This window comes from Aegilops tauschii, chromosome 5, assembly GCF_002575655.3.
Source record: "Aegilops tauschii subsp. strangulata cultivar AL8/78 chromosome 5, Aet v6.0, whole genome shotgun sequence".
NCBI lineage: Eukaryota > Viridiplantae > Streptophyta > Magnoliopsida > Poales > Poaceae > Aegilops > Aegilops tauschii.
The window spans coordinates 274052616-274124704 of record NC_053039.3 but is presented as its reverse complement, the minus strand read 5'-3'; the positions used below and the strand labels follow the sequence as shown (position 1 = coordinate 274124704).

The following is a 72089-nucleotide window of genomic DNA, read 5'->3' as shown; positions in this document are numbered from 1 at the left end:
TACAAACAAAAAGGAAAGGGAAATAGAAAAAATGTTGTGTTCTTACGGACACCACTGGCACTTTTTGAGAGCATAGTATTCCGCTGTAATTTTTTGCATAATTTTGCCACAAAAATGGCATTTTTTGTTGTTGTCAACATCTTTTTCTGACGGGATTATACTAATAGAACTGCTGCAAGTTTTCTTGTTGAACTGTTACTCAGTGATGGCACACCATGATTGCTTGTGTGCTCCCATGTATACACGCAACATGCGAAGCATCAACCTTTATATACATGAACTTCTAGCATTGGTATTTTCGAGCCTTCTTTTTTTTGTTCTATGTGTAATGAAATTTGTACTGTCACCACAGAGAGAGCACTGATCGGAGGTGAAATCTTCAAGGAAAACCCGATATAGTAGTTGAAGTTCATGTCAAGTAAAGAATAGGGAAAGAGGTCAACAGGGGGTCCACGGTCAGATCAAAATCAAGCAAAAAATAAATAAAAAAATAGTAGCTGAAGTTCGACAACACGAACACAAGTGTACTGCTCTCAGAAATATTTCCTTTTTTCCTAGTATGAACTAGCAAGTCCCCCATATATAACTTTTGCTTTTTTCTATACAATGAACTGGAGCATGCAAAAATGTTGAATTTCATCAGTTTGGACATTTTTGTAGGGAGGTGTATAAAAGACTAGTAAAATGCACAGAAATCAAGTCGTGTAATCCACATGACAAGGAAATCATGAGCAAAATAATTCTGTTCGAGTCAGAATCTTTCAGGGATTCAGCATCCATGGCACAAGAAGTTCAGAATCCATTTTTGATCATTCTTCTTTTTGACAAATAAGATGAACAAAGAACAAGAAACATGGGCAGAGGGCATGCTGCGTCGGAGGGGTGGGAAGGTCACGACGGAGTGCGGGGAAGGTCACGCCAAGGCTGGGGGCAGGTGGAAGGGAGGTAGTCGGGCTGGAGGGCAGCACAAAGAGATTTTTTGTCGGGTCCAGCAACGGATCTGAGGGAAAGAAAGGGACACCGGAGGGGAAGGCAGGCTGTCGGGAGAGGGGTCGTCGTGTTCGGGAGGATCTTCGTGCCGTGATGCAACGAGGTTCGATGGATGAGGCACGTCGGGATCTTGCGCAATGGCAGGGCCCTGCCCTTCGATGGATGTGGGGATTCTGCGCGGCGGCGGGCCACGGGGAGCGAATGGAGGTAGGGCTCCCTAGTGGTTGGCGGCGGCGGCGTTTGGTGCAAGGGGTGGTCGCATTGTTGGGGCAGGGGGCGCCGGTTATGTGGATGGAGCATCGGGATGGGGGAGGGTGCTCCGCGGCCTGATGGACGGCGGTGGAGGGCGGCCCAGCGGACAGCCAGGCGTAGGGATCCGGCATGGCGGCTGCGTGTGGTGGCAGTAGGTGGCGGTGGGACTGGATCCGGGGAAGGAGGCGTCGTGGAGGACGGATCCGGGGGGAGGCGGCGGCGCGGCGGCCGGATCCGGGGGCGGGGGCGGCGTGGTGGCTGGTTTCGGGGGCGGGGGCAGTGGACACGAGTGGGGGAAGAAGTGGACGTGGGTGGGGAAGAAGATGCATGGGGTCTGCTTTTTTTTCTTCTGAATCTCAGGAACATCTCCGTCGCGTCCTTATAGGGCTGGATGTGATCCAAATAGTTATTCTAATCCTGGGATTAGAATAGTGTTGTCCTATATATATATATATATATATATATATATATATATATATATATATATATATATATATATATATATATATAACCGAATCTCTCCAACACATAGTGCTTGCCAAAGGAAAAAGTGTAAAAAGGAAAGGTGAAGATCACCATGACTCTTGTATAAGGGTAGAAGATAAAAGTAAAAGATAGGCCCTTCGTAGAGGGAAGCAGAGGTTGTCATGCGCTTTTATGGTTGGATGCACAAAATATTAATGCAAAAGAACGTCACTTTATATTGCCACTTGTGATAAAGAACTTTATTATGCAGTCCGCCACTTTTATTTCTTCCATATCACAAGTTCGTATAAAGCTTATTTCCTTCACACTAATAGATCATACATATAGAGAGCAATTTTTATTGTTGCACCGATGACAACTTACTTGAAGCATCTTACTCAATCCATAGGTAGGTATGGTGGACTCTCATGGAAAACTGGTTTAAGGGATGTTTGGAAGCACAAGTAGTATCTCTACTTGGTGCAAAGAATTTGGGTAGCATGAGGGGGAAAGGCAAGCTCAACATGTTGGATGATCCATGACAATATATCTTCTATTCGGATATAAGAAAACATAACCCATTATGTTGTCTTCCTTGTCCAACATCAACTTTTTAGCATGTCATATTTTAATGAGTGCTCATAATTAAAAAAGATGTCCAAGATAGTATATTTATATGTGAAGCCTCTCTTTCTTTATTACTTCCTATTAATTGCAACAATGACCAAAACTATGTTTGTCAACTCTTAACAACTTTTATTCATCAAACTCTTTATATGTGAAGTCATTACTCTCCATAAGATCAATATATGATATTTTTATTATTTTTTATTCTTTCTTTAATTTTATTCCCTCAAGATCATAGCACAAAAGCAAAGCCCTCAACTCAAAACTACTCTTTATTATATATAACTCGGACTCAATTACATAGAGGGAACATAAAGCAAAACTCAAAGCTAGATCGTATTAAAACTTTATTCTACTAGATCAACATATAACCAAAAGGATCGAACTAAGAAAAACGATAAAGATAAAGGTGTGATGGTGATACGATACCGGGGCAACTCCCCCAAGCTTGGCAGTTGCCAAGGGGAGTGCCCATACCCATGTATTTATGTATCTTTCTTCAAAGGTGGTGATGATGGAGTTGTTGATGAGGTAGGCTTGTCCTCCATCTTTCAGGGCATAGGCTCACCGTCATAGAAGGATGAACGAGTCTCCGGGATCCTCAAATCTGCAGCCAAACTCATCCTCTTGAATCTATATTCATACTCACAGTTTTGGTTTTTCAGGTCATAGATCTAGGCCTGGAGGTGCCCGATTTTCTTGTGAAGCTTGAAGATGGCCTCCCTGATGTTCTTGGCATCTAGCTTGTGATTGTTGGTGAACTCCGCGATCATCATGTGATTGGCATTGAGTCCACGTTCCACCATCTCTTGGCACTTGAAAACTTGTTGCTCCATTGCTTCGAGTCTTGTCTCCATGCTTCCGGTCTTCTTCGGCCTATCAACGTCGCGGATGTGCATCACCTCTCACACATCTCAATGGTTTGAGTGTGTTGCAGCACCTTCGCAAGGTAGGGGTTGATGACCTTCTCGAAAAACTTTTCCTTGGGGGCGCTTAGAGACGTCAGGGTGATCTAGATCTGTCAGAAAAACAGCTCGAAACTATAACAGAAGATATTATCATGGTACGGTGGTCAAACCCTTCGGGAGATTATATAATGAATTTTTACCGGCCAAAAGAAGTATCGTGCAAGAAAATGGTGTCCGGAGGCACACGAGGTGGCCACAAGGCATGGGGGCGCGCCCTCCACCCTTGTGGTCGCCTCGTGTCTCTTTCAGACTACTTTTAATTTTCTTAAATTTTTAAATATTCCAAAACAGAGAAAAATTGCTATTAGAACAGTTTTGGAGTCGGTTTACTTACCGTACCACATACCTATTCCTTTTCGGAGTCTGAAACATTCTGGAAAGTGTCCCTTGTGTACTCCTCCGGTGTTATAGTGTCAATTATATTGGTCTCAACATTTATGGGATTACTTGAGATATAATGTTTGATTCTTTGACTGTTTACCACCTTCGGTTTTGTGTATGTGTATCACTACAATCGAGATTTGACAAAAATAGACCACTCTTCAAGGGTGCATGACCATAAAAGATATTACTCATATAAATAGAACAACCATTATTCTCTGATTTAAATGAATAACCGTCTCGCACTAAACAAGATCCATATATAATGTTCATGCTTAACGCTGGCACCAAATAACAATTATTCAGGTCTAAAACTAATCCCGAAGATAGATGTAGAGGTAGCGTGCCGACGGCGATCAGATCGACCTTGGAACCATTCCCGACGCGCATCGTCACCTCGTCCTTAGCCAATCTTTGTTTAATCCGTAGCTCCTGTTTGGAGTAACAAATATGAGCAACCGAACCAGTATCAAATACCAGGCGCTACTACGAGCATTAGTAAGGTACACATCAATAACATGTATATCAAATATACCTTTGTTCACTTTGCCATCCTTCTTATCTGCCAAATACTTGGGGCAGTTCCGCTTCCAGTGACCAGTCCCATTGCAGTAGAAGCACTCAGTTTCAAGCTTGGGTCCAGCCTTGGGCTTCTTCCCGGGAGTGGCAACTTGCTTGCCATTCTTCTTGAAGTTCCCTTTCTTTCCCTTGCCCTTTTTCTTGAATCTAGTGGTCTTGTTAACCATCAACACTTGATGCTCCTTCTTGATTTCTACCTCCACGGCTTTGAGCATCGCAAAGAGCTCGGGATTTGTCTTCTCCATCCCTTGCATATTATAGTTCATCACGAAGCCTTTGTATCTTGGTGGCAGTGATTGAAGAACTCTATCAATAACACTATCATATGGAAGATTAACTCCCAGCTGAGTCAAGTGATTAAGATACCCAGACATTTTGAGTATGTGTTCACTGACAGAACTTTTCTCCTCCAACTTGTAGCTATAGATTGTTGGAGACTTCATATCACTCAACTCGGGCATTTTCTTGAAATATTAACTTCAACTCCTGGAACATCTCATATGCTCCATGACGTTCAAAACGTCTTTGAAGTCCCGATTCTAAGCCGTAAAGCATGGCACGCTGAACTATCGAGTAGTCATCAGATCGAGCTTGCCAGACATTCAAAACATTAGCATCTGCTCCTGCAGCAGGCCTTTCACCTAGCGGTGCATCAAGGACATAATTGTTGGGAATCGTTGCATGGAAAACAAAAAAAATTACGCACACGCAATGATCTATCCATGGAGATGCATAGCAACGAGGGGGAGAGTGTGTCTACGTACCCTCGTAGACTGTAAGCGGAAGCATTTATACAACGCAGTTGATGTAGTCGTACACCTTGACGATCCGCCCGATCAAGTACCGAACGCACGACACCTCCGCGTTCTGCACACATTCAGCTCGATGTTGTCCTTGCCATCTTGATCCGGCAAGCGGGGCGAGGTAGTAGATGTGTTCCGTCAGCATAACAGCATGGTGACGGTGGTGGTGAAGCAATCCCGTAGGTCTTCGCCTAAGCACTGCGACGATCTAGAGCGGAGGAGTAAACTAGAGGCAGAGGGGTGCCGACACACGACGTGGAATAAGCTGTGTATAGTGTGGCACCCCTCCCCACATATATATAGGTGTGGGAGGGGAGGAGGCAGCCCCTAGGACGCCCCAACAGGTGTGGCAGCAGCCCTAGGGCTCCTCCCTTTGGTGTGCCCCCCTGCCAAATAATGGCACAAGGGGGAAGGAAAGGGGAGAGGCACCCCCTTCTTTCCTTCCTCCTTCTCCAGGATATGGTAAGAGGGGGTGGCGCCCCCCTGTACCATGTATTAGGTGTGGCTTCCCTAAAGGGGGCACACGAGCCCATGTGGGCTAGTGTGTTCCCTTCCACTTGGCCCACTAAGGCCCAATACTCTCCCGGTGCCTCCGGAACCCCTTCCGACATTCCGATAACTTTCCGGTGCATTCCGAAACTATTCCAGAGACGAAATAGCATCGTCCTATATATCAGTCTTTACCTCCGGACCATTCCGGAGCTCCTCGTCATGTATGTGATCATATCCGGGACTCCGAACAACATTCGGTCACCAAACCGCATAACTCATATTGTACCAAATCGACATCGAACATTAAGTGTGCGGGCCCTACAGGTTCGAGAACTATGTAGACATGACCAAGACACCTCTCCGTTCAATAACCAATAGCGGAACTGGATGCCCATATTGGCTCCTACATATTATACGAAGATCTTTATCGGTTGAACCGTTATGACAACCTACGTAACTGCGTTTGTCCATCGGTATGTTACTTGCCCGAGATTCGATCGTCAGTATCTTCATACCTAGTTCAATCTCATCACCGGCAAGTCTCTTTACTCGTTTCGTAATACATCACCTCGTGACTAACTCCTTAGTCGTTTGCTTGCCAGCTTATGATGTGTATTACCGAGAGGGCCCAGAGATACCTCTCTACTCGGAGTGACAAATCCTAATCTCGATCTATGCCAACTCAACAAACACCTTCGAAGATACCTGTAGAGCATCTTTATAATGACCCAGTTATGTTGTGACGTTTGATAGCACACAAGGCAGTCCTCCGGTATCCGGGAGTTGCATAATCCCATAGTCAAAGGAATATGTTTTTGACATGAAGAAAGCAATAGCAATAAAACTGAACGATCATTATGCTAATCTAACATATGGGTCTTGTCCATCACATCATTCTCCTAATGATGTGATCCCGTTATCAAATGACAACACATGTCTATGGTTAGGAAACCTTAACCATCTTTAATCAACGAGCTAATCTAGTAGAGGCTCACTAGGGAAACGGTATTTGTTTATGTATTCACACATATATTTAAGTTTCCGATCAATATAATTCTGGCATGAATAATAAACCTTTAACATGAATAAGGAAATATAAAATAACAACATTATTATTGCCTCTAGGGCATATTTCCTTCAGTCTCCCACTTGCACTAGAGTCAATAATCTAGTTCACATCGTCATGTGATTAACACCAATAGTTCACATCGCCATGTGATTAACATCCATAGTTCACATCGCCATGTGACCAATACCCATAGGGTTTACTAGAGTCAATAATCTAGTTCACATTGCCATGTGATTAACACCCAAAGAGTACTAAGGTGTGATCATGTTTTGCTTGTGAGAGAGGTTCAGTCAACGGGTCTGCCACATTCAGATCCGTATGTATTTTGCAAATTTCTATGTCTACAATGCTCTGCATGAAGCTACTCTAGCTAATTGCTCCCACTTTCAATATGTATCCAGATTGAGACTCAGAGTCATCCGAATCAGTGTCAAAGCTTGCATCGACGTAACCCTTTACGACGAACTCTTTGTCACCTCCATAACTGAGAAACATTTCCTTAGTCCTCTTTAGGTGCCTAAGGATAATTTTGACTGCTGTCCTGTGATCTACTCCTGGATCACTATTGTACCCCCTCGCCAAACTTATGGCAAGGTACACAATAGGTCTGGTACACAACATGGCATACTTTATAGAACCTATGGCTGAGGCATAGGGAATGATTTTCATTCTCTCTCTATCTTCTGCCTTGGTCGGGCTTTGAGTCTTACTCAACTTCACACCTTACAATACAGGCTAGAACTCCTTGTTTGACTGATCCATTTTGAACTCCTTCAAAATCTTGTCAAGGTATGTACTCATTGAAAATCTTATCAAGCGTCTTGATCTATCTCTATAGATCTTGATGCCCAATATGTAAGCAGCTTCACCAAGGACTTTCATTGAAAAATTCTTTATTCAAGTATCCTTTTATGCTATCCAGAAATTCTATATCATTTCCAATCAGCAATATGTCATCCACATATAATATCAGAAATGCTACAGAGCTCCCACTCACTTTCTTCTAAATACAGGCTTCATAATAAGTCTGTATAAAACCATATGCTTTGATCACCTCATCAAAGCGTATATTCCAACTCCGGGATGCTTGCACCAGTCCATAGATGGATCATTGGAGCTTGCACACTTTGTTAGCACCTTTTGGATCGACAAAACCTTCTGGTTGCATCATATACAACTCTTCTTCAAGAAATCCAATAAGGAATGCAGTTTTGACGTCCATTTGCCAAATTTCATAATTATAAAATGCGGCAATTGCTAACATGATTCGGACTGACTTAAGCATCATTACAGGTGAGAAGGTCTCATCGTAGTCAACCCCTTAACTTGTCGAAAACCTTTCGTGACAAGTCGAGCTTTGTAGATGGTGACATTACCATCAGCGTCTGTCTTCCTCTTGAAGATCCATTTATTTTTAATGGATTGCCGATCATCGGGCAAGTCCACCAAAGTCCACACTTTGTTCTCATACATGGATCATATCTCCGATTTCATGGCCTCAAGCCATCTGTCGGAATCTGGGCTCACCATAGCTTCTTCATAGCTCGTAGGCTCGTCATGGTCTAGCAACATGACTTCCAGGACAGGATTACCGTACCACTCTGGTGCAGAACGTGCTCTGTTCAACCTACGAGGTCCAGTAGTAACTTCATCTGAAGTTTCATGATCATCATCATTAGCTTCCTCTCTAGTTGGTGTAGGCATCATGGGAACGGATTTCTCTGATGTGATACTTTCCATATTGAGAGAAGGTACGATTACCTCATCAAGCTCTACTTTTGTCCCACTCACTTCTTTCGAGAGAAACTCTTTCTTTAGAAAGATTCCATTCTTGGCAACAAAGATCTTTGGAAGGGAGAGGCGTCTGGAGGGGGGTGATTAGACCCTCAACAAGCAAAAGTAGCAGTTTTTAAGTTCTTCGAGTTGAGGTGGAGTTTTAGCACAAGTTTAAGCATTCACAATACATTTCAAGCAAGCATGGCAAGAGTATATGAGCAGTGGAAAGTAAAGCATGCAAGTTGCAAGAAAGTAAGGGGATGGGATTGGAGTGTGCAAACGCAATTGGAGACACGGATATTTTTGGCGTGGTTCTGATAGGTGGTGCTATCGTACGTCCATGTTGGTAGAGATTCAACCCACAAAGGGTAAAATTGTGCGAGTCCACGCAGGGCTCCACCCACGAAGGGTCCACGAAGAAGCAACCGTGTCTATCCCACCATGGCCATTGCCCACGAAGGACTTGCCTCACTCGGGTAGATCTTCACGAAGTAGGCGATCTCCTTGCCCTTACAAACTCCTTGGTTCAACTCCACAATCTTGTTGGAGGCTCCCAAGTGACACCTAACCAATCTAGGAGACACCACTCTCCAAAAGGTAATAGATGGTGTGTTGATGATGAACTCCTTTCTCTTGTGCTTCAAATGATAGTCTCCCCAACACTCAACTCTCACACACATTTGGCTATGGTGGAAAGATGATTTGAGTGGAAAGCAACTTGGGGAAGGATAGAGATCAAGATTCTTGTGGTTGGATTGGAATGTCTTGGTCTCAACACATGAGTAGGTGGTTTCCTCTCAGAAAGTGAGTAGTGGAAGTGTAGGCACATTCTGATGGCTCTGTCTTGAATAGAGAAGGGGGTGGAGGGGTATATATAGCCTCCACACAAAATCTAACCGTTACACACATTTGACCCAACTCGGTCAGACCGAATAGGTGAACTCGGTGAGACCGATTCAGTTTAAAATGTGAATGTTAGGATTCTCGGTGGGATCGACATGATCAACTCAGTGGGACCGATGTGCTAAGGTTAGGGCAAAACCTCATCTCGGTGTGACTGATTGCATGAACTCAGTGGGACCGATTTCAGCAATGAGCAAACAGAAGTTGGCCAAGCAATCTCGATGGGACCAACTACACATTTCGGCGAGACCAAAATAATTAGGGTTTCTGGCAGTGGCTATGTCAAAGGAACTCGGTGGCGCCGGATAGATCAAATCGGAGGGCCCGAGTTTGACCTGAGGTTTTGGACATATTTGGAATTGAGAAAGTGGTTGAGGGCTTTGGGGCATATCACTAAGCACTTTGAGCAAGTAGACCATTAAGCAACACCTCATCCCCTTTTAATAGTATTGGCTTTTCCTATGGACCCAATGTGATCTTGGATCACTAAAATAGAAATGAAGAGTCTTAAGCTTTTGCCAATCTTTGTCCTTAGCATTTTGAAGGGGTTCCACATCCTCTTTTCCATGCCACGCCATTGTTGAACTTTCTGAAATACACTAGATGAAAATATTAGTCCAACAAGAGATATGTTGACATTGATTACCAAAATCACCCAGGGAGCACTTGTGCTTCCAATCTTGCCTTCGGATCTGTGGTAGAAGGTGTACCCAATTGTTTCCTTAGGGTATCCTATGAAGACGCACTTCTCCGTTGGGTTCGAGCTTATCAGGCCGAAGCCTTTTGACATAAGTGTCGCACCCCAAACTTTAAGAAACAACAGCTTAGGTTTCTTTCCAAACCACAGTTCATACAGTGTCGTCTCAACAGATTTAGATGGTGCCCTATTTAATGTGAATGCAGCTGTCTCTAATGCATAACCCCAAAACAATACTGGTAAATCTGTAAGAGACATCATAGATTGCACCATATCTAATAAAGTACGGTTACGACGTTCGGACACACCATTATGCTGTGGTTTTCCAGGTGGCATGAGGTATGAAACTATTCCACATTATTTTAAATGAAGGCCAAACTCGTAACTCAAATATTCGCCTCCGCGATCAGATCGTAGAAACTTTATTTTCTTGTTACGATGATTCTCCACTTCACTCTGAAATTCTTTGAACTTTTCAAATGTTTCAGATTTGTGTTTCATTAAGTAGATATACCCATACCTACTCAAATCATTTGTGAAGGTCAGAAAATAATGATACTCGCCACGTGCTTCAACACTCATCGGGCCGCATACATCGGTATGTATTATTTCCAATAAGTTATTAGGTCGCTCCATTGTTCCGGAGAACGGAGTTTTAGTCATCTTGCCCATGAGGCATGGTTCGCAAGTATCAAATGATTCATAATCAAGTGATTCCAAAAGTCCATCTTCAAGGAGTTTCTTCATGCGCTTTACACCAATATGACCTAAACGGCAGTGCCACAAATATGTTGCACTATCATTATAAACTTTGTATCTTTTGGCATTAATATTATTAATATGTGTATCACTACAATCGAGATTCAATAAGCCATTTACATTGGGTGTATGACCATATAAGGTTTTATTCATGTAAACAGAACAACAATTATTCTCTGACTTAAATGAAATAAACCATTTACATTGGGTGTATGACCATAGAAGGTTTATTTCATGTAAACAGAACAACAATTATTCTCTGACTTAAATGAATAACCTATTGCAATAAACATGATCTAATCATATTTGTGCTCAACGCAAACACCAAATAACATTTATTTAGGTTCAACACTAATCCCGAAGGTAGAGGGAGTGTGCGATGGTGATCGTATCAACCTTGGAATCACTTCCAACACACATCGTCACCTCGTCCTTAACTAGTCTCTGTTTATTCTGCAACTCCTGTTTTGAGTTATTAATCTTAGCAACTGAACCGGTATCAAATACCCAGGGGCTACTACAAACACTAGTAATGTACACATCAATAACATGTATACCAAATATACCTTTGTTCACTTTGCCATCCTTCTTATCCGCCAAGTATTTGGGGCAGTTCCGCTTCCAGTGACTATTTCCTTTGTAGTACAAGCACTCAGTTTCAGGCTTGGGTTAAGCTTTGGGATTCTTCATGGGAGTGGCAACTTGCTTGTCATTCTTCTTGAAGTTACCATTCTTTCCTTTTGCCCTTTTTCTTGAAACTAGTGGTCTTGTTAACCATCAACACTTGATGCTCTTTTTTGATTTCTACCTTCACTGATTTCAGCATCGCGAAAAGCTCGGGAATCGTTTTCGTCATCCCTTGCATATTATAGTTCATCACGAAGTTCTAGTAGCTTGGTGATAGTGACTAGAGAACTCTGCCAATTACTATCTTATCTGGAAGATTAACTCCCACTTGATTCAAGTGATTGTAGTACCCAGACATTCTGAGCACATCCTCATTGGCTGAGCTCTTCTCCTCCATCTTGTAGGCAAAGTACTTGTCAGAGGTCTCATACCTCTTAACACGGGCATGAGTCTGAAATACCAATTTCAGCTCTTGGAACATCTCATATGCTCCATGTGCTCCTGCCCAAGTTTCGCCTCGAGACGGCGGCGCTCCGTCCCGAAAGCCTCCTCCTTATTTTTTTTAGGTCAAAATGACTTATATACTAGAAGATGAGCACCGGAGGTGGGCCGAGGAGGCCACAACCCACCAGGGCGCGCCTGGGGGGCCTGGGGCGCCCAGGTGGGTTGTGCCCACCTAGTGGCCCCCCTCTGGTTTTTATTGGCTCCAGTATTTCTTAAATATTCCATAAAAAATCCTCGTGGAGTTCCGGCTCATTTGGAGTTGTGTAGAATAGGTGGTCTGGTGTAGCTTTTTCAGGTCTAGATTTCCAGCTGCCAGAATTCTCCCTCTTGGTGTGTGCCTTGCAAATTATGAGATAAAAGGCATTAGAATTACTCCAAAAAGCATTATTACGGATAAAAACATTGTAAATAACAGTAAGAAAACATGATGCAAAATGGACGTATCAGCGGCCTTCCCCTGAAGCTGGGCCGATGAGCCTCGGGAGGCACGCCCAGTCGGGGGCAGCCGCGAGGCAGCCTCTTCCTCCCGTGCCATGATCACTGTGGCTGCGGCAGGTCGCGCGGCCTCGGAGGCCCTGGCCTCCTCCCTCTTCCTCTTCGCCACCAACGTTAGCCTGGCCACCGAGAGGAGAATATCTTGAGCAGGGCGTCAAGAATAAGAAACAAAGACATTACTCGTCCTCAACGATGTATGACCTCTTCCTACCCAACAGCGCGGTACCCCCGAGCTTCTTGGGCACGAGCTTCGCCGCACTCTCAAGGGTAGACGAGCGCGCGACGGCCGGATCTGCGATGGTGGCAGCCGGCGACAAGGTGGAGGCATCGCCCCGGGGAAGCGACACCATCCCACCCTTCTTCAGGGTCCCCTGCTTCAGCTTCCTCAGGGGGGGTGCCCCTGGACCTCGTGCCAACCCAAGTGGAGTGCGGGGACCCCTCGACCAGGTACTCACCGGCGTCGTAATCACCGGAGAGGACGCAAAGGAGATCGCTCTGCCGCGGGGGAGAGGTCTCCCCTACCCCCTCCAAGGTCACCTCCAAGTCCTCCTTCTCCTCCTACCCGGAGTATTCGCTGGAGGACACCGGCACCGGGGAGCTAGGGGGCTGGGAAGGCTTCAGCGGCACGAGCCCCCGCTCGTTGAAGGTGGGCATGGCGGCGGCTACCTTCTCTCTGTCGTCGCGGCGTTACAGCGGGAGATAGGCTTCTGGGAGGCCGCCCGGGTCCTTCTCGAGCAAGGTGTGCATGGCCTTGCTCAGCTCCTCGTCAGGCAGGTCATCCGGGCGCAGCCGGAGGTCGTCTTCCGGACCCTTGAAGCTCCATAGAGGGCGCGAGAGCGCCTGGAGCGGGGCCAGGCCCTGCGCCAGGAACTCCCTAACGAGCATGGCCCTTCTCATCTTCTCCGCCTTCAGGGTAGCTGTCATCTTCTCCAGCAGCAGCTCCGCACGGGGGTCGGTGAGCTTCTCATGACCCCATCGGTCCAGCTTCGTCGGCAACGCGGTCGGCAGCTCCAGCTGAGCATGAAAGCGATTGGCGTCCATGAAGATCCACTTGTGCCGGAAGTCCTCCACCTTCTTCTCGGCCCTCGAGATCGCGTTGCTGAGACGAGACGAAGCAGACGCACCCGGAGCACTGGGAGCCGCCCATCCGGAGGTAGAAAAAGTGGCGGAACAGTGCAACAGAGGGCATCACCCCCACAAACGCCTCGCAGTAGAAGGCAAAGATCGACAAGAGGAGGATGGAGTTGGGATGAAGATGAAGGGCATGGATCTGGTAATGGCTGAGGACGGCAAAGAAGAAATTGCAGAAGGGGGGAACGAGACCAGCAAAGACGTTGTGCAGAAAGAAGGGGTAAAAGGTTTTCCCCAAGGTTTCCGGCTTGGCGGAGCCAACCCGGAGCACCGTCTCACCTTCCTCATTGTCGCTGCTTGCCGTCAGCGGGAGCACGGCGGCAAGGTGCTTCTCCTCAGTGACGGTGGATGCACTGAGGGCCGGCTCGAACGAGGAGGCCGAGCGCGCGGCAGGAGTTGTGCACTTCGCTTTCTCGGTCGCCATCAGTGGCAAGTCCGGAGAAAGGTTGGCGGATCTGAAGGCATTCTGAGCAGGGAGAGAAGGGGATCTGGAGCAAGACGAAGGGAAGGCAATGAAGACTCAGCGGCCGGCGCCAGCCTTTTTGTCAGCCCAGGACGATTGCCGAGGCAGCATGGGGAAGCGAGGACGCACACGTCCCATCAAGCGCCACGCGTCGACCGGGTCCGCAGCCGGTTGGGGCCCGCGGCGCTCCGCCCTTGCCCTTTGGCTTCGCCTCGAAGCCAATTCCAAGCGCACCTTGGGACCGGGGGCTACTGTCGGCGTTCTGGGAACGGGGGTACCCCGACTTGCCTGCTTGCGGCCCACCGCATGGCTCCATCAATGGCCTAGTACGTCCCATCTTCAGCACCAACAACACAAGACCCTCGCGAGGGGCCGAGCCTCGTGAGGCGGACGACACCAAGACCTCCAGAAGGAGCAACCTCCTTAGGCTGGCTCCTGAGGAGCAGAGATTTCTATGCAAGCCCTCACCTCGTGAGGCTTGGGTGATGCAAGCCATGACAACCAAGGCCAGGCGGGCGCCAGCGGGCGCAGTACAACAGGTTTCCTCTTTGGTGCTAAAGAGGCAAGCGTAGGCGCGGAGTCCCAAGGAATCAACCAAAGGTTTCCATTTCCATGCTACAAGACCAAGACCGCCAGGACGGCAGGATGGAGGTCATCGCCGAGCCCACCACGGCGTCATGACTAGAAGCTTTGCACGCGAAGACCAGATGTACTAGTTGTCTCCCTTCGAATTTGGCCGTTGTGGGATCCCTTCCCGCCTTCATTTTGGGAAGAGGACCAAGGCCACTATAAATAGAGCCTAGCCACCACTGTAGAGGGGGACGGATCATTCATCCACCCACATCCTCACCAGCTCACACAAACACAAGAACACACCTCCTGAGGTTGTTCTTTCCCTGTACTACTTCATCCTTAGCCCACCTCAAGGCTAATCCACCACAAAGCAGGAGTAGGGTTTTACACCGCAAGGTGGCCCGAACCTGGGTAAACTGATGTGTCCCGTTTCCTTCCAGTTCATCGAGCTAGGTCGTGGGATCGACGAGTTGGCAGACTGGGAGGTTGAGTTCTTCGCACGCACCCTAGAGTTTGAATCTACCCAGGGTATGCGGAGCCCCGAATCCGCAACCTCCAAAGCATCATCATGATCTCCATCGTCGCCGTCTCGACACCTTGATCTCCATCGTTGCGTCGTGGTCGTCTCGCCAACTATTGCTTCTACAACTATCGCTAACGTATAGTGATAAAGTAAAGCAATAACATGGTGTTTGCATTTCACAATAAAGAGACAACCATAAGGCTCCTGCCGGTTGCCGATAACTTACAAAACATGATCATCTCATGCAACAACTTATATCACATCATGTCTTGACCATATCACATCACAACATGCCCTGCAAAAAGAAGTTAGACGTCCTCTACTTTGTTGTTGCAAGTTTTACGTGGCTGCTACGGGCTTCTAGCAAGAACCGTTCTTACCTACGCATCAAACCACAACGGTGTTTCGTCAAGTTTGCTGTTTTAACGTTATTCAAGGACTGGCCGAAGTCAAATTCGATTCAACTAAAGTAGGAGAAACAGACACCCGCCAGCCACCTTTATGCAAAACAAGTTGCATGTCTGTCGGTGGAACCGGTCTCATGTGCGTGGACATGTAAGGTTGGTCTGAGCCGCTTCATCCCACAATATCGCCGAATCAAAATAAGACGTTGGTGGTAAGCAGTATGACTATCACCACCCACAACTCTTTTTGTTCTACTCGTGCATACCATCTACGCATAAAGCAGGCTCATGATGCCACTGTTGGGAATCATTGCATGGAAAACAAAAAAAATTCTACGCACACGCAATGATCTATCCATGGAGATGCATAGCAACGAGGGGAGGAGTGTGTCTACGTGCCCTCGTAGACCGTAAGCAGAAACGTTTATACAACGCGGTTGATGTAGTCGTACACCTTCACGATCTGCCTGATCAAGTACTGAATGCACGACACCTCTGCGTTCTGCACACGTTCAGCTCGGTGTCGGGCTCGCCATCTTGATCCAGCAAGCGGGGCGAGGTAGTAGATGAGTTTCGTCAGCATAACGGCGTGGTGACGGTGGTGGTGAAGCAATCCCGCAGGGCTTCGCCTAAGCACTGCGACAATCTAGAGCGGAGGAGTAAACTAGAGGCGGAGGGTTGCCGACACACGGCGTGGAAGAAGTTGTGTATTGTTTGGCACCCCTCCCCACATATATATAGGTGTGGGAGTGGAGGAGGCAGCCCCTAGGGCGCCCCAACAGGTGTGGTGGCAGCCCTAGGGCTCCTCCCTTTAGTGCGCCCCCTGCCAAATAATGTCACAAGGGGGAAGGGAGGGAAGAGGCGCCCCCTTCTTTCCTTCCTCCCTTCTCCGGGATATGGTAAGAGGGGGTGCCCCTCCCCCCTTTACCATGTATTAGGTGTGGCTGCCCTAAAGGGGGCGCACCAGCCCATTTGGGCTAGTGTGTTCCCTTCCACTTGGCTCACTAAGGCCCAATACTCTCCCGGTGCCTCCGGAACCCCTTCCTTCATTCCGATAACTTTCTGGTGCATTGTTGAAACTATTTCGGAGACCAAATAGCATCGTCCTATATATCAATCTTTACCCCCCAGACCATTCTGGAGCTCCTCGTCATGTCCGTGATCACATCTGGGACTCCGAACAACATTCGATCACCAAACCACATAACTCATATTATACCAAATCGACATCGAACGTTAAGTGTGCGGACCCTACGGGTTCAAGAACTATGTAGACATGACCAAGGAACCTTTCCGGTCAATAACCAATAACGGAACCTGGATGCCCATATTGGCTCCTACATATTCTACGAAGATCTTTATCGGTCGAACCGTTATGACAACATACGTAATTCCCTTTGTCCATCGGTATGTTACTTTCCCGAGATTCGATCGTCGGTATCTTCATACCTAGTTCAATCTCGTTACCGGAAAGTCTCTTTACTCGTTCCGTAATACATCACCTCGTGACTAACTCCTTAGTTGTTTGCTTGCAAGCTTATGATGTGTATTACCGAGAGGGCCCAGAGATACCTCCGATACTCGGAGTGACAAATCCTAATTAATCTCGATCCATGCCAACTCAAGAAACACCTTCAGAGATACCTGTAGAGCATCTTTATAATCACCCAGTTACGTTGTGACGTTTGATAGCACACAAGGCATTCCTCCGGTATCCGGGAGTTGCATAATCTCATAGTCGAAGGAAAATGTATTTGACATGAAGAAAGCAATAGCAATAAAACTGAACGATCATTATGCTAAGCTAACGGATGGGTCTTGTCCATCACATCATTCTCCTAATGATGTGATCCCGTTATCAAATGACAACACATGTCTATGGTTAGGAAATCTTAACCATCTCTGATCAATGAGCTAGTGTAGTAGAGGCTCACTAGGGACACGGCATTTGTTTATGTATTCACACATGTATTTAAGTTTCCGACCAATACAATTCTGGCATGAATAATAAACCTTTAACATGAATAAGGAAATATAAAATAACAACTTTATTATTGCCTCTAGGGCATATTTCCTTCAATAATTCTTCTGTGCAGCAATGAGGATAATCCTCAGGTTATGGACCCAGTCCGTGTAGTTGCTACCATCATCTTTCAACTTAGCTTTCTCTAGGAACGCATTAAAATTCAGGGGAACGGTAGCACGGGCCATTGATCTACAACATAGATACGCAAATACTATCAGGACTAAGTTCATGATAAATTAAGTTCAATTAACCAAATTACTTAAGTACTCCCACTTAAATAGACATCCCTCAAATCTAAGTGATACATGATCCAAATCAACTAACCCATGTCCGATCATCACGTGAGATGGGGTAGTCATCAATGGTGAACATCTCTATGTTGATCATATCTACTATATGATTCATGTTCGACCTTTCAATGTCCAGTGTTCCGAGGCCATGTCTGTACATGCTAGGCTCGTCAAGTTTAACCCAAGTATTCGGCATGTGCAAAACTGTCTTGCACCCGTTGTATGTGAACGTAGAGTCTATCACACCCGATCATCACGTGGTGTCTCAACATGACGAACTGTAGCAACGGTGCGTACTCATGGAGTACACCTTCACCTTGAAATTTAGTGAAGGGGTCATCTTATAATGCTACGGCAGTTCTAAGCAAAATAAGATGCATAAAAGATAAACATCACATGCAATCAAAATATGCGACATGATATGGCCATCATCATCTTGTGCTTTTGATCTTCATCTCCAAAGCATCGTCATGATCTCCATCGTCACCGGCTCGACACCTTGATTTCCATCGTCGTGTCGTGGTCGTCTTGCCAATTGTTGCTTCTACAACTATCGCTAACACATAGTGATAAAGTAAAGCAATTACATGTCGTATGCATTTCATACAATAAAGAGACAACCATAAGGCTCCTGCCGGTTTTCAGATATCTTACAAAACATGATCATCTCATACAATAACGTTTATCACATCATGTCTTGACCATATCACATCACAACATGCCCTGCAAAAACAAGTTAGACGTCCTCTACTTTGTTGTTGCAAGTTTTACGTGGCTGCTACGGGCTTCTAGCAAGAACCGTTCTCACCTACGCATAAAACCACAACAATGTTTCGTCAAGTTTGCTGTTTTAACCTTCTTCAAGGACCGGCCGCAGTCAAATTCGATTAAACTAAAGTAGGAGAAACAGACACCCACCAGCCACCTTTGTGCAAAACTAGTTGCATGTCTGTCGGTGGAACCGGTCTCATGTGCGTGGACATGTAAGGTTGGTCTGGGTCGCTTCATCCCACAATACCGCCGAATCAAAATAAGACGTTGGTGGTAAGCAGTATGACTATCACCACCCACAACTCTTTTTGTTCTACTCGTGCATACCATCTACGCATAAAGCATGCGCATGATGCCACTGTTGGGAATCATTGCATGGAAAACAAAAAAAATTCTACGCACACGCAATGATCTATCCATGGAGATGCATAGCAACGAGGGGATGAGTGTGTCTACATGCCCTCGTAGACCGTAAGCGGAAACGTTTATACAACGCGGTTGATGTAGTCGTACACCTTCACGATCTGCCTGATCAAGTACTGAACGCACGGCACCTCTGCGTTCTGCACACGTTCAGCTCGGTGTCGTGCTCGCCATCTTGATCCAGCAAGCGGGGCGAGGTAGTAGATGAGTTTCGTCAGCATAACGGCGTGGTGACGGTGGTGGTGAAGCAATCCCGCAGGGCTTTGCCTAAGCACTGCGACAATCTAGAGCGAAGGAGTAAACTAGAGGCGGAGGGTTGCCGACACACGGCGTGGAATAAGTTGTGTATTGTGTGGCACCCCTCCCCACATATATATAGGTGTGGGAGTGGAGGAGGCAGCCCCTAGGGCGCCCCAATAGGTGTGGTCGTAGCCCTAGGGCTCCTCCCTTTAGTGCGCCCCCTGCCAAATAATGTCACAAGGGGGAAGGAAAGGGAAGAGGCGCCCCCTTCTTTCCTTCCTCCCTTCTCCGGGATATGGTAAGAGGGAGTGCCCCCCCCCCTTTACCATGTATTAGGTGTGGCTGCCCTAAAGGGGGCGCACCAGCCCATGTGGGCTAGTGTGTTCCCTTCCACTTGGCTCACTAAGGCCCAATACTCTCCCGGTGCCTCCGGAACCCCTTCCGGCATTCCGATAACTTTCTGGTGCATTGTTGAAACTATTCCGGAGACCAAATAGCATCGTCCTATATATCAATCTTTACCCCCTAGACCATTCTGGAGCTCGTCGTCATGTCCGTGATCACATCTGGGACTCCGAACAACATTCGATCACCAAACCACATAACTCATATTATACCAAATCGACATCGAACGTTAAGTGTGCGGACCCTACGGGTTCGAGAACTATGTAGACATGACCAAGGAACCTCTCCGGTAAATAACCAATAACGGAACCTGGATGCCCATATTGGCTCCTACATATTCTACGAAGATCTTTATCGGTCGAACCGTTATGACAACATACGTAATTCCCTTTGTCCATCGGTATGTTATTTTCCCGAGATTCGATCGTCGGTATCTTCATACCTAGTTCAATCTCGTTACCGGAAAGTCTCTTTACTCGTTCCGTAATACATCACCTCGTGACTAACTCCTTAGTTGTTTGCTTGCAAGCTTATGATGTGTATTACCGAGAGGGCCCAAAGATGCCTCCGATACTCGGAGTGACAAATCCTAATTAATCTCGATCCATGCCAACTCAAGAAACACCTTCGGAGATACCTGTAGAGCATCTTTATAATCACCCAGTTACGTTGTGACGTTTGATAGCACATAAGGCATTCCTCCGGTATCCGGGAGTTGCATAATCTCATAGTCGAAGGAAAATGTATTTGACATGAAGAAAGCAATAGCAATAAAACTGAACGATCATTATGCTAAGCTAACGAATGGGTCTTGTCCATCACATCATTCTCCTAATGATGTGATCCCGTTATCAAATGACAACACATGTCTATGGTTAGGAAATCTTAACCATCTTTGATCAATGAGCTAGTGTAGTAGAGGCTCACTAGGGACACGGTATTTGTTTATGTATTCACACATGTATTTAAGTTTCCGATCAGTACAATTCTGGCATGAATAGTAAACCTTTAACATGAATAAGGAAATATAAAATAACAACTTTATTATTGCCTCTAGGGCATATTTCCTTCAATAATTCTTCTGTGCAGCAATGAGGATAATCCTCAAGTTATGGACCCAGTCCGTGTAGTTGCTACCATCATCTTTCAACTTAGCTTTCTCTAGGAACGCATTAAAATTCAGGGGAACAGTAGCACGGGCTATTGATCTACAACATAGATATGCAAATACTATCAGGACTAAGTTCATGATAAATTAAGTTCAATTAACCAAATTACTTAAGTACTCCCACTTAAATAGACATCCCTCAAATCTAAGTGATGCGTGATCCAAATCAACTAACCCATGTCCGATCATCACGTGAGATGGGGTAGTCATCAATGGTGAACATCTCTATGTTGATCATATCTACTATATGATTCATGTTCGACCTTTCAGTCTCCAGTGTTTCGAGGCCATGTCTGTACATGCTAGGCTCGTCAAGTTTAACCCAAGTATTCGGCATGTGCAAAACTGTCTTGCACCCGTTGTATGTGAACGTAGAGTCTATCACACCCGATCATCACGTGGTGTCTCAACATGACGAACTGTAGCAACGGTGCATACTCATGGAGAACACCTTCACCTTGAAATTTAGTGAAGGGATCATCTTATAATGCTACGGCAGTACTAAGCAAAATAAGATGCATAAAAGATAAACATCACATGCAATCAAAATATGCGACATGATATGGCCATCATCATCTTATGCTTTTGATCTTCATCTCCAAAGCATCGTCATGATCTCCACCGTCACCGGCTCGACACCTTGATCTCGATCGTCGCGTCGTGGTCGTCTTGCCAATTGTTGCTTCTACAACTATCGCTAACACATAGTGATAAAGTAAAGCAATTACATGTCGTATGCATTTCATACAATAAAGAGACAACCATAAGGCTCCTGCCGGTTTTCAGATATCTTACAAAACATGATCATCTCATACAATAACGTTTATCACATCATGTCTTGACCATATCACATCACAACATGCCCTGCAAAAACAAGTTAGACGTCCTCTACTTTGTTGTTGCAAGTTTTACGTGGCTGCTACGGGCTTCTAGCAAGAACCGTTCTCACCTACGCATAAAACCACAACAGTGTTTCGTCAAGTTTGTTGTTTTAACCTTCTTCAAGGACCGGCCGCAGTCAAATTCGATTAAACTAAAGTAGGAGAAACAGACACCCGCCAGCCACCTTTGTGCAAAACTAGTTGCATGTCTGTCGGTGGAACCGGTCTCATGTGCGTGGACATGTAAGGTTGGTCTGGGTCGCTTCATCCCACAATACCGCCGAATCAAAATAAGACGTTGGTGGTAAGCAGTATGACTATCACCACCCACAACTATTTGTGTTTTACTCGTGCATATCATCTACGCATAGACCTGGCTCATGATGCCACTGTTGGGAATCTAGGCATGGAAAACAAAAAAATTATATGCACACGCAATGATCTATCCATGGAGATGCATAGCAACGAGGGGAAGAGTGTTTCTACGTACCCTCGTAGACCGTAAGCGGAAGCATTTCACAACGCGGTTGATGTAGTCGAACTTCTTCTCACGTCAACCGATCAAGTACAAAACGCACGGCACCTCCGCGTTCTGCACACGTTCAGCTCGGTGACGTCCCTCGCCTTCTTGATCTAGCAAGTCGTCGAGGTAGTAGATGAGTTCCATCAGCACGACGGTGTGGTGACGGTGATGGTGAAGTGATCCTCGCAGGGCTTCGCCTAAGCACTACAAAGATATGACCGGGGGTGTAAACGGTTGAGGGGGGCGCCGCACACGGCTAAAACTATTGTCTCGTGTTTACTAGGGCCCCCCCCCCACATATATATAGGTGGGAGGGGGAGGAAGCAGCCAGGAGGGCGCCCCAAGTAGGCCGAATCCTACTTGGGGTCCTCCCCAAGTGGCGCCTCCTTTCCTTAATTGCCGGAGAAGAAAGGAAAGGGGGAAGAGAGAAGGAACGGGAGGCCGAATCCTCCCCCCTTTCCTTCCCCACTTGACCGGCTGCCATGGGGGGCGCGCCAGCCCCTTGTGGGCTGGTATGCTCCCCTCTTGTGGCCCAATAGGCCCAATATACTCCCGGGGGTGACCGGTATCCCCTCCGGTACTTCGATGACTATCTGGTTTTCTCCGAAACACTTCCGGTGTCCGAATACTAACCTCCAATATATCAATCTTTACCTCTCGGCCATTTAGAGACTCCTTGCATTGTCATGTCGTGATCTCATCCGGGACTCCGAACAACATTCGGTCACCAAATCACATAACTCATATAATACTATATCGTCATCAAACGTTAAGCGTACGGACCCTACGGGTTCGAGAACTATGTAGACATGACCGAGACACCTCTCCGGTCAATAACCAATAGCGGAATCTGGATGCCCATATTGGATCCTACATATTCTACGAAGATCTTTATCGGTTGAACCGTTATGACAACATACGTAATTCTCTTTGTCTATCGGTATGTTACTTGCCCGAGATTCGATCGTCGGTATCTTCATACCTAGTTGAATCTCGTTACCGGCAAGTCTCTTTACTCGTTCCGTAATACATCACCTCGTGACTAACTCCTTAGTCGTTTGCTTGCAAGCTTATGATGTGTATTATCGAGAGGGCCCAGAGATACCTCTCCGATACTCGGAGTGACAAATCCTAATCTCGATCTATGCCAACTCAACAAACACCTTCGGAGATACCTGTAGAGCATCTTTATAATCATCCAGTTACGTTGTGACGTTAGATAGCACACAAGGCATTCCTCCGGTATCCGGGAGTTGCATAATCTCATAGTCGAAGGAATATGTATTTGACATGAAGAATGCAATAGCAATAAAACTGAAAGGTCATAATGCTAGGCTAACGGATGGGTCTTTTCCATCACATCATTCTGCTAATGATGTGATCCCGTTATCAAATGACAACTCATGTCAATGGTTAGGAAACCTTAACCATCTTTGATCAACGAGCTAGTCTAGTAGAGGCTCACTAGGGACACCTTGTTTGTTTATGTATTCACACATGTATCAAGGTTTCCGATCAATACAATTCTAGCATGAATAATAAACCTTTATCATGAATAAGGAAACATAAAATAACAACTTTATTATTGCCTCTAGGGAATATTTCCTTCACTCTTTGCTCAACTGATCTATAAAAATCATAACAAAATTGATGGCCAATAGACTTCAAAAAATCATCCTGCAACTAGTCCACACAAACCAATATGGATTCATCAGAAACAGGTCTATACAAGACTGTCTGGATTCGGCATTAGAATTCATACATCAATGCCAGCAATCTAAGCAGCCAATGATTCTCTTGAAATTAGACTTTGAGAAGGCTTTTGACATGATTGAGCATGACACAATTATGGGCATCTCAAAAGCAAGAGGATTTTGGCAAAGATGGTTGAGGTGGACCAAGATGATTTTAAGTTCAAGTTACTCTTCAGTACTACTAAATGGGGTGCCTAGAAAACAATTTCATTGCAAGAGGGGAGTGAGACAAGGAGACCATACTCCCTGCTGCTCTTTGTTTTGGTTGCAGACTTCCTACAAACAATTTTGAATCAAGCAATGGAGGCAGGCCTCGTTCCACACCCTCTACCTTCAAACTCCAACCCAGACTTCCCAGTAATTCAGTATGCAGATGATACAATTCTGATCTTGCCAGCATGCCCTAGACAGCTTCAGCAAGTGGATAACCTTGTGAATCATTTTACTGCACACACAGGCTTGAAAATCAACTTTCACAAGTCAATCATGATCCCTCTTAATGTGGACACATCAGTGGTTAATCTACTACTCAATATCTTGGGCTGCACATAGGGAAACTTCCCTTTCACCTACCTGGGACTCCCACTTAGTGCAAATAGACTCAAGGCTGAAGATTTCACCCCCATTTGTTGGGAAATTGAGAGAAGATTGTCAGGATGCTCAACTATGCTATCTTATGATGGGAGACTTCTACTAATCAAGTCAGTTTTCTCTGCTTTGCCAATCTTCTTCATGAGCACGCTCCCGTTGGTTGCATCAATCTCCTCTCAAAACAGCAAATACCTGAGAGCATTCTCGTGGAGAAAATTTGGACAAATAATTGCTGGCCCTACTCTGATTGCATGGGACAACGTTTGTAGACCTAAAAACCAAGGGGGACTGGGTATATTAGATGTGACAACTCATAACAAGGCCCTGCTAATGAAGAACATTCACAAATTCCTAAACAAGCAGCCTCTGCCATGGGTGGAGTTGATATGGGAGACCTACTATTCCAAGTCTAATCCAGGAGACAAATTAGAAGGATCCTCTTGGTGGAAGAGTCGTCTGAAACTTCTTAAGGAATATAAAGATGATGCTATGTGCAAAATAGGAAATGGAAGTACTGTGTTACTTGATACGCCTCCAACGTATCTACTTTTCCTAACGCTTTTCCTCTTGTTGCAGACTCTAATTTGCATGATTTGAATGAAACTAACCCCGGACTGACGCTGTTTTCAGCAGAACTACCATGGTGTTGCTTTTGTGCAGAAATAAAAGTTCTCGGATGGAACGAAACTTCACGAGGAATTTTTATATAATAAATAAGAATTTCTGGAGCCAAGACCTGCTGGAGAGGGGCACCTGGGTGGGCACAACCCACCAGGGCGCGCCCTACTCTCCTGGCGTGCCCAGGTGGGTTGTCCCCACCTGATGGCCCCGCAGACCCTGAAACTGACGCTATAAAATCCTATTTTTCCAGAAAAAAATCAGGGAGAAAGAATTATCGCGATCCACGAGACGGAGCCGCTATCACCTCCTGTTCTTCATCGGGAGGCCAGATCTAGATTCCGTTTGGGGCTCCAGAGAGGGGCGTCTTCGTTCTTTGTCATCACCAACCCTTCTCCATCGCCAATTCCATGATGCTCCCCACCGGGAGTGAGTAATTCCTTCGTAGGCTCGCTGGTCGGTGAGGAGTTGGATGAGATTCATCATGTAATCGAGTTAGTTTGTTAGGGCTTGATCCCTAGTATCCACCATGTTCTTAGATTGATGTTGATATGACTTTGCTATGCTTAATGCTTGTCACTTTGGGCCCGGGTGCCATGAACTCAGATCTGAACCGTTTATGTTATCATCATTATATTCATGTTCTAGATCCGATCTTGCAAGTTATAGTCACCTACTAATGTTATGATCCGGCAACCCCCGAGTGACAATAGTCGGGACCACTCCCGGTGATGACCGTAGTTTGAGGAGTTCATGTATTCACTATGTGTTAATGCTTTGTTCCGGTTCTCTATTAAAAGGAGGACTTAATATCCCTTAGTTTCCAATATGGACCCCGCTGCCACAGGAGGGTAGGACAAAAGATGTCATGCAAGTTCTTTCCATAAGCATGTATGACTATTTACGGAATACATGCCTACATTATATTGACGGACTGGAGCTAGTGCCGTATCGCCCTAGGTTATAACTGTCTCATGATGAATATCATTCAACAAGTCACCGATCCAATGCCTGCGAATTTATCTTGTATTGTCCTTGCTAAGTTACTACTGTTATCATCACTGTTACACTTGCTACAAAATTACTACTATCACTGTTACCATTACCGTTGCTACTATCACTACTATCAAAACTATCATATTACTTTGCTACTGATTACTTGCTGCATACAATTAATCTCCAGGTGTGGTTGAATTGACAACTCAGCTGCTAATACCTTCAAATATTCTTTGGCTCCCCTCTATAAATTTGGGTTGAATACTCTACCCTCAAAAACTGTTGCGATCCCCTATACTTGTCGGTTATTAAGACCTTTTTCTGGCGCCGTTGCCGGGGAGCATATCTATATTTGTTGAGTCACTTGGGATTATTATCAACTTATCACTATGAAGAATCTAAAGGATGCTAAGACTAAGATATTTCCCTCGAAGACGAGGGGAGGTAAGGAACTGCCATCCAGTTCTGCTTTAGATTCACCTTCTGTTATAAGTAAACTTGCAACACCACCACATGCTATTAATTCTAATATGTCGCAAGTTATTGATGATGCTACTTCTACTATGAGTGATGCTAGTACCTTGCTTGATAAATATGATGTGCCACTTGGTGACTTTCTTGATGAACAAATTGCTAGAGTAATACAACATGATGTTGTTGAATCTGATGATGAGCTTGAAACTGAAACTCCTGAAACACCTGCTAGAACTAGCCTTCCTAGATATGAATTGCCTAAGGTACCAGAAGGTTATGTTATGAATGAGGAAACATCTAGAGATACTCTTGCTTGTAAGGATAAAGATGATCTAGAGAAATTATTATGCAAGTATAAAGAAAAATTTGTGAATGCTAGAATGAAATGTGATCCTAAGTTTGCTACTTCACCTATCTTTATTGATGATAAGTCTTATGAATTCTCTGTCGACCCAGAGTTAATTACTCTGGTTGAATCTGATCCTTTCCATGGTTATGAAACTGAAACTGTTGTGGCACATCTTACTAAGTTGAATGACATAGCCACCCTTTTTACTCATGATGAGAAGACTCGCTATTACTTTATGCTCAAATTATTTCCGTTCTCATTAAAGGGTGATGCTAAAGCTTGGTACAATACTCTTGCTCCTGGTTGTCTGCGTAGTCCCCAGAATATGATTTATTACTTCTCTGAAAAATATTTCCCTGCTCATAAGAAACAAACTGCTTTACAGGAAATATTTAACTTTGCGCAAACTACAGAAGAGAGTCTCCACAAGCTTGGAGGAGGCTTTGCCAATTACTTAATGCTTTGCCTGGTCATCCTCTTAAGAAAAATGAAATACTTGATATCTTCTATAATGGACTAACCGATGCTTCTGGGGACTTGCTGGTTGTGTTTTCAGGGAACGAACTATTGGGCAAGCTGAAGAATTATTGAATAACATATTGAAAAATTATGATGATTGGACTCTTTCTAGACCACCACCTAAACCCACTCCGAAGAAGAGGGGTATATTATATCTCAGTCCTGAAGATATGCAAGAGGCAAAGAAATCTATGAAGGAAAAGGGTATTAAAGCCGAGGATGTAAAATCTTTTACCTCCTATTGAAGAAATACATGGGCTTAATACACCACCACTGCCTAAGGTGGTAGAGGTAAATTCTTTAATGAAGTTCAATGATAATGATAATCCTCACAATATGCATCCTAGCCAATGCCTTTATGAGTTTGAAAACTACATTAGAAAACAAGATCACTTCAATGCAAATGTTATGAAACAATTGAAATATAATTCTGATATGATTGCTCACTTGAGTGACTTGTTATTTAGAATTTCAAATGATGTTAGAGGTGTTGGAAAACATGCTTCTATGGTTCAAACTTAGTTAGAACAAGTTACTAAATCTCAAAGAGAGTTGCTTGATGAAATGAATAATAATATACATGACTTTGTTGTTAGAGTTGCAACTAGAGGAAGTAAAATGACTCAGGAACCACTTTATCCCGAGGGACACCCAAAAAGAATGGAACAAGATTCACAAAGAGTTAACACTAATGCACCTGGTCCTTCTAAAAAGAAAAAGAAGAAGAAAAATGATAGGACTTTGCATGCTTCTAGTGAACCTAAAGTTGAAAAACCTCCTGATAATGATAATGAAACCTCTATCTCTGATGCTGAAACTCAATCTGGTAATGAACACTCACCTGGTGATAATGAAAAAGATAATGATGAGGATCATGAAGACTCTCAAACAAATAATGAAAAAGAACCAGATAATGATGTTGAGATAGAACCACATGTTGATCTTGATAACCCACAACCTAAGAAAAAAAGGTATGATAAAAGAGACTTCACTGCTAGAAAACACGGTAAAGAAAGAGAACCGTGGGTTCAAAAACCTATGCGTTTTCCACCCAAGTCAACTAAAAAGAAAGATGATGAAGAATTTGAACGCTTTGCTGAAATGCTGAGGCCAGTCTTTTTGCGTACTCGCTTGACTGATATCCTTAAAATGCATCCTTATGCAAAGTATATGAAAGACATCATCACTAATAAGAGAAAAATACCGGAAGCTGAGATCTCCACTATGCTTGCTAATTATACTTTTAAAGATGGAGTACCTAAAAAACTTGGAGATCCGGGAATACCAACTATACCTTGCTCCATCAAAAAGAATTATGTGAAAACTACTTTGTGTGATTTAGGAGTAGGTGTTAGTGTTATGCCTTTCTCCTTATATAAAAGACTTGATTTGAATAAAATCACACCTACTGAAATATCTTTGCAAATGGCTGACAAATCGACTGCCATACCTATCGATATTTGTGAGGATGTGCACGTTGTTGTTGCTAATGTTACTATTTTGACTGACTTTGTTATACTTGAGATGCCCGAGGACGACAACATGTCGATTATCCTTGGTAGACCCTTCTTGAATACTGCAGGGGCTGTTATTGATTGTAATAAAAGCAAGACCACTTTTCATATCAATGGTAATGAACATACGGTGCACTTTCCGAAGAAACAATTCCAAGTGAATGGTATTAAAGTTATTGAAAAATCTCCGACAATCACTATTGGAAGTTTTCAAATACCTCTACCTACTGTCAAAAAGAAATATGAAATGCTTATTGTTGGGGACATTCATATCATATCCCCATTGAGGTAACTTAGTGATTTACGAAAGTTCTTCGGTTTCATGCTAATCGAAAGTGGTTGTTAATAAGACCTGATCAACCTTATTAATGAATCATTTTTTAGCGGTATAAAGTTGATGAATTTAGTAAGCACTACCTTCTATCCTTACTCTTTGTTTTATGTTTTGTTTAGTTAAATAAAATAAAATGCCATGTTTTGTCTGTTTTCTGAATTTCCCGTGCAATAAAAAAATGACCCAAAAATAAAAGTTCTCAGAATGTTCTGAAAATTTAATACGATTTTTTCTGAATATTTTCTGAATTTCTGGTGCAAATAATATCAGAGGGAGGTGCACCAGGTGGGCACAACCCACCTGGGTGCGCCAGGACCCCCAGGCGCGCCCTGGTGGGTTGTGGTCCCCACATGGGCCCCCTCACTTATCCCTTCATCCCACATCATCACTTACCTCCAGAAAAAAATCTCCATTTCTCTCTCTCCCGTGCTCTTGCTCTCAAACCCGTGGATTTCGATCTCTTTGCTCGAAGCTCCATTTCTAAAACTGTTTTGGGGGATTGTTGCTTGGTATGTGACTCCATCGTTTCTCCAATTAGTTTTTGTTTTAGTGGTTTATATTTTGAATAATTAGCTACTCTTGGTGCTGCTATAGATGAGCTTGCATGTTAAATTCTTAGAGTTCTAAGTAGTTTGAATGCTTGCTATGGCCTCTATGCATCCCTATGAGTAGTTGGTATCATTTTTGTTGAGAAAATTGTGTGGGCTAATAAATTTCAGAATTTTTGTTCATAGGAAAACCATGAGTATCTTTAGGAAGTTTGGCTCTAAGAAGAACTCCAAGGGTGTTATTGGGGAGTCATCTGATAGTGATCTCCATCCTTGGAGGTTGGCGGAAGTATGGCCGTGTGAATGGCCGCACACCCCGTTCCTGGAAGAGGTTGGAATCCTTCAAGAGTTCACACAATATGCTGCTAATGTCGGCCTCACCGACTTCATCGCAGATGACTGTGAATAGCGTCAAATCCTCACAAACATCTTTGTTCAAAGTTTTACTTTCTTTCCTAGAATAAACCTCCTGAAGTGAGCTTTGATTTATATGTTGAAAACCATCAGATACCACTCACTGAGTTTTGTAACATATGCATGATCCCTTCTGATGGGAGCTTAGCTGAGCCTAGGCCGGCTAGGTTTGAGGCCTTTTATCGCACTTTGACAGTGGGAGATGAGAGAGGGGTGTCAACTACCACTTCCGCTGGCTTGCATTTTCCTGCTGTTCATTACTTTGCACTTTTCATTACAAAATGCTTGCTTGCTAGGGAGAAGGTGGGTGCACTTAGTTCACCAGACCTTGTTGTTTTACGTCATGCATTAGAGGGCGACAACACTCATAGCTTGGGAGCTATTGTGGCTCGTCGCCTCCATATTAATAAGTCCCAGAGTAAAATACATGGTGGGATCTTTGCTCCTCGTTTGGCGGCTCACTTTAATGTTGAGATACGCCCTCATGATTACCCTCTGACCAAGGTTTACCTAGACCGCGCCACGGAACACCATCATTTTCTTGCACGAGATTATCCTAACATCCCTATTCCTTATAACCTGGTTTTTAGCATTGAAACTCGTGATATTATTCCTTTGCCTGCACCTGCTTTGTTTGATCCTGTTGCCAGGGGCGGATATAGGATTATGCCTGCGGACATCATCGCCTACTGGAACGCTCAGGCTGCCGCGGAGGCAGCACAGGAACCTCAGCAATAGGATGAGTGGATGCCCGCTCCTCAGCACCCCGACTACTATCCAGGCTACTGATCGACTACCAAGCTAGGCTAAAAGCCTAAGCTTGGGGGAAGCCTAAGCTTGGGGGAGTACGTGTTTCTCACCGACATTACATTCATGTCCACGTATTTCTATTTGTCGGTGTTCACACTTTTTCATTGTATCATCCATGCTTAGATTTGTTTTCTTGCCTTCTTCTTGTGTGTTTGAAAAACTTTAGAAAAACCAAAAAAAATAGTTGTGGCAAGTTTACTTTCTATGCATGCTTAGCAGTAGCACTAAAAAGAAAAACCCAAAAAGATTTCCTTGTTCTTCTTTTTGCTTGTTGGGAGTTTTCCCGTGTAAATAGTTTTCCTCGTTTTTGCTTTTCCCTTTTTATTTGCTTGTTCAAGAAAACCAAAAACTCCAAAAATATTTCAATGTGTTTCTCTGAATTTCTTTTCTTTTTATTCGAGTCTTACCGAGGAGAAGACCACGATGAAAATGTTGAGTGGCTCTCATATTAATAAATGTTAATCTAATAAAGAGCCCATTTTACCTTGTCTTCTCTTGTTGAATAAAATGTTTTGCAGATTCTAGCTTAGTCCATGACACTCTTGCACTATTATTATTTTCATATCGTTCGGTCGTGCAAGTGAAAGGCAATAATGACGATATTCGATGAACTGGCCGTGGCAGAGAGAAACGGGTATGAACTTGACTTGTTGTTTTTGTGTAAATATGTTTAACCAAGTATCCATGATTCAGCCCATTATGATTAAACATGTTTGCAATAATAATTAGAGATTATAGTTTCTCATGCCATGCATACGTAGCTAGGAGTGGATAATGATTTATCTTGGATATCAACATTGCATTAAAATGATTGTGATGTAGTATGATGATATGGTATCTTCCTCTGAATGTTCGAGTGGCTTGACTTGGCACATGTTCATGCATGTAGTTGAATCAAAACCAACATAGCCTCTATGATATTTATGTTCATGGTGTTCATATCCTACTCATGCTAGTGTCCAATGTTACTTATGCATAATGCATGTTTATGACCGTTGTTGCTCTCTAGCTCGCCGCTTCTCAATCTAATTGCTAGCCTTCGCCTGTACTAAGTGGGAACTCTGCTTGTACATCAAAAACCTTGAACCCAAAGTTATTCCAGCTGAGTCCACCATACCTACCTATATGCGGTATTACCCTGCCGTCCTAAGTAAATTTACATGTGCCACCTCTAAAAACTTCAAATGAATATCCTTTTTGTGTGCCTGGATCATTCATGGAACGACAGGAGGTGGTCGGTATCTTCCATGCTAAGTGGGTTATTCTCAGGTCGAGTGTTTATTCACTCGCCATCGCACGAGAAAAGGGCGGTAATAGGGATTCCCAGTCCCGAACTCAAAAATGCAAATAATTAAACAAAACTCCCTCGGGACTGTTGTTGGTTTGGAGGGCACCCGTTGTTTCGGACAAGCCATGGAATGTGATTGTTGGTGGAGGGGGAGTAAACCTTTACTTTTATCGCTTGGGAACCGCCACTAGAGTGCTTAGCATGGAAGATATTGATAACTGATGGTCGTGAAGTAAATGAGAAGGGTGCATGTCTCAAAATATCATTTACCTCTGTTTTAAAACTTGAGCTCTAGCACCTCTGCAAATCACTGCTTCCCTCTGCGAAGGGACTATCTATTTACTTTTATGTTGTGTCATCACCTTCTAAAACAAGCGCTAGAACCTGAGAGCACAACTGTCATGACTTATGCATTGTGTGAAGCTAATGTTGGGTGCATCATGACTGGGTCTTTTCTACCATGAATTACAATGTTTAGTCGCTGCTTGAACTTTGGAGGTGCTCTGCATTTATGTTTTGCGGTCTCAGAAAGGGCTAGCGAGATACCACTATTGTCATATTATATCATGGTTGTTTTGACAACGTGTTGCTGTTTGAAATATCTTATTATTGCTCGCTAGCTGATTATGTTATTGATATGAGTCAATATAATTTTTAAGAGTTATTGTCGGCATGGTTAGTTATAATGTTGGCTGAAAACCTGGGTGCTATTTAAGCTTATTTATGCAAACAAGAGTAAAAGAGTTCGTAAAAGTTTTTCTTTTTCACTTTCAGCTTATCAACTGAATTGCTTGAGGACAAGCAAAGGTTTAAGCTTGGGGGAGTTGATACGTCTCCAACGTATCTACTTTTCCTAACGCTTTTCCTCTTGTTTCGGACTCTAATTTGCATGATTTGAATGAAACTAACCCCGGACTGACGTTGTTTTCAACAGAACTACCATGGTGTTGTTTTTGTGCAGAAATAAAAGTTCTCGGAATGGAACGAAACTTCGCGAGGAATTTTTATATAATAAATAAGAATTTCTGGAGCCAAGACCTGCTGGAGAGGGGCACTTGGGTGGGCACAACCCATCAGGGCGCGCCCCCCTCTCCTGGCGCGCCCAGGTGGGTTGTCCCCACCTGGTGGCCCCGCAGACCCTGAAACCGACGCTATAAAATCCTATTTTTCAAGAAAAAATCAGGGAGAAAGAATTATCACGATCCACGAGACGGAGCCGCTGTCACCTCTTGTTCTTCATCGGGAGGCCAGATCTGGAGTCCGTTTGGGGCTCCGGAGAGGGGGATCTTCGTTCTTCGTCATCACCAACCTTTCTCCATCGCCAATTCCATGATGCTCCCCGCCGGGAGTGAGTAATTCCTTCGTAGGCTCGCTGGTCGGTGAGGAGTTGGATGAGATTCATCACGTAATCGAGTTAGTTTTGTTAGGGCTTGATCCCTAGTATCCACTATGTTCTTAGATTGATGTTGCTATGACTTTGCTATGCTTAATGCTTGTCACTTTGGGCCCCGGTGCCATGAACTCCGATCTGAACCGTTTATGTTATCATCATTATATTCATGTTCTAGATCCGATCTTGCAAGTTATAGTCACCTACTACGTGTTATGATCCGGCAACCCACGAGTGACAATAGTCGGGACCACTCCTGGTGATGACCCTAGTTTGAGGAGTTCATGTATTCACTATGTGTTAATGCTTTGTTCCGGTTCTCTATTAAAAGGAGGCCTTAATATCCCTTAGTTTCCAATATGGACCCCGCTGCCACGGGAGGGTAGGACAAAAGATGTCATACAAGTTCTTACCATAAGCACGTATGACTATTTACGGAATACGTGCCTACATTATATTGACGAAATGGAGCTGGTGCCGTATCGCCCTAGGTTATAACTGTCTCATGATGAATATCATCCAACAAGTCACCTATCCAATGCCTACGAATTTATCTTATATTGTCCTTGCTAAGTTACTACTGTTATCATCACTGTTACACTTGCTATAAAATTACTGCTATCACTGTTACCGTTACCGTTGCTACTGTCACTACTATCAAAACTATCATATTACTTTGCTACTGATTACTTGCTGCAGATAATTAATCTCCAGGTGTGGTTGAATTGACAACTCAGCTGCTAATACCTTCAAATATTCTTTGGCTCCCCTTGTGTCGAATCTATAAATTTGGGTTGAATAATCTACCCTCGAAAATTGTTGCGATCCCCTATACTTGTGGGTTATCATTACTATGGCATGATACATGGCTAGACCAACCTCTCAAAGAGAAATTTCCCGAGCTTCACTCATATGCATTGGATGAATTTCTTTCAGTCAGAAATTAGACAACCCAATAGGACCTCTCCCAGTTGTTTTATACACCAATGTGCACTCAAGCCTATGACCAGTTCCTATTGCTACAAGACTCAATAGAAAATCAGGTGTAGACTCAGGCAAATGATCAATGGATTTGCAAAGGTCAGAAAGGCAAATTTTCCTCCATTACAATGTACCATAACCTGCAACCACATCAGGAGAAGCAAATAATATTCAAATGGCTCTGGAAGAATGCATGTAGACTCAGACATAAAATTTTCTTCTAGTTGTTACTCCATGACAGAGTAAACACAAGAAATCTGCTCAACATGAAAAGCTTTCATCTGGATTGCTATGAATGTGTGCTATGCAATGATAGGACAGAAGAGACTCTGATACATCTCTTTTGGGATTGTGATTTTGTACAAAATTGTTGGCACAGTGTGTTGCCAAGGAGAAAACTCGGAATATCCTCATCAGGTGACATTCAACTCATGTACCAACTACTTCCCAAAGGTATTGCCATGGAGATTATTATCCAAGGATGTTGGGGAACTTGGTGTCAAAGAAATGGAAAAAGTTCAGAAATGAAGCACAAAGTGTGAGATGCTGGAAGTTCAGGCTAAAAGAGGATCTGAGCTTATTGGCTCATAGGATAAAAGCAAAGCATTTAAACACATTGCATAAGTGGATTAGGAATCATCTAGAATGATACCTTAAGAAGTTCTTTAGTCTTTTATCTGCCATCATGTTAGAAAAAGCGGGAATAGGATAGATTATTTTAGCTCCTTTCTTTTGTATATTTTGTAAATATCCTTATTATTAATGGAAAATACCGTAGAACAATTGGTTTCTAGATTTCTTACTTACCCATGCAATGTTCCAAGGAGTTTCTTGAACCATCGGTTGGAAGAGTCAAGTTTCACATTAAATACATACCAATTCCTTTAACCCTGAATTTGACGCCGGCTAAAAAAGTATTGTAACTGACTAACAGTTTGAAGATTGTATCGCGGGAAAAATAACTCCAATGAGGGTTTGCTTCACGAAATGTTCTGATTTTCATTTTTACAGTTTGAGGATTGCGTCGTAGGAAAAACAACAAGCAAGGAAATGTTCTTTTTCGTATATACTCCCTCCGTACCGAAATACTTGTAGTTGAGAAAACTAGTACAAGTTCCCCCAACTATAAATATTTCGGTACAGAGGTGGTATAAGACAATCAGCACTCCTGAGAAATGTGGTGTGGTATATAACCCTGCCCGGGCTCTGACCATTTTGTTGTGCTATACTGCTATTAGGGCATCTCCAACGTCGATCCGTGAATTTCCTCCCGCATTTGCCCGTGTACAGGGGAGGCTGATACTTCTCCAATGTATCAATAATTTTTTATTGTTCCATGCTATTATATTATCTGTTTTGGATGTTTTATATGCATTAATATGCTATTTTATATTATTTTTGGGACTAACTTATTAACCTAGAGCCCAGTGCCAGTTTCTATTTTTCCTTGTTTTTGAGTTTTACAGAAAAGGAATATCAAACGGAATAAAACTTTCACGATGATTTTTCTTGAGCCAGAAGACATCCACGGAGCTTGGAGAGGGGGGCAGAAGAGTCCCGAGGGCACCACAAGCCCTTAGGGCGCGCCCTCGGGGGGCTAGCTTGTGGGCCACCTGGGACTCCTCCAACCCTAATTTTTGCTCTACAAATCCCCAAATATTCCCAAACGACCGGAAGCGTCCGCCAAAATACTTTTCTGCCGCCGCAAGCCATTGTTCCCGTGAGATCCCATCTTGGGCCTTTTCCGGCACCCTGCCGGAGGGGGATTCGATCACGGAGGGCATCTACATCAACTCTATTGCCCTTCCGATGAAGCGTGAGTAGTTTACCACGGACCTACTGGTCCATAGCTAGTAGCTAGATGGCTTCTTCTCTCTCTTTGATCTTCAATACCATGGTCCCCTCGATGTTCTTGGAGTTCTATCTGATGTAATATTCTTTTGCGGTGTGTTTGTCGAGATCCGATGAATTGTGGATTTATGATCAGATTATCTATGAATATTATTTGAGTCTTTTCTGAATTCTTATATGCATGATCAAATATCTTTGTATTTCTCTTTGAATTATCGGTTTGGTTTGGCCAACTAGATTGGTTCTTCTTGTAATGGAGAGGTGCTTAGTTTTGGGTTCAATCTTACGGTGTCCTCACCCAGTGACATAGTAGGGGTAGCGAGGCACGTATTGTATTATTGCCATCAAGGGTAAAAAGATGGGGTTTTCACCATATTGCTTGAATTTATCCATCTACATCATGTCATCTTACTTAAGGCATTACTCCGTTCTTATGAACTTAATACTCTAGATGCATGCTGGATAGCGGTCGACGTGTGGAGTAATAGTAGTAGATGCAGGCAGGAGTCGGTCTACTTGACACGGACGTGATGCCTATATTCATGATCATTGCCTTGGATATCGTCATAACTTTGCGCTTTTCTATCAATTGCTCGACAGTAATTTTTTCACCCATCGTATTATTTTCTTTCAAGAGAGAAGCCTCTAGTGAAATCTATGGCCCCCGGTCTATTTTCCATCATATATTTTCATATCTATAAGCCAAAAAACCCAAAAATACTATGCTGCAATTTATTTGTTTTTACTTTGTTTTACGTTTTAGTAATCTTTTATATCTATCTCTATCAGATCTCATCCTTGCAAGTGACCGTGAAGGGATTGACAACCCCTTTATCGCGTTGGGTGCAAGTGTTTGATTGTTTGGGCGGGTGCATTGGAGACTTGTGTGTACCTCCTACTAGATTGATACCTTGGTTCTCAAACTGAGGGAAATACTTATCTCTACTTTGTTGCATCACCCTTTTCTCTTCAAGGGAAAAACCAACCCAAGCTCAAGAAGTAGCAGAGGCTAGTCTGCGAACACGGATGCGGGAGGACGACATCCAACGTCGGCCACATACATCCAGCATTCCTCTTTTTTTTCAAGTCCGCACCATCAAATAGCCGCATTCAAAGGGTACAGACGTTCAAATAGCCGCATGCAGAACTAGTTCAAATTTAAAAAAGTTCAAATATTACATCCCAACATTGTTGTCCCCTTTGACCGCCCACTGATGCTCGATCCAATCTTCTTTCGGCTGCTCATGAGTTGCTTGATGCCGAATTTGTTGATGCATTTGAATAAACTCTTCAAATATGGCTGGATTCTGGTCTGGAAGTTGGATAGGATCACTCATGTTCTCAAATTCCAAAGCTGCGGCAGCATCGTCACCCTAATCCTCGATGATCATGTGCATGATCACACAGCATGTCATCACCTCCCACAAAGTTTCCAGATCCCATTGTTTAGCAGGTCCACAAACAACTGCAAAATGGTCTTACATAACTCCAAATGCCCTCTCGACATCCTTTCTAGCTGCTTCTTATCTTTGGGCAAAGTGAGCCTTTTTTCCGGCCAACTAGGTTTGAGATGGTGCTGATAAAGGTAGCCCATGGAGGATAGATACTGTCAACCAGATAGTAGCCCATATTGTACTCATGTCCGTTGATAGTATAGTGGCAAGGAGGAGATTTTCCTTCAGTCAGACTCGCAAACAACAGATCACTGCAGCACATTGATGTCATTGCGAGACCCGGGCATGCCAAATAAAGCATGCCAAATCCAAAGATCTCGTGATGCAACTGCTTCAAGAATGATGGTGGGCTTCTTAACATGACCCTGATATTGCCCTTGTAAAGCCTTCGTGCAGTTATTCCATTTCCAATGCATGCAGTCAAGAGATCCAAGCAAACCTGACCACCCTCTTGCTTCTCCACCCTCTTGCTTCTGAGATTGCCAAGAGCCTCTCGGTGTCTGCCACAGTTGGTTCTCCCAGTCTCAGATACTGAGGTCCGAACACCTCGACCACGACAGTTTGCAAACCTGACCATGGCATCTTCGCAGGTGCTCTCACACATTCGTAGGTACACATCCCACGAATCAGCGGTCGTCCCATATGCTAGAGTGCGGTTGTGCACTTTTGGTAACCAGAGAAGCCAATCGTTCCCACGGCGTCCTTCTTCGGGAGGAAGTAGTCGTCGTACGACCGGACGCCATGGTACAAACGATCAAAGACAATCTTGCGCATCCGAAAATGCCGGCAAAAATGGTCAGTGAATAGTAGTCGGCCATCAGTGTCAAATGGCCGCGCGCCCAGTTGGGGTTGAGCACTCGATGACCCTTGATCGAGCCCTTGAAATTGAGAACATGCTCCTTCGCGTCTTCAAGGACCGCCTGCATCATTGTCGTCTCGTCGGAGTACTCCTCCTCATCCGACGAGTCATCGGACGATTCAACATAATGCTCGTACATGTACTCCAAATCGGAATCCATTGCTAAAAAGAAGAATGGACAACTGTTTTTAGCTCTGGCGATTCATCGAACAGTTGTCATGCATGGTGAGAATAGCAGTAGTGGATGGTACCTGGCGGGGCGGTCGGAGGATAGGGGTTGAACGGATGCGGGGGAGAAGCGGGGTGGAGCCCTGCTGGAGCGTTGTAGGTGCCGGAGACATAGAGTTTCGGCAGGGGTGTGGCGTGATGGTCGGGGTGGTCGGTGGTGGAACGGCGGCCAAGGCAAAGACAGAAAGAATAAAGAAAATGAGAAGGATGGAATCACAGGTCCAGGAAGGATTTTGGGTGGCCCGAAATGTCGGATTCCTAAGTTTCGCGTGTCCGGGCTCCCGCAAAGCTCCCTCACTTTTGTCTGCGGTTTGCGGAAGAAATCTCGTCCGGACCGTCTCACGGACCGATACAAACTCACGTTGAATGGCTTCCACGGTCTGGACGGTTGCGGGATGTATGAGGGTCGACGTTAGAGATGCCCTTACAAAGCTCCCTCCTGCACTTTATTGCTTGGCTAGTTGTGCTGATGTAAAAAGGAGAACAATAGCCTAAATGTTCCAGAAGAAATATGTAGAATTTCGATGTTATATCGATGCACATACAACACCCTAAGGCCCCGCTTGGATTGAGTGTAATTTAGTATGGGTGTATCAATTTTACAAGTGACGCGGTAAAGGGAATTAGCTGCAGCCGTCGGATGTAAAATAACTCCCAGAGAGCAGGGATGGGAACACGGGACGGGAGCAGGCAAGCCCCGTCCGTATTTTACAGGATTAGGACGTGCTTGGCATGAGGGTATTTTTATATACACGTGTATAATACGTACTTACTATAGCATTAAGGTTCAGCTGTACTGACCTACCAACCTACAGTCCCGTGAAGACTCCTCCCGTGTCGCCCTTGCGCGGCGACCGGGGGGAACCCTAGCGCCGCCGCATCCTCGTCCCTCCCCTGACCTCTCCTCCTCGCCGCCGCTGGGGCGCGCCGCCGGGCAAAGCCCGGCCGACGTCGGCGGCGGCGGGATCTCTTCTCCCATGGCTCGCTGGATCTGGCGCGGGTGGATCGCGGCGGTGGTTGGCGGCGCGCTGGAGGCGGGGCGCGCCGGCGCGGGCTTGGGGGCGACGGCAGGGCTCACGCTCGCGGTTTCCCCTGGTGTGTGTGGGAGTCCGCTCGGGGCGCGCGGCGGCGGCCCTTGGCAAGCGGTGGTGGGCGCTGGGCTCTCGGCGGCGCTCCGGTGTGTGCAGGCGGTCCCTGTGCGCGGTCGGCGGCTCCGGCTCTGACCCGGACGGCGCGGGGGATGGCGGTGGCCCGGCGTGGCCGGCGATCTGGATGCGGTGGTGCCGGCGGCTCCATGATCTGTTGGTGCTTCAGTGTTCTGCCTGGTAGTGCTGGTGATGACGGCGGCCCGTGCACGAGAGTTGGATCCCTTCGAACTGATCTGGGTGAAAACTTGCCTTCGGCGTCTGCTAAGACCGGCGGTGGCGGTGCTATCTGGGTCGTTCCCTTCTTGAAGGCATCGCCGTGGAGAAGTTTAAGGCCACTCTCTGCTACCTCTTGGGGAAACCGTAGATCGGATGATCGGATGACGGCGGCGCTCTGGTGTCGTTCCTCCCTTGGGGGCGTCATTCTTGGAGATACACACGTGATCGAGGGACCAGAGGACGGATTCTTTGGTGGAACGGTGCTTCATCCTACACACTGATGGCAACGGATCTTGACGGCGTGGCGCAGTGCAGATTCGGAGTTCGCTGTGGGAGGATGGACTCGCGCAGGAGGACGACGTTGTCGGGCGTCGTGGTGGCGTCGATGGCAGAGAGACCTGCCACGGTACATGCAATAGTACAGCTCTGAAGATGGATTGGTGGCAGGTGGTTGCGGCGGCCTCATACCCGGCAGGCGTCCTGGTTGAGGAGTGCGCCGGACTGGTAGGTGCCCCATACCCGGCAGGCGTCCTGGTTGGGACCTTAGGTCTTAGATGTTTAGGTTTGGCTGCGATGTCTGTTTGGTATTAGGCCCAGACTATCTGCGCCCCTTCATCAATTGGATAGGTGTAGCAACAGTTGTTGCTTAGACGGTGGCTTTAGTCTTCCTGTTGTATGACTTTGTAAGGTCTTATAAGAATAATTAATAAAGTGGTCGTATGCATCGCCCAGATGCAGAGGCCGGGGGTCATCCTCCTTTTCTAAAAAAATTGTATAATACCGGCCACACTTGATTTTGAGCTGGACAGAAAAACGACGTATATTGCGCCCTGGAACGCCAATCCAATCAGGGCCTTAGACTAATTTTCGGGCGGAAACGAAACAGACGTCCGTCCGGGGGTGGAGAAGGAAACACGATAATCCAAGCACGGCCTAAAAGATAACAAGGTTTTAACCGACACCAAGTAGGCAGAATGACAAGTACTTGCAAACACCTAAACATCCCAAAATACAATCTAACAGTGTTATCCGTCGACACGTCACTATTCAACAATTCCTGCACAACTTCTACGGCTCTGAAACTTCCAAAGGAAAGCTCCAAGCATTTGTTTTTTATAAGCCATGTAACAGGAAAACTACTTCTGTTTCACTGAATTTTCTTAATGGCACTTTGTAGGACTCGACACCACACAACTTTGTTTTGATAATTTACCCATGCGAGAATAATTCAATCATTTTCTTTGTACTACTTCGCGAGGGGGACAAATAAAAAAAAAGTAAAGAGTGCTAGCATTGCATTGCACACTATTTGTTCTATCCACGCTGAGCCCAAACTCATTATCTATTTCTCTGAATATAGCCTAGAGAGGTAGCAAGCTGCTGACCATCATCCCATCACGGAAGCAACATGACAACACACATACGCCGGTATGAAAGAAGAAAAGGACAGCTCACAAACCCACAAAGACACATAAACCAAAGCCCGAAGGTTCAAAATGGCTTAAGAATCAAAGCAAGACTTAGCGAAATAACCAAGTTGCTCCAGGTGGAAGTACTGCTGGCCCTTGAAGCAGAAGTCTTGAATTCTACAGTTCCTGAATAGACGTTCCCGTTTACAGAAGAGGTAGTTCGATTAGGTGCTCCAGTGTTCTTGCATGCGCCCGCTGGTGCCCCAGCCTGCAAACATTTCTTCATGAAACTTCCATAACAACAATATGGCATTTAAAGTGTAAATGGTGAAGAATAAATGTATGCCCAGAATAGGAATGGTGTTTACACGAAATTCTGGGACTACAGTTTTTTGTTAGCAGAATATTCATGTCTTCACAATTACCTGGCAAGCAGCAATGGTGTTGCAACCACATAGCGTAAGGCCGTTGATTCTGTCCTGAACATCAAAAACACCACCACCATCGCTTCGCTGCACATGTCACATTAAGAACAGTTCCATACTTACATTCGATGCCAGATATATCTTGTTTGTATTTGTCTGAACTGGGCATAAAGTATTATATTACCATGTAAAAATTCACAGCTATGAAGTTCGGGATTCTATTTCCAGCTGCAGCATAGCAAGTTTGGACCATCTGAGGTAGTCCAACAGAATTCTCTTTGCATGCTTCACTCTCAACAGGAATTGTGGGGAAATAATTTTGCATAAATAGAGACGCAGATCTTGAGTTTAGTGGCTGTGATTCCTTTCTGTTTGGACAAGCGCTAGGGTCAATACCCGGATCTCCAGCTGTCATGATCACGGGAAATAAAATGTAAACATGAATGAAATAAAAGCTACTATATCTGTGCTCAGAGAAAATTAGTAGAGTGCTCAAGATAAATCAATTAGAATCAAGTGCAAGTTGAGTGATATATCCACACGACTACCAGTATAAAACTCCTATGAGAGCAAATTTGTAGGAGAACACAAATCTTGCATAAAAAATAACTCCGGATCAATGTTTTAAGAAGCAAATACTGATCATATAATGTATATTCTGATACGGTAGGATATAAAACATTCAATTGTGGTGAAATCTTTTTATTGGTTTAAGCACCAAAACAGCATGAATATTTTTCGAAAACAATTGAGGTGCTTCTTAATTCATCAAGCATCTAATGGTATGCTGGGATCATGTGGATCACTCAAGGGAGGGTTGATCCCTTCTCTTGTTGCGTAACTAGCACATGAGTAAAAAAAATAGAATATCCCAGAAAGGACAACTAGCACATGAGTTTGATAATACATATATGATGGATCAACTCTCCATGGATTGAAAACTAGTCCATACCCTGGCCAAAACCAGTCAAAGCAGCCAACAGTATGTTTATCAATTCCTAAACTAAATAAAATGCTCTGGTACTTCAGCTTTGCATGCTTCATAATTAGATGCTGCAGCTACCACACCGCTCATACTTCACTATTAGTGAAGAAGCAACAAATTAAAAATAATCCGACCGACAAATATAGTCTCGCGTTTGCTTCAGATGTATTTACATAGTTGCTCCTTTATGTAGAATAGTTATTCTCAAACCATAATATAAACTTTCGTGTTCAAGTGGTTGACTATGCATTCTTTAAGGTAATTAGGTACCGATGAGCGATGACAACATTGATATGTTCAGCTCATAGTCATCTCTGGAGTAAATTAATCACACAAGAATCTCATGGCCCAGTATATTGGAAGTTGAAAGGCAAAATGGATGTTAAACAAGGTTCTCAAGATAAAGAAACAACAACAACAAAGCCTTTAGTCCAAAACAAGTTGGGGGTAGGCTATCTCAAGACATAGAAAGCCAAGAACATTGTATTTTGGGTTTTAGATTTGCAAATTGTGGTATAGCTAGCACTACCTAGAATCGATAGAACCTCTGTTTTTCTCACTGAAGCCCAGAAAGCCATACTTACACTCATTCTCCAGCAAATAACTCCACTGGTAAGCTATTCCTTCGCTAGACTCCTTTGAAGCATCGGAAGTAAACACAAGCAACCTGTGGTTCTTTGCGACCATATCTGTGACAGTGGGCCACTCCTGCCCGCTAGTTGGCATTTCTGAGATAGGGTACCAATACTTCATCAAGTCAGCAGCAGTAAACAGTTTGCTCAATCTCATCGGTGCATGTACGTAGTCCTCGATGAATATTGTAACAATCTCTGTGGGGTTCTCAGATAGAAATGCTTCCACCTCTTTCAACGTGTCAATTGCTGGTTCCTAGAATCACATTGCATTTGAACATTAGAAGTCCGGTCGCCTTAACAGCTATACATCTCGCAAGGTTAGTGATGAATTCAGAAAGGAATCAATTAACTTCCATTCCCCACGTTCTTTAGTTCCAATTGGTCACCACACTGAAACAATATTATCCACAATAGAATCATAAGAGCGCCAAAACAACACAAGTCTTCGTGTTCATCGTGTTCATGAATTTAACATACGAGTTGACGGAGTATTATAAGCGAGCTTCATTTGATTTTGAGGTGGCTTAACTAACAATGAAATGTCAAATAGTTTGGTATCTGCAAAGAACTGAACTTACAAAAGCGGTGAAGTTGTAGCATTGCCCTTGCAAGGAGTGGCAGAGCCAGACATCACCGCCGAAGTCATACATATCCAGCATCAATCCCCTCACTCCATTCTGCACACACCATTATATCAAAGAAACAAAAAAAGAAAACTAAAACACCCATCCTATAAAATCGCGAGCCATTCAGGTGCAGTTACCCTCAGTTGGTTGGTGACAGTGTCTTCCTGGTTGTAAAACGTAACCCTCTCAACTCCGGTGCGTGACGGCTCGCCGACGATGGAGAATGAATTATGGGTCACCAGCCATGAGTATCTGTTAAAGGGCAGCCCCTTCACCTGGGCAAACACAAGCATGCCCCATCCCATGGTTGAAGAACAAAAGAGATGAGTAATTGCCCAACACAGACAGAGTAATAGTACTACAAGCTAGCGCTCAAGGGAATGCAAGAGAGAGATTACGATGGTGGTGGGTTGGATGGCCAGGTCCCTGATGCAGGACGGCCGCGTCCTGCCGGCGGCGGCGCAATCGCCGCAGTAGAGGCCCACCCCGCAGTCGCGGGCCGCCGAGCACGAATCCCCGACCTGCAAAAAAGACCCACCAGTAAATTCAGGCTCCCTCAAAGATCGCACAACTTTTACGAAGAAACAGACACTGAGAGATAAATTCAGTTCATGTATCACTCTCGCAGAAGAAGGAGAAAAGAACAGTATGCTCATGCCATCAGGATTATAGGCAGCAAGGGTCAGATCGAACTGGACAAGAACTTGATGGGGGACACAGCAGGTAGGTAACACGCAAGAATCGGAACCGTGGAGAGGATCGGACTGACGAATCGGGTACCTGGCAGGAGCAGGGGACTAGCAGGAGCAGCGCGACGTGGAGCGAGAGGAGGAAGCGGCGACGGGAGAGGCGCGCCATTAGTGGCCACCAACCACTCTCTCCACCATGGAGTGAGCTTAGTGATCTGCTGCTGCGAGAAGGGAAAGGAGGGGAAACACTACATGGTTGCCCTTTTTCTCTTTCTTTTTTTCTTTATTTTCGAGGGACAGCGCCGGAGGAGGGGTCAAATCGTCAACACGCTTTCCCTTTGTTTTTCTTTTCGTTTTGTTTTCTTGGTAGGATCCCCCGGTCCTTTTCTTTACAGAATTAACCGACAGCAGCAAGCAATGGTGGTTATTATAATTTACGTACATGATTTAAGGAAACATACTTCCTCCAATCCATATTACATGTCCCTCAAACAGATGTATGTAGCATTGAAATACATTCCTATTTTAGCGACAGATAATATGAATCGAAGGGGCAGGAAACTTCACATGAGCTTGGAGTGAGCTAAAACATTTTCCTATGAAGTGTAGGACAAATGAATCCTAAAAAGTATATTCATATTGGACAAAATCTTTCAATCAAAGATGCATGTAGTGAATATTGTGGCATCATTTCATTAGATCTCTTGTAATCTAATTCTATCCTACACAAAAATATGGTACACATTTTTGGCGTACTTTTGAAAATAAATAAATAGGGAAACAAAGAGCATTGGCGCTCCCCACTAGCAAATAACAGTCTCAAAATAATCTCCTCATACTCATGCGCTCTTTTCTTCCTTTCGTTAATGTTATCGAACGACTGTCCCCGCTGCCAAGCTCTGTCATCAGTCATCACCACCGGCCACATCGTACCACTTTAGAGAGCGGTTTGGAGGCCAGCTGTCTCTCCATGAAGAGAGATATCTTGACTTTGAGCGCTAGAAACAATGGCATGCCCGTTCATCAGCTTGGATGTGACTGTTGAGTGGTTGTACTGATATCGGGATGCAACAGCGGGCGTCCCATCTAGCAAGCATGCACTCCAACAAAAGGGGCCAAACATGACGCAATAGGTGGAGGTTGCGAGTTAAGATCGTGGAGGGGTATTAAATCTTTTAACGTTTTATAATATAAAATTAAATCTAGTTTATATCAATAGAACATTGGACACAACTAGATGCAAGGTAATTGAGCCCATAAACACGACATGACCTTAAACAAAGATGCAACTACAAACAGCTATATGTCTCAAAATTCTTGTCAAAGTCACGGTTAAATTTGTCACCGTTACACCATCATAGCTCACTCTCACAATTGACAACACCAAGACAAATCCAATCCAACCATGAAGTACCTACCTACACCTATGGAGGAACAAATCTCGTCGAATCATCACAATAGTAGATCGTCGCGTACATTGGAGGTTGGCAAATCGCGCCAAGCATACTGACGATGGGGTCATCATACCAAAAAGATAATGTTGCAGTTGTCGATGCACATGAAAACACGCCAGCATGGAATACAAATAACCAACCAATTTTCCATAAATAATAACGGGGACTCCAAAAACTCTGGAGCTCCTCAGCAACGCGGCACCAAGAAAAACGATTGGAATTGAAGGACTTTTATTCAAAATGACACTGATATCATTGTTGGAGCGACATCACTGCGACACAAAGGACGAGAGACAAGGAGAATCCCCTTCCCTCCCCTCCGCCCCACAGTGAGCAGCGGCTGAAAGCATAGGGAAGAGGAGATTGATTTTGTGGCAGCTAGGGTTTCTTCGCAATGAAGGTTTTATATTACACACAATCACTTAGCCTTTCACAGTACGATCTTATGAACATCCTATGTTCATGAACCGCAGAAATCTATGAATCTATCGTTCACGTTGCTCTTTTCGTATCCGGTCACAAGTTCTGATCAGTAAAATGCGAAGTGGAACACCAGTTCTCACCTCGGTTAATCTGTGGCTGTTGAATCTCAATCTAACGGTCAGCGATCGCACCTGAAGCGCTGATCGTATACAAGTTGCTCCCCCGGCGTTCAGCGCCGACGGGACGGGTCTCGGCCGAGCACCTTCAAACTCGCCTCCACCAGCGCACCCAACAGAAACCACCTTCCCACCCCCAATCTCCGCAGGTCACACACACCCACCGCGCTGCAATGCCGTTCCTGAGCCCCCTCCCGGGCGACGACGCCGACGACTACTACTACGGCTACGACGCCGGGTACCGCCGCGGCGGCGGCAGCGGCACCGGCGGGAAGAGCGCCAAGAAGGACAGGGGCATCTTCTCCTGCCTCCCCTGCTTCACCCCCTTCTGTAATTGCTTCTCCTCCCTTTCTTGTCCAAGAAGGATTTCATGGCGGCTCTCTTCTAGTCCATGGCGCCGATTTCTTGGCTTTTTTGCCTTGCTGATGTGTGCGTCTTTCTTGTTTCTTGCCGAACAGCGCCCGGGGCGGTGGACCCGATAGCGCACCGCCGCCTCCTCTCCTCCGACTCCAGCGACAGCGACAACGTCGCCGCCACCGACATCACCGCCGATCTCGCCCGCCTCCGCCTGCGCTACTCCCGCCTCGCCGCCGGCCCGCCCGTCCGCCCGCGCGACGTCCCCGCCCTCGTCGCCCGCACGGACGACCCGCCGCTCGCCGTCGCCGCGCTCTCCTGGCTCGGCGGCGACCTGCGCCCGTCCTGCATCCTCGCCCTCCTCCCGGCGCTGTTCCCGTCCCTGCGAACAGGCGAGTCCGAGGGCGACCTCTTCCTCCCCTCCAACGAGCGTCAGTCGCAGGCGCTCTCCGCCGCCAGGCGCCGCCTCCAGGCCCGCGAGGCCGCGCTGGACGGCGAGGTGGCCGAGTACCAGTCCACCTACGCCATGAAGCTGGCGTGCGAGAAGACCAAGGAGGGGTTCGCCGAGACGGCGGCCGAGGAGGTGTGCAAGATGGCGCGCGCCGCGCGGCGTGCCGACAAGCTGCGGTGGCGCGCCGTGGAGGCCGCCGTCAAGGAGGTGCTCACGCCGGCGCAGGCCAAGGAGTTCCTCAAGGCCGTCGAGAACGTGTCCGGCAAGGCCGGGCGGCACGGCGCGAGGTGGCAGGCGCGCGCTGGGCCCCTCTCGGTGCCCGCCGAGGCGTTCGAGCGTATGCGTACCAATGCCAGAGCAGCCGCAGATGATGCGTGGTGACCGGACCTCGCCATGGCCTCTCCTTCTTTGATGATGACTGAAGCCTGTTGGGATAGTTTCGTCGATGAATCTCTCTGCAGCTAATGCTGAAGAGAAGAGAAAGCTGCTGCTGATACATGGTGAGCTTCAGATGGTTTTACTTTCAACAAGGGCATTGTATCTGAATCTGTGAACCGACGGCAGTTGTGTGAACCATCGTGAAATCGTGTTAATTGATGGAATATGCTCCTGTTGCCACTTTGAAGGAATATGCTCATAGTAGTTTTGTAAATTGCAGTATTTCTATCTCTCTCTCTTTTTTCATGATAATACATGTCTCATTAATAAAATAAAAATTATGTTACAAGCCACACAAACACCGATAGTACATGACCGAAAAGATAGGATAATCCTACGCAAAAACCAATGCATGTCCCTCCACCAAGAAAAAGGAGACAGATCACCTCTTCACCTGAGCTGGATGCGGATCCATCACTGATCAACAGCTTTACGGACCTCCAAAGTAATTTGCCTAAAGCAAAACCATTGCCATTGAAAGAATCAGACCAGGGCAACATGTCCCCGGACATGCCATCGAACTCCAGAACTGACACCCCCGCATGACTACGACGTCGGAGGAGGAAGCCAAAACTGTCAGCCTCCAATCACCAACCCAGGATGCACCTTCTTCCAGCTATCACCCGCGTAGACAAATGTTTGCGCGTACTCCAGGACGCCAAAACCTCCCCGCTCCACCGTGACGTCGGAGACAACGCCGCAGTAAGATGGAGAGAGCAGAAGGGGAGACACACCTGAAAGGGTCGCTGTCGCTGCCTCGCCAACACCATCCATGAACACTAACGCTGCTGATATGAAGGATCGACAAACACATGATGCCATCAACTTCGAGATGCCGCCATGAAGGACACCGCCGGTGTGAGAGTGGAGCTGAGGCAGATTTATTTGCTCGGGTGCCGCCCCCACCATCCCAACGGCTCACCACGACCTACAAAAAGAAACCCTAACTACAGAGCAGAGGGGGAGAGGACTGGCCCTGGCTGGTGTAGATCGAAGGTAGAGGATCGCCTCCCTAGTCGCCTTCACGAGGTGGCGGCTAGGTTAGGGAAAAACTGCGTCATCTCTCTCTGACGCCTTGAGAAAATACAGGAATAGTTACAACCAAATCAAAAGACTATCAAAATGTGCATTTGTAGAAAGTTTGGATATGCTAGTGAATATTAAACCTTGCCAGCTCTTGTTAGTGATGCTAAGACCATCAACAATTAGGATGTGCTAATTTGAGTCCCTATATGTCCATGAACGCGGCACCCGTCAGGTTTCTGCGTCCACAGCCGCCCCCCTCATGTGGAAACCCTAAATCATGAAAGTAGCATAAGGTACATCATCGTATACGTAGCATTCAAAGGACCGAACATAGCAAGTTCAATATAAACAAATAGCATTCAAAGGACATGAAATTTGGAGCGGCTTTTTTCTGTCTCACTGATCATCGTCAACCTTGCTGCACAGATGCCTGCCATGTTCGCCATCACCGCCGGTGTTGTTTCTCTCGGACTCCTCGCCCGCGGCCTGCTACTCTAATGTTGCCATTACACGCACACTGCACTTCTCCCCGCCCGCTGCCTCAACTCTTCTCTTCGTCCCTTCTCGTGGACTTCCCGTGCAACAAATGGTGCTAGTGTCGCCGATGGGATCATGTGTAGCTGCCACTCCGTGTAATGGTGCTAGTGTCGCCGATGGGATCATGTGTAGCTGCCACTCCGTGTGTGTCACGTCGGACGCGACCACCTACATGTCATGTGTAGATTTTAACTTTTAATTGTCTAGTGCATGCAACCAAACACCGTGTAGTACATCAGCCCAGCCAACGCAGGCCACCAAACACCAGGGAAAAATTGTTTCCCTGATGCAGCTAGCTCATATGCAGCCTACCAAACTACATGCAGAACAATTTTTTACCATGTATTTACTCAACAGGCTCAACAGATTCACGTATGCAAAAGAGGCAAAAAAAAAAAGGTGAAACAGGGTGCTTGCATCTCTTTAGCCACGCCTACAATGTTGCCGCCCGACAGCTACATATACTTGAATAACTTGAAAACAAGACAAGTAAACAACGCACAGCATGCAACAGTTATATGATGAACACTATACAGTAATAAAGCCACACGTTCCTTGTCACAGGATGAGCAAAACTGAAAATTTTGCGATCACGGCACAGAATGAAAAACCGCACATCTGTGTAAAAATCAAATGTGTTTTTCTCCTTTCTTTTAAACTTTATCACATTATGTCTGTTCTTAAACAACAGCACGACTCATGCTGGGCTGCTTTCCGTCCCTCCCGGCCGGGAGGGCAATCAGCACACTATACAGAGCTACAAAGGTATACATCACCATATATCAAAGCTATGGTATCACTTGCCTATAATATGTTGAGTATAGGTGATATATGTTGAACATAGCCTCTCGCAACAAGACCTGCAACTTGTCCTCATGCTATGGAAACATTGTATTGGCTTCTGGTTTCACAAAATGTCCCGATGAAAGTGCCCTGGAATCGAGTTACCCTGCTGAGATTGTCTGAGGTGCATGGACAAGGCGTAGTTGTTTATCTGTACACAAGTGGAAAGAAACAAAAACATCATTTACCACAACCTTGTTCCCAAGGTACATCAGAGGCATGATAAAAAGGGAACAGCAGGGCAGTAAGAATACTGGACCTCAAGATTCCTAATTTGTTCCCGGTACTGCATAACCAACTGCTTTAGTTGTTGAAGCTCCTGGTTTCTCTCTTCATGCTCCTTTTGGCGTTCATGTTGTATTGCCACGGCTTTCTTAAGAATAGTATTTTCTTTAATGACGGCTTCAAATTGTTCCTTGTACAACAAAATTTCCTGTTTGAAAAGCAAGAATTTCTCAGGGAGAGCACAAAATCAATCAAATTCTAATTTGCTTCACGTACTTTCAATATAGTAAACATATTATGTAAACCCGCAGACATTGATGCAATGCTGTTCAACTGGTCGTATAAACCTACTTTATGTTTTAAACCACCATACATTGATATATTTTATTCGTATTCGTAATGGGGCTGTAATAGCAGAACTGCATGGTAAGTCAACTTAATCGACCTTCAGGAATATCCAAAGACATGAAACATGTACTGGTAAATACTCCCTCCGTCCGGAAACATATGGAATCAAGGTTTCAAAACCAAGTTTTTTGCTGCATCGCGGTGAGGTCCGAGCTATAGCTATGTTAGCTATCACGGAAGCTATTTACAATAGCGTTTTTATAGGAAAAAGATAAAAATAAGTGCCTAACGAAAAACACTAGCCAAGTAAGGACTAAAGAGGATCCATCATTTAACTAATTGGATCAATGATTTTTTTTTCTGGTTGCAACATCGTGAGTGTCGTGAGAGTCGTCTTGAAGCAGTCGCCAACCGGCCTATGCTCCGTGATAAAACAACCACCCACAATAGATTGGATGCTACATTGTTAGGATTTCTAATTTATTTTATTTAGTTATATATGTGGTCGTTTTAGATTAAATTTACGTGTACAAATGATTACATGATGTTTACCACTCAATATGGTTGTTTTTGGACCATGCACACTTACAAGGTAATAGCTTTAGCTATAGCGGTCATAGCTAGGATAGTGGTACAACGTGCCATAGCTTCGCTTTTAGTCTCCCAAAAAGGAATGGAATCAAAGATTTGGCTGCGCACTTGAATTTCTTCCATCATGTTTACCACTCAATATTTTTAACTAAATTACGTACATGATCAAATAACTTACGAGTAAACACAACAGGTACTACCTCCTTTAGGGCTTAGAAGGCCTGCACGTATTTTGAGGTCAGCTTTGACCATAAATTTGACTAACAAAAAACTCGTATTAATTATATGTCGTAAGTATACCATTGAATATGTATTCAGTATTCGAAAGAAGTCTCCATAGTATAATTTTTATGACACAAAATTCATATATTCTTGGTCTAACTGATGGTGAAAATAATCTTAAAATACATACAGGCCTTGTAAACCCAAAAGGAGGAAGTATTACCCTATAGAAGTGAACAAAACCACCACCACCACCAACAACAACAACAAAGCCTTTCATTCCCAAACAAGTTAGGATAGGCTAGAGTTGAAACCCATAAGATCTCAAAAGTCGAAAGCAAGTCATGGTTCTGGCACGTGGATAGCTAACTTCCACGCACCCCAATCCATGGCTAGTTCTTTGGTGATATAATAGACCATCGTATGAAAAAGCTATGGTTTGATTTCTAGCAATCACTAGTAAATAAATTACAACAAAGAAAACAAGGAGAAGGTAATTTAAACAAACAAACTGTGGAAATAAGGGAGCAAGTCCCATGGAATAGTACATTTCAGAAAGCGGAAGTTTGATGCAAAGTACATTTTTGGAAAGTCATTAGTTCATACTAATATGTGACACATTTTGGAAGTCTTAGTTACTGATAAGATTTCTACCAGGCGTGGACCTATACAAACCATCGGTTGCCAATACTTGGCCCTCAAGCCACTTATAGAGTTTCCGACCAGTCACTGGAATCAAGCTACAAGCACAAACCTATATTGCTCGAGAAGCCAAATTCAAAGGACAAGGATAAAAGCACAAAACCCATAACAGTATCAAAAATCAGATAGGTAACAAGCAGGCAAGTTACGAAGTGCTTTGGGAGGGGTATACAACTACCTTCTGATATTTCTGCATTGCTTCTGTACAGATACAAGAGGACGTGGACTTGCCATAAGCCTCCAGTACTCTTGACGCACGAGCCTTTGCATCATCTGAATTAGAGGCACTTGCCATCTCATTCATAAGAATCTCAACCCATTGGGTGATACCTGAATGAAGGTTCTCTGCACCGGGAACACTTCCTATGGGTGCAGGAACTTCATTATTACATTCTACAATACCTGTAGCATAAAGCAAGATAGCTGTCATTATTAAGATAATCGCTTTTATGAATGAGATATCCCCAAATTATTCTAATCAAAACATAAAGCATGGATGCACGATTCTCATGGCCGAATAAATCATTATGTAAGCCATTTGTTATCTAAAGCATGCTGCTTGCATTAAACAGGGTGTTTTTTACTTAGCACAAGACATATTGCTGAAAACATATATACAGTAACGTGGTCATTTTAGTAAATTCCTTAAAAGTAACAGAAGCCTTAAAGCCACGTAAATATGAACAGAAGAGTTACCGAGGTAGAATGTAATATTGCATTAAAAGGACAGACCCAGTGCTAGAAGGTTCCACACCAGGTGAGGTCTGGGAAGGATTATACGAGGCAAGACCTACCCTGCATAGTGCAAATGTGCAATGCAGAGAGGCTGCGTAAACCCAGGACCTTCTCGCACAAGGGGGGTGTACTTCACCAAAGTCATAGAATGTAATAGCATGGCATTACATTAAATATTTCAACCATTTTCACAGATATGTGGAGCTCTCCTGCTGGAAAAACAGTGCTGGGACAAGCTAGAAGAGTGGATACTAACATAGTAACTGACAATCATAATTGACAGAAGAAAATGCTTGACCACAAGTGTGGTAAAATCTACCAATGCCAAGAGGAAGCAAATCTAATTCAAAGCAACAAAGATTACAGTGTCCAGGCATCACTACAGGCGGAGTTTAGTGCTTAGGGAGTGACAGTTATAGAGAATTGTTTTTCCTCTATTAATGCATCTAGACGCAAAGCTTTTTGCATTACTTGGTTTTCTTTTAGATTAAATGGTGTCAACATCACATAAAGGATCAGACTACAATGAAAGACTACCTTCATTGGGCACTTGAACCTCAGTAGACATTTCATTGGGAGATTGATACACGGGATCCACATTATATTCTGTGGGTTCTAAGTATAGAGGAAGTAAATACTTCATTGCTGAATCCAAATCGTTTTCACATTCTTCCAGAGCCTTTTCAATGAACTGAAATGAGAAAAGCATCCGTAAGGATTCAAATAGTGAGTAGGTTTAGTTGCCAAATCCAATAAGCTCCCAAAAGTGACATACTTATACCACTTTAGCGAATTCCATGTAACACGTCAATAAGCACATGTGACAATTCCAATGTTCAAAAAAGCCGAAAGCGGAAGTCAAGCGGAAGGGCACAGCTTAGAGCACGCTCAAGCGTTTTTTTTAAATTGGCCTGATTTTTACTTTTTTAAATAATATATGCAGAGGAAAATAGGAAACATAACTGATAGGTAGTTGAAATAGCATTACACCGTAGCAAATACACATCAGGTTCACACAGCAAGCAAAATAACAACTCAAATGCAGTTCGGTTCAAATAGAGATCATGTGGCCATAATCTGAAGGAAATAGTTCCCGAACAGACACTGGTAATAGGATAAATGGCATATTGCCATTATTGCACAAGCAGCCAAGCAGAAGTAGTTCATGACAGCCAAGTTCTGGCCAATTTTTTACAAAAACGCTTAATCCACCGCTTAGTGCCAAAGCGAAGTGGTTTGCCATCGCTCAGCGCTTAAGCGTGGCTTAAAAACGTTTTCTTGAACACTGGACAATTGAATAAAAGGGTAAAAATATCTAGCTATGGCAAGATGGCGTTACCACTTTTTAACAATTTCGGGGAGTTGAAGAATCAGAGGATAGCATCCCACGTAAGCTAACAAGACAACACATGACATGAATGCAAAATCAAACAACGGCATCCTATCTAAGCCAGGAAACACAGTAAGTGGCATAAGACTCATAGTGCAAAACAGGCGAAGAAGATCATCTAACCAATAGGGATTTGTAATGGTGCCGGTTACCATGTTCATCCAACCCAGAAAAGGTTGCCGGTGCCACGTTATTATTTGTTAGAACTGCCAGCCGTTGCATGTTCACGACAAATATATTTAAAAAGGGCAGCCCGGTGCACGTAGCTCCCGCTTGAGCAGGGTCCAACAAATATATTTCTTACTAAAATCTCCCACAATGCATAATGCAGAAAATATCTACTCACACATATCCTACCTCCATTTCAGCACAAAATGATCACAAACAACAAGTTCAACAATTAAAAAGGGCACACAATTACTAAAAGCACAAGCTAAAACAAACTATCTTGTTCCTGCAACTCCATCTAACCTTGTCAATGGGAACTTAGCAGTTAGCACCCACTCCCAGGGGGCTGGAAAGCATGCGACGCTTGTTCAGCGGCAAGAACCTGAGTGCGATGGCTACAGCAGCACGTGGGGACTCTTGCTCCTTGCACAGCCACATCAGCGAGAGCCACTACTTATTTCAAGTGAAAGAACAGATTTACATCACAGATCACACGAAACGTTTCCTCTCGCAATCAATCCAAACAAGGAAGTACAACCACATCCGGTTTGGAATGGATTCGAGCAGGGTGGCATCACCTCAAGCCTCACGGAAGGGAACCGCGCGCGGATCACGGCCACCAGGTCGGAGTCGACGACGCCGTGCGGCTTGGGGCTGCCTCCGTCTGCGCGGAAGCGTGCGCGCTTGGAGGGGGGTGAGGACGACGCCTCCGCGTGGGGGTGTTCCTCGGAGAAGGAGGACGCCCGCTTCCGGCACATAGACGCGGACATCGCCGCCAATGCCGCGCAGGCCGCAGCCCTCTCCCGCTGCTGCTCCTCGTGCCGCCCGCCGCCGCCTCCCTCGCGAGATGGAGGGTGTTCTGGTTAGGGTTTCGTGGGAGGGCGGCGAGGATTTGTACGGGTGCCGAGGGGGTCGGCGGTCGAGGGTAGTGTGGGGAGGCCGGAGGAAAAGGCTGGGACGACTCGGGCAGGGAAGGGAGACGTTTGGGCGGGCAGGCCGATGGCCCGTGCTCTGCTTTGCTTGCTTCTGGTGGCCTGAGGATCCGACGCGAGGCTAGGGTTCCACGCGTCAACCGCCACAGACCTTGTATTTTTTTTCCCCGGCGGAGACAGGGGTTCTTGTTAGAGCATCTCCAGCCGCGTCCTCAACAGGCCCCAGGCCCATTTTCGACGCCGGCGCCCAAAAATCGGCCCAGTCGCGTTCACAGGTGCCCATTTTTGCCGATAAGACCCGAAACTAGCGTCGGCGGACCCAGGCCGAACCCGGCGCGCTGGGGGACACCGGGGCAATCGTTTTTGGCGTGAAAGAACGGCGGGTCCGCCGAGTCAGTGACCCCTGCGCCTCGTCGTCCTCACATCGCCTCGGTTTCCCGGGAGTAATCAATGCCAAGGCTGCCGCCGGTCAGCCTTCTATTGGTTCCTCACGGGCGGCGTGGTGCGGCGACGCGCCCCCTCCCGCCACGCGTACACACGACGCCACCCCCGGCCGCTATATAAAGCAGCACCTCCCTCGCTGGTGGACACACCCGCCCGCAGCCCCCCCTCTCCCCGTGCACAGCCGCCGCCGACAAGCTCTCTTTCCTCTTCCTCTCCGTTCACAGCCGCCGCAGACGATGGGCGAAAGGTTCCCCGACGATGGAGCGGCGGCCAATGGCTTCGGCCGCCGCTCTCCACACGAGTGGGAAGCCCATCTCCTACACGAAGCCAACTACCCGGCGCCTCCCGACATGTGCGCGCCGGGGCGGTGGAGACTCAGCGCCGGGGGCGTCCCCGTCCTCCCGCTGCCCGACGTCACGCGCCCCGACTACTTCCGTGCCGAGATTGAGCGTGCGCGGGCGTCCCTGTCGGAGCAGCTGCGGGCCCTCCTGGAGTACGACGCCGGCAACCACGAGGTGTGGGCGGCGTACTTCGAACGCCGGCAGGCGGAGCGGCTGGCATCCATCAACAACGCGCCGGTGGTGCGGGGGAGCAAAAACAGCGACGGCCGCCGCCTGTGGTGGGGCACCCCCGGCCGCATGCTCCACGCCGTCCTCGAGTACCTCGAGGGCGGCAACGATCCGCCGCTGACGTACCCGGCCACCCCGATCCCCCGCCGGAGTGGCGGCCAATGGATGCCGAGGAGGACCGGCACCCGCAACGCCGGCATCGTCATCAACAAGGCGGGTGTGCCTCCTCCTCGGCTCCTCCCCGCCTCGTCAAGCCAAAGACGGAGCCGGGGCTCGCCGCCGTGAAGACGGAGTCGGGGCTCGATGATGAGGTGGCCATGAAGTGGGCGCGGGAAGATTGGGCGCGGCTGGAGATGGAGCGCCAGCGCCGCGCCCTGGCGGAGATCACCGTGCGTCGCCGTGGGCGCGACGAAGGGGGCGTCATCGTGCTTGAAGACAGCGACGATGACGCGCCGCCACCGGCCAAACCTGTCCGCCAGGGCGACCCCGGGCAAGGGTCCAGCAGCGTGAAGAAGGAGAAGGACGACGACAACGGCGACGACGGCGGCGAAGACGGCGATTACGCCGCGTTCAGCGAGTTCTTCTGTCTATAGTCGCGTATGTTTTTTTTTTGTAAAATTTATGTTTTTTATGTAAAAAATGTCGAACGCCGAAGTTTATGCCCTATTTGTCGAATTTTAGCCGAATTTATTTTAAAAAATGTTTAAAAAAGGGTGTCTGGGGGCGACCCTGGGGGCGGCGGCTGGGAACCCGATCGCCCCCAAGCCGATTTTTAGCGCCGGTTCGCCCCAGGCGATGATTTTTCGAGCCCCTTGGGAGGGCACGGCTGGAGATGCTCTTAAGGCTGGTTGTAACGGGGAGTATCATATACTAGTATCATGCATATGATACTACCTCCCTAGTAACAAGACAAATATTCTGTCAAGGGCGAGCTCGAAATTACCAGCCAGACTTGGAGTAACCGCTATCTTGGGCTACCCACTACGAAAAAAAGACACATCCATGACATTTTGGGCCGAACGAAATTTTTTTCTGTCATGCTTATGACACTTCTATGACAATAATTGTGACAAAACCCGGTATCATCATAGATGTGGTGGGCTCCTACTTCTATGACAAAAAATCATGACAGAAAATGGGCTTTTCATCCTGGGCAGGCCGGAGACTCAACTGCATGACATTCTTTGGGTCGTCCATGACGGAAAAAAATGTGGTAGAAGCGAGGGCGAGGAAAATATCAGGGAGTTCCCGGTTACGGTGGGTGGTCGGGGGCCGAGCGATGCGTGTTTCTGTTATGACCGGGCAGACTTATGCCCGTAGGAGGCCCACTGGGCAGGTTTAGTTAGGGGCTTAGCCCGCAAGTTATCTATTTTATTTTCCATCATGGTTATATATACTAGTTATAAGACTATGACAATCAAGCAATAAGGATAAATCTATTGTCCGGCTCCCAGAGGAGCCGGACCCTAACCCTAGCCGCCTCCAGCTCCTTGCGCCGCCGCCTCCTCTCTTGCGCACAACGGCACCCTGCCGCCGGTGACTGCGAGCAGCACCACGCCCAGCCCCCTCCTTCCCCTACAACTAGACCTGGTAGGGTCCTAACTCCTACCAATTTGGTATCAGGTAGCTTGGGTCCGATCATGTCTGCTCCGCCACCCACCCCGCCGCTGCCCACCTCGCCGCTGTCCATCGCCACCGCCCTCTCCACGGCGCCGCTGGCGCTTCCCGCCGCCGCGGTCGACAACTCCACCGCGCTGCTGGCGCTTCCCACCGCGCTGCTGGCGCTTCCCACCGCGCCGCTCAGCTCCTCCGCGGGGGCCTCCACCGGCCAGTCGCTGCCCGTCACCGCGCCACCTGTCGCCATCTACTCCCCGGTGGAGATCACCAGGTCCTTAATGACCTCGTCACCGCCGTCCAGGGCATCCGCCTCTACCTGGCCGGGCCTTACGGGCAGCCGCTGGCCGCCGCGACCGGGCCATCCGCCCTGCCCTGGTACGCGGCCACCACGGCGCCGATCGGGCCTCTACACCACCATTGGCCCGGTCAGCCGCCGCCCCCTACTGGCCGCAGTGGCCGGCCCCGGCGATCGCTGCGTCTCCGACGCCTCCCGGGTCCGGGCAGCCGCCGCCCCAGCTGTCGGCCCCACCGCCGCCCGCTGCCACGCCTCAATGGCCACAGTGGCCGGCCCCGGCCCTCGCTGCGCCCCCACGCCATCCGGGTCCGTGCTGCCACAGCCGCAACTGCCAGCCCCACCACCGCCCAGCACGGGGCCCGGGTCACCCACGCAGGGAGGCGTACCGGTCCAGCAAGTGCGCTTCCCGCCGTCGCCGTCCCCAATACCAGCCTGGCTAACCGGATCATCGCCGCTACCCGTCTACACGTCGGCAGGAGACCCGCGAGCGCCCACTCTGCAGTTCGGCGATCCCTCCGGCTCGGTGGGGCACTCCACGGGCCGCAGCCATGCTGACCGGGCACCCCAATCCTCGCTGCTTCGCACCTTCGAGCCAGTTGGCCACGGCGCTCCGACTCAGACACCACCGCGGTTTGCCAAGCTGGACTTCGCCACCTATGACGGCACGGAGGACCCCCTCAACTGGCTCAACCAGTGCGAGCAGTTCTTTCGCGGGCAGCGCACCCTCGCCTCGGAGCATACCTAGCTCGCCTCCTACCACCTCCGCGGCGCGGCACAGACCTGGTACTACGCCCTCGAGCAGGACGAGGGTAGCATGCCCCCTTGGGAGCGCTTCCGCGAGCTCTACCTCCTTCGTTTTGGGCCACCGATCCGCGGGAGCCGCCTGGTGATACGTCTCCAACGTATCTATAATTTTTTATGTATTCATGCCATGTTTATAATATTTCTACATGATTTTGGTATGATTTGGTTAGAACTAACCCGGCCTGACGCTGTTTTCAGCAGAACTACCGTGGTGTTGTTTTTGTGCAGAAATAAAAGTTTTCGGAATGCGCTGAAAATCAACGGAGATTTTTTGCTGGAAAATATAAAAAATAATGGAACGAGGAGTTAGTGGAGGGGAGTCCCGTGGGCCCCACGAGGGTGGAGGGCACGCCCACCCCCCTGGGGCGCGCCCCCTGCCTCGTGGACTCCCTGTGGGGCCCCCTGACTTGTTCCCGACGCCAACTTCTCCTATAAATCCCCAAACTTCTAGAACATAACCTAGATCGGGAGTTCCACCGCCGCAAGCCTCTATAGCCACCAAAAACCAATCGGGACCCTGTTCCGGCACCTTGCCGGATGGGGGATCCCTCACCAGTGGCCATCTTCATCATCCCGGCACTCTCCATGACGAGGAGGGAGTAGTTCACCCTCGGGGCTGAGGGTATGCACTAGTAGCTATGTGTTTGATCTCTCTCTCTCTCTCTCTCTCTCTTGTTCTTGATTTGGCACGATCTTGATGTATCGCGAGCTTTGCTATTATAGTTGGATCTTATGATGTTTCTCCCCCTCTACTCTCTTGTAATGGATTGAGTTTTCCCTTTGAAGTTATCTTATCGGATTGAGTCTTTAAGGATTTGAGAACACTTGATGTATGTCTTGCATGTGCTTATCTGTGGTGACAATGGGATATTCACGTGATCCACTTGATGTATGTTTTGGTGATCAACTTGCGAGTTTCGTGACCTTGTGAACTTATGCATAGGGGTTGGCACACGTTTTCGTCTTGACTCTCCGGTAGAAACTTTGGGGCACTCTTTGAAGTTCTTTGTGTTGGTTGAATAGATGAATATGAGATTGTGTGATGCATATCGTATAATCATACCCACGGATACTTGAGGTGACACTGGAGTATCTGGTGACATTAGGGTTTTGGTTGATTTGTGTCTTAAGGTGTTATTATAGTACAAACTCTAGGATAGATCGAACGGAAAGAATATCTTCATGTTATTTTACTACGGACTCTTGAATAGATTGATCAGAAAGGATAACTTTGAGGTGGTTTCGTACCCTACAATAATCTCTTCGTTTGTTCTCCGCTATTAGTGGCTTTGGAGTGACTCTTTGTTGCATGTTGAGGGATTGTTATATGATCCAATTATGTTATTATTGTTGAGAGAACTTGCACTAGTGAAAGTATGAACCCTAGGCCTTGTTTCCTATCATTGCAATACCATTTACGCTCACTTTTATCGCTTGCTACCTTGCTGTTTTTATATTTTCATATTACAAAAACCTATATCTACCATCCATATTGCACTTGTATCACCATCTCTTCGCCGAACTAGTGAACCTATACAATTTACCGTTGTATTGGGTGTGTTGGGGACACAAGAGACTCTTTGTTATTTGGTTGCAGGGTTGCTTGAGAGAGACCATCTTCATCCTATGCCTCCCACGGATTGATAAACCTTAGGTCATCCACTTGAGGGAAATTTGCTACTGTCCTACAAACCTCTGCACTTGGAGGCCCAACAACGTCTACAAGAAGGTTGTGTAGTAGACATCAAGCAGTTTCTGGCGCCATTGCCGGGGAGGTGAGTGCTTGAAGGTATATCTTTAGATCTCGCAATCGAATCTTTTAGTTTCTTGTTTTATCACTAGTTTAGTTTATAAAAGAAAACTACAAAAAAATGGAATTGAGGGTGCCTCATATGCTTCATCTTTTTAATATCTTTCATGAAAATACGGATTCCGATAATTGTGGCAAAATGTTAGAAGAAGAATGCATTAAAATGTTTGGCACTAAATCTTTGAATGATGAGCATGATTGCAATGTTGTTAGTACGAACTCTTTGAATATCCATAGTACTAATGATGATTGCACTAGTCATGATGAAAATGTCTCTTATAAGCATGTCAATTTTTGTGGAGTGCATGCAAGTACACACCAAATAGGGAAGATAGATTTTGCAAGAGGCATAAGTATTTAGAAACCAAATGGTTGCAAGAAAGGCTAGATGTTTGTGCTGAAAGTTTAAATTTTCTTAGTCATCCTTGTGAACTTTGCAATGAACGTGGTCATTTAAATATCCAGTGCAAATTGTTTCATGATCGTATCGTGTCCAAAAATTGTGATGACTTGAATTCCCTTGTGCATCATAATGAACTTAGTTTGCTTGTGGGTTATGAAGAAATGAAACGTATAACTAAGGATATGCCAGAATTTGTCCTTGATAAAGTTCTTGATTTTGATCTAGAGGAAATTTATATGTATTGTGCGGTGAATTGCATTGAAAATCCTTATATTGTCAATTACATAAAGACAAGGAAACAAATAGCAGATGAAGAGAATACTAATGAAAGGGAAGAGATTTCCCAATATCCTCCTATTCTTTCTTATGATGAATCAGGTAACGAGGAGGAGCTTTCTATCAACCAATCTCATTAATAAGGAGCTCCAAAAAGAGCATTAAACCCACACATGATGCGAAGAAGAAAAAGAAAAGACGGAGAAGCAAAGGTAAAAAGGTATCCCTCCCAAATGATGTTGCTCCTATTACTCATTATGATGATGATAATTACTATACTATTGGTGCTATCCATACTATTAATGATGAGAGTGATTATGCTTATGATATGAAAAGGCCCAAGCTTGGGGATGCCATGTTTGATGAGAATGACAAGTTTCAGAATTTATTTGCTGCAATTAATGATTGTCCCAAGCTTGGGGATGCTATGTTTTATGAAGATGATATGTTTAACCTCCCAAGTTTTGATATGCAAATTTATTATGATGATAGGATGCCTCCTATTTATGATGGTTATATTGATGAAAGTGGACTTGGAAGAGTGTCGACTTTAGGAAGTAACGATCCCACTATTTTGGAGGGTGTTGAATCTTATTATGACAATTATGAAAGTGGATTTGGAGAGATCATGACTTTATTTAGTAATGATTCCACTATCTTGGAAGAGGTTTCAATTGATTATGATGAGAGCAAAGTTGCTACTTACGATGATTATTGTGATGACACTTATGCTATAAAAAGTAGTGATGATTATATTAAAACTTGTCATGATTATGATTACACTTTTTCTAAACATTACTCTTTTAATGTGGAAACAATTTATAGTATTCGAGTTTCTTATGATACTCCCACTATTCCGAATGAGAAGAATTTTGCTTATGTGGAGAGTAGTAAATTTTCTATACTTGTAGATCATGAAAAGAATGCTTTATGTGATGGTTATATTGTTGAATTCATTCATGATTCTACTGAAAATTATTATGAGGGAGGAACGTATGCTTGTAGGAATTGCAATAATATCGAGGTTCCTCCCATAAGTTGTTTGCTCACAAAATCCCTATGCATAGGAAGTGGGTTAGGCTTAAATGTGCTAGTCATATGCTTCATGATGCTCCCGTTATATTTCAAATCTTATCTTTTATGTGAGCATCATTGAAATCATCATGCCTAACTAGGGGCATTAAACAATAGCGCTCGTTGGGAGGCAACCCAATTTTATTTTTGTCCTTTGATTTTGCTCCTGTTTAGTAATAAATAATTCATCTAGCCTCTGTTTAGATGTGGTTTTATGTTTTAATTAGTGTTTGTGCCAAATAGAACCTTTGGGAAGATTTGGGTGAAGTCTTTGCGATCTTGCTGTAAAAAACAGAAACTTTTGCGCTCACGAGATTAGCTGTCATTGTTTACTGGAGAGTGCTTTTAGGTTGATTCTTTTTGAAGATGATTAATAGAAAAATTCCTCAGGTCCACCAATTTATTTCAGAATTTTTGGAGTTACAGAAGTATTCGAATGATACAGATTACTACAGACTGTTCTGTTTTTGACAGATTCTGTTTTCTATGTGTTGTTTGCTTATTTTGATGAATCTATGAGTAGTATCGGAGGGTATGAACCATAGAGAAGTTGGAATACAGTAGATATTACACAAATATGAATTTATAATGAGTTCACAACAGTACCTAAGTGGTGGTTTTATTTTCTTATACTAACGGAGCTTACGAGTTTTCTGTTAAGTTTTGTGTTGTGAAGTTTTCAAGTTTTGGGTAAAGATTCGATGGACTATGGAATAAGGAGTGGCAAGAGCCTAAGCTTGGGGATTCACAAGGCACCCCAAGGTAATATTCAAGGACAACCAAGAGCCTAAGCTTGGGGGTGCCCCGGAAGGCATCCCCTCTTTTGTCTTCGTTTATCGGTAACTTTACTTGAGGCTATATTTTTATTCACCACATGATATGTGTTTTGCTTGGAGCGTCTTGTATGATTTGAGTCTTTGCTTTTTAGTTTACCACAATCATCCTTGCTGTACACACCTTTTGGAGAGATACACATGAATCGGAATTTATTAGAATACTCTATGTGCTTCACTTATATCTTTTGGAGTAGTTTGTCATTTGCTCTAGTGCTTCACTTATATATTTTTAGAGCACGACGGTGGTTTTATTTTGAAGAAATAGATTAACTCTCATGCTTCAATTATATTATTTTTAGAGCCTTAAACAGCATGGTAATTTGCTTGGGTTATAAAACTAGTCCTAATATGATGGGTATCCAAGATGGATATAATAAAAACTTTCATATAAAGTGCATTGAATACTATGAGAAGTTTGATTCCTTATGATTGTTTTGAGATAGGAAGATGCTGATATTAGAGTCATGCTAGTTGAGTAGTTGTGAATTTGAGAGATACGTGTGTTAAAGTTTGTGATTCCCGTAGCATGCACGTATGATGAACCGTTATGTGATGAAGTTGGAGCATGATTTATTTATTGATTATCTTCCTTATGAGTGGCGGTCGGGGACGAGCGATGGTCTTTTCCTACCAATCTATCCCCCTAGGAGCATGCGCTTAGTACTTAGTTTCGATAACTAATAGATTTTTGCAATAAGTATGTGAGTTCTTTATGACTAATGTTGAGTCCATGGATTATACGCACTCTCACCCTTCCACCATTGCTAGCCTCTCTTGTGCCGCGCAACTTTCTCCGGTACCATACACCCGCCATATACCTTCCTCAAAACAACCACCATACCTACCTATCATGGCATTTCAATAACCATTCCGAGATATATTGCCATGCAAATTTCCACCGTTCCGTTTATTATGACACGTTCCATCATTGTCATATTGCCTTGCATGATCATGTAGTTGACATCGTATTTGTGGCAAAGCCACCGTTCATAATTTTTCATACATGTCACTCTTGATTCATTGCACATCCCGGTACACCGTCGGAGGCACGCATATAGAGTCATATTTTGTTCTGGTATCGAGTTGTAATTTTTGAGTTGTAAGTAAATAGAAGTGTGATGATCTTCATTATTAGAGCACTGTCCCATGTGAGGAAAAAAAGAGAAAGGCCAAATAAAAAAAGGAGAAGGCCCAAGAAAACAAAAAAACAAAAAAATGAGAGAAAAGAGAGAAGGGACAATGCTACTATCCTTTTTTCACACTTGTGCTTCAAAGTAGCACCATGATCTTCATGAGAGAGAGTCTCTTATTTTGTCACTTTCATATACTAGTGGGAATTTTCATTATAGAACTTGGCTTGTATATTCCAATGACGGGCTTCCTCGAAATTGCCCTAGGTCTTCGTGAGCAAGCAAGTTGGATGCACACCCACTTAGTTTCTTTGGTTGAGCTTTCATACACTTAAAGCCCTAGTGCATCTGTTGCATGGCAATCCCTACTTAGTCACATTGATATCTATTGATGGGCATCTCCATAGCCCGTTGATACACCTAGTTAATGTGAGACTATCTTCTCCTTTTTGTCTTCTCCACAACCACCATTCTATTCCACCTATAGTGCTATGTTCATGGCTCACACTCATGTATTGCGTGAAAGTTGAAAAGGTTTGAGAACATCAAAAGTTTGAAACAATTGCTTGGGTTGTCATCAGGGTTGTGCATGATTAAATACTTTGTGTGATGAAGATAGAGCATAGCCAGACTATATGATTTTGTAGGGATAACTTTGTTTGGCCATGTTATTTTGAGAAGACATAATTGCTTGATTATTATGCTTGAAGTATTATTGTTTTTATGTCAATATTAAATTTTTATTTTGAATCTTTTAGATCTCAACATTCATGCCACAATAAAGAAAATTACATTAAAAAATATGTTAGGTTCATTCCACATCAAAAATTCTGTTTTTATCATTTACCTACTCGAGGACGAGCAGGAATTTAGCTTGGGGAAGCTGATACGTCTCCAACGTATCTATAATTTTTTATGTATTCATGCCATGTTTATAATATTTCTACATGATTTTGGTATGATTTGGTTAGAACTAACCCGGACTGACGTTGTTTTCAGCAGAACTATCGTGGTGTTGTTTTTGTGTAGAAATAGAAGTTCTCGGAATGCGCAACGAGATTTTTTTCTGGAAAATATAAAAAATAATGGAACGAAGAGTTACCGGAGGGGAGTCCCGTGGGCCCCACGAGGGTGGAGGGTGCGCCCACCCTCCTGGGGTGCACCCCCTGCCTCGTGGACTCCCTGTGGGGTCCCCTGACTTGTTCCCAACGCCAACTTCTCCTATAAATCCCCAAACTTCCAGAACATAACCTAGATCGGGAGTTCCGCCGCCGCAAGCCTCTATAGCCACCAAAAACCAATCGGGACCCTGTTCCGACACCTTGCCGGAGGGGGGATCCCTCACCAGTGGCCATCTTCATCATCCCGACACTCTCCATGATGAGGAGGGAGTAGTTCACCCTCGGGGCTGAGGGTATGTACCAGTAGCTATGTGTTTGATCTCTCTCTCTCTCGTGTTCTTGATTTGGCACGATCTTGATGTATCGCGAGCTTTGCTATTATAGTTGGATCTTATGATGTTTCTCCCCCTCTACTCTCTTGTAATGGATTGAGTTTTCCCTTTGAAGTTGTCTTATCGGATTGAGTCTTTAAGGATTTGAGAACACTTAATGTATGTCTTGCATGTGCTTATCTGTGGTGACAATGGGATATTCACGTGATCCACTTGATGTATGTTTTGGTGATCAACTTGCGAGTTCTGTGACCTTGTGAACTTATGCATATGGGTTGGCACACGTTTTCGTCTTGACTCTCCGGTAGAAACTTTGGGGCACTCTTTGAAGTTCTTTGTGTTGGTTGAATAGATGAATCTGAGATTGTGTGATGCATATCATATAATCATACCCACGGATACTTGAGGTGACATTGGAGTATCTAGGTGACATTAGAGTTTTGGTTGATTTGTGTCTTAAGGTGTTATTCTAGTACGAACTCTAGGATAGATCGAATGGAAAGAATAGCTTCGTGTTATTTTACTACGAACTCTTGAATAGATTGATCAGAAAGGATAACTTTGAGATGGTTTCATACCCTACAATAATCTCTTCGTTTGTTCTCCGCTATTAGTGACTTTGGAGTGACTCTTTGTTGCATGTTGAGGGATTGTTATATGATCCAATTATGTTATTATTGTTGAGAGAACTTGCACTAGTGAAATTATGAACACTAGGCCTTGTTTCCTATCATTGCAATACCGTTTACGCTCACTTTTATCGCTTGCTACCTTGCTGTTTTTATATTTTCAGTTTACAAAAACCTATATCTACCATCGATATTGCACTTGTATCACCATCTCTTCGCCGAACTAGTGCACCTATACAATTTACCATTGTATTGGGTGTGTTTGGGGACACAAGAGACTCTTTGTTATTTGGTTGCAGGGTTGCTTGAGAGAGACCATCTTCATCCTATGCCTCCCACGGATTGATAAACCTTAGGTCATCCACTTGAGGGAAATTTGCTACTATCCTACAAACCTCTGCACTTGGAGGCCCAACAACGTCTACAAGAAGAAGGTTGTGTAGTAGACATCACCTGGCAGAGCTCGGCCGCCTTCCCGTCACCTCCACGGTTCAGGACTTTACGACCGTTTCCAGGCCCTGGCTTGCCACGCGTCAGGCGTGACGGCGCAGCAGCGGGCCGACCTCTTCGTCGGTGGGCTTCCGGATCACATCCGCATGGACGTTGAGCTTCGGGGACCCCAGGATCTCCAGACGGCCATGCATTACGCCCGCGCCTTCGAGTGCCGCGCCCAGGCCATGCAGCCGGTGGGCCCAGCTCGAGGAGGCTGCCAGGCCGCCAGGCAGTCCCCCGTGATGGGCCGGCCACCCCCGGCCGCTCTGGTGACCACCACCCCAGCCGCGACGCGGCCCTTCCATCGTCTCTCTCAGGCGGAGCAGCTGGAGCATCAGCGCTTGGGGCTTTGCTTTAACTGCGATGAGGCCTACGCGCCGGGCCATGTCTGCCCGCGCCTCTTCTACCTGGAGACGGTCGACTACACTGAGGAGGACGCCCCGGCAGACGGGCTCGACGCGCTGCCGCCCCCAGCGGCTGCCGATGCCGCCTCCGCTGCCGCACTGCCGACGGCCCTTGTAGTCTCGCTCCATGCGCTTGCCGGCATCCGCGATGAGCGGACCATGCTCTTGCCCGTAATGATACACGGTGAGCACCTGGTGGCCCTTTTGGATACGGGCTCCACACATAACTTCCTGCCTGAGGCTACCATGCGCCGCTTAGCGCTGCAGCCGATGAGCGGGGAGCAACTTCGGGTCACAGTGGCCAATGGCGATCGTCTTCGGTGTCATGGGCTCGCGCGGAACGTGCCCATCTCCATCGGCAACGAGCACTTCACCATCACGTGCGCGGGCATCGACTCGGGCTGCTTCGACTTCATCCTTGGGGTCGACTTCCTGCGGACCCTCGGTCCCATCCTCTGGGACTTCGACGCCCTGACGATGTCGTTCTGGCGTCTCGGCCGCCGCGTCCAGTGGGAGGGCGTTGGGGGCACCTCACCATCGACGCCCCAGCTCCAGCTGGCGATAGCCACGACCGAGGCCGAGCACCCTCTATTGGAGCACCTCCTGCAGCAGCACGGCGACCTCTTCGACGAGACGCGGGGCCTTCCGCCAGCCCGGGTGTACGATCACCGTATTCATCTCCTGCCGGGCTCGGCGCCGGTGGTGGTCCGGCCATACTGCTATCCGCAGCTGCAGAAGGACGAGTTGGAGCGCCAGTGTGCACTCATGCTCACCGCGGGCATCATCCGGATCTCGACATCGCCGTTCTTCGCGCTGGTCCTCCTCGTCCGCAAGTCGGACGACACGTGGCGCTTCTGCATTGACTACCGCACCCTTAATGCCCTCACACTTAAGGACAAGTTTCCTATCCCGGTGGTTGATGAGCTTCTGGATGAGCTACATGGGGCGCGCTTCTTCACCAAACTCGATCTCCGGTCGGGTTACCACCAGGTGCGCATGCACCCGGATGATATCGCCAAGACGGTGTTTCAGACTCATCATGGCCACTTCGAGTTCTTGGTCATGTCGTTTGGTCTGTCCAATGCACCGGCGACTTTTTAGGCTCTGATGAACGACGTCCTCCGCCCCTACTTGCGCCGGTTTGTGCTTGTTTTCTTTGATGATATTCTTATCTACAGCGCCTCGTGGGCGGAGCATCTTCAGCACGTCGCCATCGTCTTCAACGAGCTTCGAGCGCATCATCTTCATCTTAAACGCTCGAAGTGCTCGTTTGGGACGCCTTCCGTCGCCTACCTCGACGGTTTGGCACCAGATATCCGGGGGTGTGGAAAGAGCAGCTGTGAAAAGCGGAAAAACCATCAAAAAACGACGATTGCTCGTGAAGGTTTCTAACTGGTGGTTACTTAAGTTTATTTTCTCTACCGGATTGCGTTTCAAATTCAGACTTGTCTTGGCCAAGCGGTAAGGCAGGGGACTGCAAATCCTTTATCCCCAGTTCAAATCTGGGTGTCGCACTAACTGTATAGCTGTCAACTTCTTTTCTCTAGCATGCTGTAAGGAATCACCCGCGAGCGAGGGCGTAAAAGAAATCCTTCTTGTCCGAGAAGGCAACAACCAGAGACATGCGCCTAAGGAGAAATTGCCACCGAGTGACGTGCCAGCGCTACTACTTGATTGAGTGCCAGCACGTAGCTGTGCTTTCAGCAAGAATTTCACCATTGGGAGCCGGTGCCTTTCGCCCGAGCTTCCTTCTACCAACCAGGATTCCGATACCAATTCCAATCTAGCACAACACAAGGAAGTAGCGCGCCAGAAGAACCAATACGAGAACCCTTCCTTCCAGGCCACGTCATCTCGGCCGAGGGGGTGGCCATGGATGCCGACAAGGTGGCGGCCGTCGCCGCCTGGCCGACCCCGCATTCACCGCGGGCTCTTCGCGGATTTCTGGGCCTCGCGGGGTACTACCAGAAATTTATCCAGGAGTTCGGCCTCATCGCGTCTCCACTCATGCACCTGCTCCGGCACGACGCCTTTGCCTGGGATGACAAGGCGACCGAGGCATTCGAGGCCCTCAAGGGGGCCCTCATGACAAGCCCCGTCCTTCAGATGCCGGACTTTGACCGGCCGTTCATCATGGACTGGACGCTTCCGGTGCAGGGTTCGGCGCCGTCCTTCATGAGGGCGATGGACCCCTCGCCTTCTTTAGCAGGCCCTTCATCGTGCGCCATCTTAAGCTCGCGACCTATGAGCGAGAGCCCATTGGATTGGTGCAGGCACTGCGCCATTGGCGGCCCTATCTGTGGGGTCGGTCTTTCCGGATTCGCACGGACCACTACAGCCTCAAGTTCTTACTAGACCAAAGGCTCTCGACCGTGCCGCAGCACTAGTTGATCAGCAAGCTCTTCGGCTTCGATTTCACCGTCGAGTATCGACCGGGCCGCCTTAACACCGTGGCCGACGCCCTGTCTCGCCGTGATGCCGACCACGACGCCACCGTCGGCGACTCCGAGGGGGTGGCACTCTGCATCCGCTCGGGGCCTACCTTCGCCCTCTTTGATGACACCCGCCGGGCGACGGTGGCCGCGCCGCCACCGGCCAAACCTGTCCGCCAGGGCGACCCCGGGCAGGGGTCTAGCAGCGTGAAGAAGGAGAAGGACGACGACAATGGCGACGACGACGGCGGCGAAGACGGCGACTACGCCGCGTTCAGCGAGTTCTTCTGCCTATAGTCGCGTCTATTGTTTTTTAGTAAATTTTATGTTTTCTATGTAAAAAAAATGTAGAACGCCGAAGTTTATGCCCTGTTTGTCGAATTTTAGCCGAATTTATTTTAAAAAATGTTTAAAAAAGGGTGTTTGGGGGCGGCGGCTGGGAACCCGATCGCCCCCAAGGCGATTTTTAGCACCGGTTCGCCCCAGGAGGTGATTTTTCGAGCCCCCTGGGGGGCCCACGGCTGGAGATGCTCTTAAGACTGGTTGTAATGGGGAGTATCATATACTAGTATCATGCATATGATACTACCTCCCTAGTAACAAGACAAATATTCTGTCAAGGGTGAGCTAGAAATTACCAGCAAGACTTGGAGTAACCGCTATCTTGGGCTACCCACTACAAAAAAAAGACACATCCTTGACATTTTGGGCCGACCAATTTTTTTTCCTGTCATGCTTATGACACTTCTATAACGATAATTGTGACAAAACCCAGTATCATCATAGATGTGGTGGGCTCCTACTTCTATGACAAAAAATCATGACAGAAAATGGGCTTTTCGTCCTGGGCGGGCTGGAGATGCAGCTGCATGACATTCTTTGGGCCGTCCATGACGGAAAAAATCGTGGTAGAAGCGAAGGCGAGGAAAATATCAGGGAGTTCCCAGTTACGGTGGGCGGTCGGAGGCCGAGCGATGCGCGTTTCTCTCATACACGTACGCACGTGGGTGCGAGGCGTTGGGATCTAACTGAACCCGAGCGAGGTGTTCGCCTACTGAACCCGAGCGATTGCACTACAGGCTACGCGTTACTG

The 72089-nt window shown here is 46.0% G+C and overlaps 3 protein-coding genes across 3 annotated transcripts; 1 reads left to right on the top strand and 2 right to left on the bottom strand.

The window, feature by feature from the left end:
• Positions 1–41852: 41852 nt before the first annotated feature.
• LOC109741320 (PI-PLC X domain-containing protein At5g67130) lies at positions 41853–45640 on the bottom strand. The gene is made up of 8 exons (XM_020300392.4): positions 45405–45640; positions 45023–45145; positions 44762–44899; positions 44577–44675; positions 43948–44251; positions 42563–42786; positions 42379–42465; positions 41853–42221 (listed from the first exon to the last, which is right to left on the bottom strand). Exons 1-8 carry the CDS (start codon positions 45480–45482, stop codon positions 42036–42038), a joined length of 1239 nt encoding a protein of 412 aa, XP_020155981.1. The 5' UTR covers positions 45483–45640; the 3' UTR covers positions 41853–42035.
• A 1748-nt stretch (positions 45641–47388) lies between these two features.
• On the top strand, positions 47389–48800 carry LOC109741330 (uncharacterized). Its single transcript, XM_020300401.4, has 2 exons — positions 47389–47696; positions 47825–48800. Exons 1-2 carry the CDS (start codon positions 47540–47542, stop codon positions 48550–48552), a joined length of 885 nt encoding a protein of 294 aa, XP_020155990.1. The 5' UTR covers positions 47389–47539; the 3' UTR covers positions 48553–48800.
• Positions 48801–50795: 1995 nt separating this feature from the next.
• On the bottom strand, positions 50796–56413 carry LOC109741328 (uncharacterized). The gene is made up of 5 exons (XM_020300400.4): positions 55975–56413; positions 54376–54529; positions 53282–53505; positions 51275–51448; positions 50796–51166 (listed from the first exon to the last, which is right to left on the bottom strand). The coding sequence occupies exons 1-5, from the start codon at positions 56164–56166 to the stop codon at positions 51080–51082; spliced, it is 831 nt and encodes a 276-aa protein (XP_020155989.1). The 5' UTR covers positions 56167–56413; the 3' UTR covers positions 50796–51079.
• Positions 56414–72089: the final 15676 nt, after the last annotated feature.

Bases quoted from the DNA above. Each gene is read 5' to 3' on its own strand.
- LOC109741320 (XM_020300392.4), bottom strand. From the start codon at position 45,482: ATGGCGCGCCTCTCCCGTCGCCGCTTCCTCCTCTCGCTCCACGTCGCG. The intron at 45,146-45,404 runs GTACCCGATTCG...TCTTTTTTGCAG, and splicing joins TAGTCCCCTGCTCCTGCCAG to GTCGGGGATTCGTGCTCGGC. The intron at 44,676-44,761 runs GTAACTGCACCT...TGGTGTGTGCAG, and splicing joins CTGTCACCAACCAACTGAGG to AATGGAGTGAGGGGATTGAT.
- LOC109741330 (XM_020300401.4), top strand. From the start codon at position 47,540: ATGCCGTTCCTGAGCCCCCTCCCGGGCGACGACGCCGACGACTACTAC. The intron at 47,697-47,824 runs GTAATTGCTTCT...CTTGCCGAACAG, and splicing joins CCCCTGCTTCACCCCCTTCT to CGCCCGGGGCGGTGGACCCG.
- LOC109741328 (XM_020300400.4), bottom strand. From the start codon at position 56,166: ATGTCCGCGTCTATGTGCCGGAAGCGGGCGTCCTCCTTCTCCGAGGAA. The intron at 54,530-55,974 runs GTGATGCCACCC...TTCTCATTTCAG, and splicing joins TCCCTTCCGTGAGGCTTGAG to TTCATTGAAAAGGCTCTGGA. The intron at 53,506-54,375 runs GTAGTCTTTCAT...TTTATGCTACAG, and splicing joins GGTTCAAGTGCCCAATGAAG to GTATTGTAGAATGTAATAAT.